The sequence below is a fragment of the Coenobita brevimanus genome, chromosome 34, assembly GCF_032717465.1.
Source record: "Coenobita brevimanus isolate Jiangsu-jjx chromosome 34, ASM3271746v2, whole genome shotgun sequence".
Classification (NCBI taxonomy): domain Eukaryota; kingdom Metazoa; phylum Arthropoda; class Malacostraca; order Decapoda; family Coenobitidae; genus Coenobita; species Coenobita brevimanus.
In genome coordinates this window covers 5,185,893-5,257,981 of record NC_136987.1, presented here as the reverse complement: position 1 = coordinate 5,257,981, position 72,089 = coordinate 5,185,893, and the positions used below count along the sequence as shown (strand labels likewise).

Below are 72,089 nucleotides of genomic sequence, written 5' to 3'. Positions count from 1 at the left end.
GCTTAAGGGACCTAAGCTACGAAGAAAGACTAAATAAACTGAATCTACCAACACTACAGGAGAGAAGGAAAAGAGGTGACATGATAATGCTATATAAGTGCATATCAGGGACGGAGAAAATAGACATAAATGATTACTTAACATATGGAGAAGCATCAGCAAGTGGACACTGCAAAAAACTGCTTAAGAAGAGAGGTGATAAAGACGTAAGGAAATTCAGTTTCCCAAACAGAGCAATTGATCAATGGAATGCACTACCGAATGAAATAGTGTGTGCCAAAACAATTCACAAATTTAAGGATATGTACGATAAACATGGTTTAAGACACGGGACAGTACGAGCTTGACTGATTCCTGTAAAGATACAATTAGGTAAGAACAATTAGGTAAGAACACACACAATGGGAGTAGATTGTAGCACCAGTCGAGCAGAGCAGTACTCCCAAGGCGGATGGAAAGCTGATGACAGGGAGAGCTAGAGCTCCTTTTTCATCAACCATCGGGACTAGTTCCCTTTTGCTGAACCTTTTCAGTGTTTCAGTAATATAGAGAGTCAGCCAGCATACTCTTCAATACAAGTTTCTCTAACTGTTAACACCCAACTACATGCACATTACACATAAACATTTCCTTTTCAATTTAAAAAGAAAAAAATGGAGTCTAATAACCAATCCTCGGAGTCCCCTGGGGGGGTGTAGACCATAAATGCCTCCATCCTGTGACGACTCAAAGAGCTGCCTGGAAACAGTGTCTGGCTCACTTCATTTCTGCAACATTCGCGGCCTCTCCTCTAACTTTCCCTCTGTTGAGCACCATCTCTCCTCTAAACCTCACCTTCTCTTCATAACTGAGCAACAGCTGTCTGTGGCAACTGATAGCAGACCCATTTCTGTATCCTCCTACTTTCTTTAAATTCATTTCAAAGCCAAAAGTGGCTGTTGTGTATATATACGCAACCACTTCTCTTGTTCTCGTGTTCCTGAACTTGATTCTTCTGAATTCTCTACTCTGGCTTCGGCTTTCCTGTCATTCTCTGACTAAACATATCTGTGCTCTTTACTATCTACTGACTATGAAAAATTCGTCGACTATCATACTTATACGATGAAACACATGCTATCCGTTTCTCCTTTCTCTGAAATCTCCATTCTAGGAGATTTCAATGTTCACCACCACCTTTGGCTCTCCTCACCTTTCACTGATCCACCTGGTGAACAAGCCTACATTTCTTATCCTCAATGACCTAGTGCAGTTTGTACAACACCCTACGCGTATTCCTGACCGCCCTGGAGAGAGTTCCAACATACTTGACCTCTTCTTTACAACTAATCCTTCTGATTACACTGTTAATCTTTCCTCCCCATTGGGCTTCTCTGATAACAACCTTATCACCTTAACCTGTCCTACCGCTCCATTACGGCCTGTGGACCCTCCAAAGAAACGTCGGTTGTGTCACTTTCGAGCTGCTGATTGGGAGGCCCCAGACAGTACTTGTTTGATTTTCCTTGGAATGATTATTGCTTCCATGGCTGGGAGCCATCCGAGTGTGCCTCGCACATTACGGAGGTTATTCTCTCGGGCATGGAAGCATACATTCCTTTCTCATATCCTTTGACTAATGCAAGAAAGCCTTGGTTCATGCTTGTTCTAATGCTGTCCACAACAAGGAAAGGGCCTATAAAAGCTACCAGAACCAATCCACCCCTGAATCACATCTTTTTTTATGTTTCGGCCCATAATCGTGCTAAGACGGTTCTTCGTTCTGAAAAAAATAATTTCATCCGTACTAAATGCTCTCAGCTCTCCAACTCGAATTCCTCCGGCTCCTTCTGGCACCTAGCCAAAAACCTTTCTAACAACTTTGCTTCATCATCCTTCCCTCCTCTTTTCTACTCTGATAGCTCTGTAGTTATTTCATCTACTGATAAAGCAGATCTCTTTGCTCAGACTTTCTCCTCCAGTTCCACCTTAGACGATTCCGGTGCTATTCCTCCATCACTTCCCCCCTTGACTCCTCATGGCTGACGTTAAAATTTCTTCAGCTGATGTATTTTCTGCCATCACTGGCCTCATTACTAACAAGGCATATGGACCTCTGCCATCACTGGCCTCAATACTAGCAAGGCACATGGACCTGATGGGGTCCCTCCTGTTCTTCTCAAGAACTGTGCTTCTGTGCTTACACCCTGCCTAGGTAAACTCTTTCACCTTTCTCTAGCAACTTGCACCTTCCAGCTGGAAGTTTGCTCTCATTCAGCCAGTCCCAAAGAAGGGTGACCATTCCCAACCCTCTAACTATCGTCCAGTTGCTTTAACATCCTGTGTCTCAAAAGTTTTCGAGTCAATTCTTAATAGAAAAATTTTAAAGCATCTTTCCTATCACAACCTTCTTTCTGATTGTCAGTATGGGTTCCGTCAGGGATGCTCCACTGGCGATCTTACCTACCTTTCAGACTCATGGTCATCCTCCTGTCGGGACTTTGGCGAAAGCTTTGCCATTGCACTTGACGTCTCAAAGGCTTTCGATCGAGTCAAGCATAAATCTTTAATTTCCAAACTGCCCTCTAATGACTTCTATCATTCTATCCGTGCCTTTATCTATAGCTTCCTTTCTGGTCATTTTATAGCCGCTGTTGTGGACTGCCATCGTTCTTCTAAATCAGTCAACAGTGGTGTTCCTCAGGGCTCTGTCCTATCACCAGCTGACTTCCTTTTATTCATCAGTGACCGTCTAAGCTGTACATCTAACCCTATCCACTCATACGCTGATAATTCCACCCTTCACCTTTCCGTTCAGTTACCGCAACATCCATCTCAGCAGTTACTTCAGCAAACAAGGGATGAGGCTATGGCACACGATGTCTGACTTGGCTCGTATCTCTGATTAGGATAAAAATAATCTTGTTGTTTTTAATGCATCAAAGACTCAGGCCTTACACCTATCAACCCGACAAAACCTTCCACAGGAGTACCCACTGATGTTTAATAATATCCAGCTCAGCCTTGCAGTATCCTTAAACATACTTGGGATTTCATTCTCTCGGGACTTATCTTGGAAAGATCATATTACATCTCTTGTAAAATCTGCTTCCAGGAGATTAGGTGTGCTAAGTCGACTCCGTGCCTTCTTTACCCTTGCACAGTTGTTGACTTTGTACACGGGTTTTATTTGCTCCTGTGTAGAGTACAACTCTCATGTGTGGGGAGGCTCCTCACATACAGGTCTGCTCAATAAGGTACAGTCAAAGGCTTTTCGTCCCGTTAACTCTCCTCCTCTTACTGGCTCCCTTCAACCACTGTCTCTTTGCCGCACTGTTGCATCTTTATCTCTTTTCTATCACTACTTCAATGCTCATTGCTCCTCTGAACTTTCTGCTTGCATCCCTCCACCTCTACAACGGGCACATAGCACCCGTCTAGCAACAAACTCTCATCCCTTTTCTGTCCATCTCTCTAATGCAAGAGTTAACCGCTACTCCCAGTCCTTCATTTATGCAACAGGCCAACTCTGGAACTGTCTCCCTCTGTCTGTATTTCCTACTTCCTACGATCTCCAGTTTTTCAAACGCAGTGTGTCCGGGGATCTCGAAATGAACGGATCTTGACTTTGGCTCCTTTTTATTGTTTTTGTTTTTTTCTTGGAAGGAACAGTCTGTGGGCTTCTGGTCTTTGGTTCCTTCTTCCTTGCATTAAAAAAAAAAAAAATGGGTTGAATTTTGATTGCTCGGACCAGTGAACTCCGATTGAGATGGGACTTTAGCACCACCCTCACATCATCATCATCATCATTATCATCACCATCATTATTGTCATCATCATTATTATTATTATTACCATCATTATCATCATCATTATCCCTCTGAGTCAACAGTTTAAATATGTTCCCAACGGAGTTCATTTGGCCGCGTTTCATTTCTCATGTTGCCGCCTCAATTTCCGTAGTTGAACGTAATATCTGTATCTTTTGTGTTCTCCTCGATCCACTTGTTCACTTTGGCGTCCAGTTCTGGGCTGAAAAAGTTCTTCCAGTCGCCGACTTGACCTGAAAATTATTTATAGTTTTAATATCAGTGAGTCGTTAATGTGTCGTTATTTATGGTTAGAGGACTGGGAGGCTGAGGTGTGTGTTTACCTTTTTCTAGTAAACATCATCTCACTCTCCAGCAGATCTCTTTAAAGTTGTAGGAGTGACCCAGTTTCGTCAGATAGAAACACATTAACTCAAGTGTAAATGGTGTGTTAGATGCTTACAAAATACAGGAACTATACAGGAACAATCCACGTTCACACACCTTTCCTGATAAGCACCGGCTCGTCCTGATGTAGCTCCGTCTTATTCTCGGGCGTGTCCAGCGGGTCACCTCGGGATTTCATGGCAGAGAAAGAAGTGTATTTGGCAATCTGTTGAAAGAGTACAGGGTAGTTCATATATTTCCCTCAACTGGCAGGTTCTCGTGTGTTGCTGGGACGGCATGAACAGTATTACCAATGTGTATTGAACATAGTTTTCTTCCCAAAGCATTTTTTTAAAATGTTTATTGAGTATTTTCGTGGCGCCTGGAGAGGAGCTCCTTCATGTGATGGCACTCATATGTCCGGGCGGCGGAGCTGCCCAGCTATACTCAATTCCCTCAGTCCCCTCCCTATCCCCCGAAAGGAGTATGGTAGACTGCAGGAGGGCAACTTCAAACTGCATTCCACAGGGTTCACGTTCAGATGAGCTTTGGGTCGCAGCTACTGCCACGTCAACTACTGGTGAATATTTTCCTACGTACAGTCAGATATTAAAGTCCGTTCGACTCTTCTGCCACTGTTTCACCTCTGGATTCATTTTTTTTTTTTCTTTTTTTTTTTGTGTGTCCGACTTCTGGGCACAGGCTTCACAGCCTGCTCTCAGTGCCCAGTAGTCCTCCTACATACCATACACCTCTCTACATGTCACCACTTCGGCGCTAACACCCACCGTCCATATTGAATACATGCTAGGGCTGTCTCATACAGGACTGGTGTATTGGTATTAGCGGGGGTATTTTTACGACATGTCGGCGGGTTATCTGGTAGATCAGGAAAGTCTGCCCCAGCCGGGATTCGAACCTGGGTCCATCAGGACTGCAGGCCGCCTCTCTTGATGTTTGACTGTGACGTATTCAACTGAGCTTGAGGTTAGAGCTTGAATACTTTATTTTCGCTTAAGTTTCGGGCTACACAGAACACAAACGTTAGAGTTAATAAAGAATTCAAGCTTTAGCCTGTCTCTCTTTCCCACGCAATATTTCCACTTGTAGTAATGGAGCATCTACACTTCTTTATCTTCCATTTTTCCCCACTTTTATATGGAGGTCGATGTGTTCGAAAACATCGCCATACAACTCAGTCCTGTTCCATTTCCCCAGTCAGCTCCTTTTCTCTCACATCTTCATTCACTCAATCCATCCACCTCCTCTACGGCCTTCCCCCTTCCTCCTTCCTTGTACTTCCATTTCCCCTACCCTCCTCCCAGCGTAATTTTCATCCCTTCTCATCACATGACCATACCAATTTAATCTTTCCTCAACCTTCCTGAATACCTCACCCACGTTCACTGTCCATCTGATTGTCTCCTTTCCAATCCTGTCCAACTTCTCATTCCCGCTACAACCAACTTTTTTCCTCCTGCGCTATCTTCACTGCCCACGTTTCAGCCCCATACATCAAAGCAAGTCTCATGTCGTTTCATATACCTTACTGTTGAGCCTCATATTAATTCTTCTATCACACCGCACTACTGATGCCCTCCTCCAATTTCCCCATCTGTGGGTGATCATCTATACAGCCATAAGCATACTTTCCCCGGCGATCCTCTGCCAGTATTGTGTTACCGTCTTTATTTCCCATTCCTCCACGAACAATGGAGAGTATCCTACCCTCTATTGCACTTCTGTTGTGTGCTTCATATTGCTGTCACATAAAAATAGGTCACAACGCCTTCCACTGCCACAAGCGGCGGAGAAATGTCGACAAACTTATTCACAAGCCTGTATCTTAACCACTACGTCTCATCCAAACATATACAAATCCAGCGTTGATAAGGAGTCAGGAGAAGCGAACGTACTTTTGTGTGTGACTGTATATCGATCGCATGGGTGAATATTTCTGGAACAAATAATTTCCCAGCGTCAAGCAGTAAATCACCTGGCTGTTGGTAAGGGGAAAAATTCGTCCCTTGTAAACTATCAGTGCGAAAGCAAATACTGGTGCATTAGCCACCTAATTATGAATAAGGGTGGAGAGAGAGAGAGAGAGAGAGAGACAGAGACAGACAGACAGACAGACAGAGACAGAGAGAGAGAATGCAGTCGAATACGTAAGTTAATGGCAAGTGAGAAAGTTGGTAATGAAAGAATGGAACAAATATATCGGAGTAAAGTCTATGGTAGTCAAACAAAGGAGCGAAGTCGGACACTTATTTTCTTCCAGGAAGGTCTAGGTTAGGTTAGTTTGTTAGGCTTAGAATGGACATTTTTTTTCCAGGTAATTTTAGGTTGGGTTAGACTTAGGATTAAGATGGGTTAAGGCAAGTAAGAGCGATCAGGGCCGGATCCAGCACTCTGAATTAGGGGGATGGAATTCCTGGAGAAGTATGTTTGAATTCTTGCTTGCTCATTGCCATAATCCTCAAAAATTATTACCAAATCGTTCGTTTTATTGTAATAATTCTATAACAACAGTTACACAGGATATTCATGGCAAATTTCTCGGTAAGTACTATTGTCCTTTTATTAGTTGTACACTTACTGGTCTGCCGAAAATAGGGGAAAGGAAGGACTACACGCCCACGCCTAAATCCGTGTCTGGTGATCATCCTGGGAGAAGAAAACTCAGACTTCGGTGCTGATAATATGGCTTACAGGACGGAAACACAGGATGGTCCATATATACCTCTCCTTCTTCATTCTACCAGGCGATTATTAGTGCGTTGCGGTGACGGCCCAGTCTGCGTGATGATTGTCTACACTGCGTCACTTATTCATTTCCTACTCCCACGGCCACATCCACGCCCATACCAGCAAACTGAGCCGTAAGTTCTATTCTGTGTGTCGGGCACTGTACTTGGGCTACCAAATCCAAAGCTAGGCTACATACCTTACATTGCTAGACTTACTCTAAACACGATATTGACGCTAAATACAAAATATCAAGAAAATCATAGAAAAATACAAAATCTCCAGTGGCTCAGTCAGTAGAGAGATGGCTAGTAGTCCTGCCGGACCCAGGTTCAAATCCCCGCTGGGGCAGGGAACAGTTTAGATTTATATTTCATAAAATCAGACTTTATTGATCTACCAGAAGACCCGCCGACATGTAAAAATACCCCCGCTAATACCAATACACCAGTCCTGTATGAGACAGCCCTAGCATGTATTCAGTAAGGACGGTGGGTGTTAGCGCCGCAGTGGTGACATGTAGAGGTGTATGGTATGTAGGAGGACTACTGGTCCTTGGTAGCAGGCTGTGAAGCCTATGCCCAGAGTCGGACACAACAAAAAAAAAAAAAAAAATCACCGACACTGAAAAAAAAAGAAAAACGGAAAAGACAAACTATAATAACGTTATATTTTTTGCCGCTAGGCTATCGAAATTGCCGCTAAATGGAAGCAAAATTCTCTAGAAGTAGAGCAGCAAAACGCAAAACTGGCAACACTACAGTAAACAAGAAACATCATTCAGAGAGTGCATACCGCCGCTAGCACCCGTACCAGAAAACTCAGATCACCACCAAAATTTAAGCAGCTCTTCCAAGTCCCATGGTCCACATATCCACAAAATTTAGGTGAAATCCATCAATATATATATATAGATAGATAGATAGATAGATAGATACAGTATACAGATATATATATATATATATATATATATATATATATATATATATATATATATATATATATATATATATGTATGTATTAGATATCTTGTGGATAAACAGAGAAAACAGGGGTGAATACATGCCCTCCTGAAACTTTGTTGACAAGGAGAGCAATGAAGTGGGCTAGATGGCAATTTTAGGCCAAGTTAGAGTTGTAACCAAGTAGTAAACAAGGAGACTCACATCTACTTCATAACCATGGGTCATCAAATTCTCGCAACCACGACATAGTATTCTAGTTCTGATAGTGGCCCAGTTCCGTCAAACGAAAGCAAACCGTCTATAGTGTGTAACTGACCAGCCCCTCCCCCCCCAAAAAAAAAAAAGTGAAGGATAGAAATTGATAACTCTGAATGAGCCGTCCTCGCAACACACAATAAATCCAAGCGGTAAGGAGTAAGAGCGTCATATATGGGTCCATCCTGTATATATTGGATAATCATGTGGTCATACCTTGTCCCTCTCTAATACTGATGCCAGTGATATGTAAAATAAATCGCTAAGGAAGAGGTGTTATGAAATTTCGAAAAAAAAAAAAAAACATTCTGGCTATACTGTATACTCACGTTCTCCAGCTGCTGCTTCGTCAGGTTGGTGCCGATGAAGGTGTTAACACGCCTCAGCTCCTTCATAATGTCCGCCTTCATGTCCTCATAGAAGACGAAGAGCATGTTTGGATGGTGGCGCTGCTGCCACGCCTGCTTCACATACGGCCAGAACGGCATGTACACAACTGACGAAAGGGAAAAAAGAAGCTTCGGATTAATGCCTGTCGACTGTGCAAAGGATCATAAAAGGGAGATCAACACAGCCGCAGCCGCTCGTCAAGACCCTACTCATTCGGGTAAACCTAATTAGGCATTGTGGAAACTAACTTCCCTCGACGTTTAAAAATCACCTTACACCTTGCATACTCGCTCATGACTAGAAAAGCGAGTTAAAAATTCGAATATTTTCAGAGTTATGGTTTTTGCTCATGCGCATTTTAGAGATCAGGCGACTGCGGCTTTGGACTTAGTAATTGAGGCAGGATATCAATTTTAACTAACAATCTCCCCTTAAAGATATGAAGCGCATTTTTTGGTGACGCCTTTGCTTATACGCTCCCCTAACCTAACATGGGGACAGACTGACACAAAGAATGCGAGTTTATTAAATCTGAGGGGTGTGTGTTTATAAGAATCCTAACCAATTTTTACAACAAACAAGTATACATAACAGTTATAATCACTGATTCTTTTGTATTTGCTCTAGTAAGGATGTGAAATGTGTGATGGATATCAGAGTGAAGGAAAGGGTTTACTGTATACAAGCAGCCTTATACACAGTTTAAACCTGATATTTACTCTGATCTGACTGCGAAGTAACTGAGTAGCTGGATGAGTGGCGAAACAAAGTATAAACAAGCAATATTATGCACAATTTAAACTTAATGTTTACTCTAATTTGATTCTCAAGTGCTTGGGCTGAATGAGTAAATGAAAATGCATAGCGAAGCAGTCTTATACAAACTCAAAAATATTCACCTTGTTTTATTGTAAAGTGATAATGTATAAACAACCGAAGACAAAAATATTATTACGCAATCTTATACACAACTCAGGTTTAACTTTCGCTGTTTTGATTGTAATTTTTTTTTTTTCCTCCCCTGTATGAGAGAAGACAAAAATATGAAAACGTAGTCTTATGCACCAGTTAGGTTAGCACATTCCTCTTGACCGAGACATCACTGGAATATATTTATTATGGATGGTGGGTATTAGCTGCCAAGGGGTGATCTGAGGAGGTGTGTGGCACGTAGGAAGAATGATGGGCTCAGAAGTAGCCACACAAAACACTACCCTTTATGATCCTTGCCATATGCAGCGGTACCTTGTTGCTCTCAAATTCCGGGTTTTGCAGCCACTCTAATGGACTGCATGAATCTTTCACCGGTGGTATTCATGTGAAAGTTCATTCTTTACCATATGAAGGATTAACTTGCATTTTTTCCTGTCACTCTTCCTCACCATCTAATGAGATAGTGACTTTTTTTTTTTTTCAGAATGCTTTTTTTTTTTTTAAGAATATGCCAATTTCCTGAGGGCTGTATCAAATTTGTGATGATGGAAGTAAATAATTCATTTCTAAGACCAATTTCAACTATACCTATTGCACGGCTATAATCCTGTAAATGAAGTTTGCTCTATGGCTCAGACATTTTTTTTTTTTTTTTTTTTTTCGTCACTCTGACCTTGAGGTTGAACTGAGCGTGTCGACCACAAAGATGAGGGGACTTTGTCAGCTGGAGAAGTTTCACTGGATAGTTCATTCGTCAAAATCAGTCCTTAATTGTGCCTGGTAGAGCATGAGCGAACGGACGGATGGACAAAGCAATAGATGGAAGACTATCTGGTTTAGTCACCCAAGGTCCTCGACTTCTTTTTCGGGAATCATATGGAAGAACGAAGAGAGAGAGAGAGAGTACAAAAGCGATACTGTTCTAACCATCATCCTTCATGCAGTCGTTAATGTACTCATCAAGGGTGCCTGAGAATTTGTATAGTTTCAAAACCCGGCCGTAATGGTAAAAGGAGACCAGAACGTCCTTGGGGTTCCTGGCCACGTATACAACCTGTGGGATAAAGGAGAGAGGCAGATAAAGCACGGTAATATGGGACAGAGTACTGCAAAGTAGGATAACGTATGAGAGTAGAGTGTACCCTGAGTTGCTTCCTACCTATAGAACATGTAGATTAATGTAGGAGAAATGAGAGTGGAAGATAAAGCAAGGTAAATTGGGATAGAGTAATATAAAGCAGAATAAAATTTGAGATCAAGGAGCAGTCCATACAGAATCTGGTGAGGAATGTTCCAGTTTTCTTCCACTAAACTTTACTTTATCGAGGACGCCATGACGATGATATTGCCAGGTAAATATTATTGTTATATTTTTTCCTTCACCAAAATTACCCTTCTCAAGGAAACCATAATAATAATAATGATGATGACGATGATGATGATGATCATGATGGGTGGCAGATTACTATTATTCCAATATATATATTTTTTCTTTCACCAACCTTGGCCTGTTCGAGAAAGGCACGATGATGATGATGATGATGATGTAGACAACGACGATGATGATGACGATGACGATGATGATGATGATAATGATGATGATGATAATAATGATGATGTTGGCAACGACGATGATGACAATGATGATGATGATGATGAAGATAATGATGATAATGATGATGATAATAGTAATGATGATGATGTAGACAACGACGACGACGACGACGATGATGATGATGATGATGATGATGATGATTACGATTATGATGATGCTACACTCACCTTTGCTTTATCCAGGAGTCCAGGCGTCATAAGGCATAGGGGCAAATGCGACTTAAACACCCTCCTTCCTTCCATCTTGTTCAGTATCTCAAGAAACATCCCGTCCTTGGGGTCCTTCTCCGGAACCACTTTTCGGAACAGGGCCTCGAAGGCTGAAACCTCCATGTTGTCTATTTCCTCCCCGTCGTGTAGCATATCCTGGCTACAAAGTTAATATATTTCAGATTTCGTAAAAGTATTTCCTTAGTGGTATAATCTGGATAGTACTGCCCCACCCATTCTCTCTCTCTTTCTCTCTCTCTCTCTCTCTCTCTCTCTCTCTCTCTCTCTCTCCATGTCCTGACGGGAAAATTAATATAAAGGAGATTCCTTAACACCTCTACTTTAGCGATTTATTCTGCGTCATACACCTCAGTATTACACCAGCCCTTGCAAAGCCAGAGAGGATATCATGTTTTTAAGTGTGTGTGTGTGTGTGTGTGTGTGTGTGTGTGTGTGTGTGTGTGTGTGTGTGTGTGTGTGTGTGTACAAAATAGCTCAGATTTATCCGATTTTGCCCCAGCTTGGCGGAAGGGTTGAGGATCAGGCAAGCATAACATGTCTATTTTTAGAGCAGTCAAAGGTCAAGGTCACAGGAGAGAGTCAAATTTTAAACCCTTTATCTGACTTGGGGTTATTGCTTAATGCAGCATAAATCGCCACGAAAAATGTCTTAACTCAAAGTCAAATTTCCGAACCTTTTTCTTTTGGGGAGTTGTTGTTTCACGTGCAAAATAGATCGCTAAGAAAGATGTGTTGTGACTCTTGCTTAATGTGAAGAATAAATTGCTAAGAAAGGTGTGTTACGACCCGTTGCCTCACCTGATATCCGGAGCCCGTAAAAGAATCGGTGTCTTGGCCTGGGGGTTGTCAAAGTTGGGGTTGTGAATCATGTTCCACAGAATCTCCTGCATCCACGTTGACCCACATTTTGGGAACGCCATAAGTGTCACGTCGTCAGGCCGGTACTGTCAGAGCAAAGGGATGATGAAGACGATAGTAGTAGTAGTAGTAGTAACGAACTCTGTAACCCTCCTGTGGACAGTGACTAGTCTCCACCAAATGTTCCAATGACCTTGCCCCCATTGAGGAGACTTGGATTTTTTCCATTAGCACTGGCCCATACCAGGACACATAATCTTGGCCATTCAGATTCCTTCCACAGGTCGCATTGAAATCTCCAGCAGAGACGACCAGCATATCTCGTTCACAACATAATACTGATATGACTCTTTCTGATATGCCCTTCCACTGCACATAAAGGATTTGGATTTTTTTCTATCAGCAATTGCCCATGCCAGGACACATAACCTGGTCCCTTCAGATTCCTTGCACAGTCTCCAGTTCTCATGGAATCGTTGCGATATTCTGAAGCAGGAATAATAATAATACCAGTGAAAACAATAGTCTAGATCTATGTAATAGGTTGACACTAATGAGAAATAAATAAAAGTTGTGAATCATTGTGCACAGACTCTCCTGCCTCCACATAATGCCAGATTTGGGGGGCGTCATAAATATCTCATCGTCTGGTTTGTACTGTGAGGGCAAAAAATGCTTATATTTATGCCTATCGACTGCACGAGGGTCATAGCCACAGAATCTGCATCCATGTTGTTCTGTTGGTACTGTGAGGCTGATGATGTTAGTAATATGCATTGTTTTTTTGTTTTTTTGTTTTTTTTTAAGGTAGAAGAAACTAAAGTCTGGAAGTTCATAAGAGTGTTCCCTCCGAAACATTAATAACAAAAAACAATGCCAAAGCACAGCATACTCGTCCCCGGCAGTCATTTTGGTGCTGACGTATAAACACGACAGGATATCTAGTCAAATATGACACATATCAAATCTGGAGTAAATAGGGTGAAAACTGACGATTTTTTGCTCATTTGAAAATTTAGGCATGACCCACCTGACACTGACCTCCCCCATCATTAACTGGGGGTGACCCCCCTGATGTAATGAGGCATGTTACAGGATGCATTTATAAAAGATGCACCTTTAGGTTTTGGTTTCATGTCGATATAATGAATTTGAAAGGAGATATGACGAAAAAACGATTTTTACCTGTTCCCGTATTTTTAAATTTTTTGGCCCTACAACCTTGGCCGTAGACCAATTAGGCCCCAAATTTAATCAGGTGATCAGAAGGTCATGGTCCATCATCCCTGTAATTTTAGTCAAAATCGCACCAGTAGTTTTTGCGTACAGTTGTTAACAGACAGACATACAAACAGACAAACAGAAATAAACAACAAACAAACAGACAAACCGAGTGAAAATAATATCCATCCCCGAGCCCCTCCGGGCGGGGATGGGTAATAAAAATGATCATGATCATGATCATGATCATGATGATGATGATAATAATAATGATATAATAATAATAATAATAATAATAATAATATAATAATGATAATAATAGTACCCGGTAATAATAATAACAACAACAACAACAAAGTAGATGTGCAGTTTCTTTCTGTGCATTTAGAGATCTCATGGAAACCATGTCCAGTCCTGCGATATGTGTGCCGATTTCGTTGAAATCCATATTCTCACTTTCCCCTATTTTTTATTATATATTTATTTTTTGGGGGGGTGAGGAAGGGAGCTGGCCCCCAAAAAATAATTGGGAGGGCCATGCTTCCCAAATGTTGCATTTCAGATGAGAGTTCATTGTACAACATGTACCATTATATCCAAGCTTATTTGTAATCCTTCCACAAATTCATAGAGCTTTTAATTTCCTGTGGAGGGCTGATCCCTCTAAAAATCATTGTTGGAAGACTATGTAGTGGAAAGTTCTCTCAGTAACCAAACGAACTTTACCCGTAAATGTCATTCAAATCTTTCCCCTATTTCTGATCACTGAAATTTGTTTTAGATCGCATTATGGATGAGAGTCCATTGTACAATATGTACTCAGATATCAAAGTCATAGCTGTGTCATTTCACTATTTCTGAGAAGTTTTAAGTTAGTGGGTGGGCTGACCCCCTAATGATAATGGTAGGAAAACTGTGTGTAGTGGAAGACCCTCAGAGTAACCAGACGAACCCAACTGGAACGTTTTATTCAAATCTTTTATCATTTTTTTTTTTTATAGGGAGCAGACACCCAAAAAATCTTTCTCCAATTTCTGATTTTTGGGGGGTTGGGGGCTGAATCCCCCTCCCCCAGCAAGAATCATTAGGGAGGGTTCACCTTCCCCAAATATGGATATGCAGTTTCTTCATGTGCATTCTGAGAAAAAGTGGATACTGCATACCTGTTCTTCTTCTTCCTTTTTTTTTTTTTTTAATGTGTCCGATTCTGGGCATAGGCTTCACAGCCTGTTCCCAATGCCCAGTAGTCCTCCTACATATCATACACATATCATGCGATATGTATGCTGATATCATTGAATTCCTTGAGCTCACTTTCTCCTATTTCTGATTGTTTTTAGTTTTACAAGGAGGCTGACCCCTCCAAGAATCACTGGGGGTTCATGCTCTTCAAATATTGCATTACGGTTGAGAGTCCTTTGTCCAACATATACTAAGATTTCAAAGTCATATTTGTCCTCCTGTCACTATTTCCGAGCGTATTAAGAGCCCTGAGTAGTCATGAAAAATACTTTGTCTCAGTTAAAATTGTTGGGCGTTACCCAGTATTTACTTGGAAGTTATGGATCTGGTCGAAGAAGTATGGAGCAGTTCCCGGGTAGAGGAATCCGTCAGGCATGATGCGCACCATTCCGTGTTTAAACATCCCGTGCTTCTTCTTGGCCTTCTCAACCCACTCCTCGTCCATCTGCACCACCTCCATCCCGTTCAGTAGCCGTCTGGTCATTCTCTTATGTGGGGAGGGGGGGAAATGAAAGAAAATGTGAGTGTTCAGTGTACTATATATAGGTTAATTTAGAACAAGATATTATTTATTATACGTTCATTTCGGTCAGTTGTCGTCTGCTCATTTTTTGACAGTGGAGGCAAGAGAAGTATGTATGTTTTAATAAGAAATTCTGGGTAAAAATTGAACAAAGGTGATTATTTTCCCCTACACATTCCTTCCATCTCGTTCTGTAGTCGTCGTCCCATTTTCTGACGAGGGAAAGGAGAGAGAAAATTAGCTGTTCTGTACATATGAGTTATTTTAGAACAGAGGTGATATTTTCTTGCTCGACGTTCTTACTACTCGATTCAGTGGTAGTCTACCCATTTTCTGGTGAGGGAGAAGCAAGAGAAAATGTATGTCCTCAGAGCATAAAGCTAAATTTTTAATAAACATAATATATTTCTCGTAATCGATTACTAACATATTGTTGAGTAGATGTCTGTTCATTTTTTGTGTAAAGGGGAAGGGGGGGGGAGGGGAGAGGCAAGAGAAAGGGTGTGTTCAGTACATAATATGTTAATTTAGAATATAATTACTTCGCGTCCATTCTAAGTAGTCCGTAGGCACTTGTTCATCTTCTGTCAGGAGAAGCAAGAGACAATATACTGTTCATTATACGCGACTGAGTATATGACAGATTTAATGAGTCTTAGCTGTTTGTTAATGTAAAGCAGTGCAGTTTAGTATAATATAAAAAGAACACACACACACACACACACACACACACACACACACACACACACACACACACACACACACACACACACACACACACACACACACACACACACACACACACTGTCACTCGCTATTCCTGCCCACAACGCCTAAGAATAATTAACCTGAAATTTTGTGACGAAGCACACATTTCCGCCGTTGGTTCCAGAGATCATTGGCTCTCAACTTGGGCCACAGGGATACGCCATATTCTTGAGGGGGAAGGAGGGGAGAAAGCTACTTTTTTTTTTTTTTTACGCAAGTAAGAAGGAACCAAAGGCCAGAAGCCTGCAAGATTGTTCCCTCCAAGGAAAAAAACAAAAACAAGAGAACAGAGAGCCAAATTCAAGATCCGTTCATTTCGAAATGCCTGGACTCACTGCACTTGAAAGACTGGAGGTCATAGGCAGTAAGATATACGGATCAGGAAGACAATTCCAGAGTTGACCTGTTGCGTCCGTGAAGGACTGGGAGCAGCTGTTAACTCTTGCATTAGAGAGTTGGACAGAAAATGGATGAGAGTTTGTTTCTGGACGGGTGCTACGCGCCCGCAGTATTGATGGAGGGATGCAAGCAGACAGTTCAGTGGAGCAGTGACCATTGCGGTAGCGATAGCAAAGAGATAAAGATGCAATAGTGCGGCGAAGACGCAAAGTTGAAAGGAGCCAGTAAGAGGAGGAGAGTTGATGAGACGAAAAGCCATTAACTCCACCTTCCTGAGAATAGATGTACGTGTGGAGCCTCCCCACATGAAAGTTGTACACTACACAGAGGGGAAAAAAAAAAAATGTGAATAAAATCAACAACTGTGCCGGGGTAAAGAAGGCACGCAGCCGGCTTTGCATACCTGATTTCTTTGAAGGAGATATTACAAGAGGGGCAATATGATCCTTCCAAGATAAATCCCGAGAGAATGAAACCAAGTTTGTTTAAAGATGATGCAGGATTGAGTTGGACATTGTTAAAAATTAAAGGATATTCCTGTGGTAAATTCTGACTGGTTGAAAGATGAAAGACCTGAGTTTCTGATGCATAAAATACAATATTACTATCAGAGATATGAGCCAAGTCAGACATTAGATGTGCCATAACCTCATTCCTTGTTTGTTGAAGTAACTGCTGAGATGGACGTTGCGGAAACCGAATGGAAAGGTGAAGGGTGGAATCATCAGCGTATGAGTGAATAGGATTAGATGTACAGCTCAGAAGATCATTGATGAATAAAAGGAAGAGAGTTGGTGATAGGACAGAGCCCTGAGGAACATCACTGTTGATAGATCTAGGAGAAGAGCAATGGCTGTCTACAACAGCAGCTATTGAATGACCAGAAAGGAAGCTACAGATCAATGCACAGGTGGAAGGATAGAAACCGTAAGAGGGCAGTTTGGAAATTAAAGACTTATGCCAGACTCGATCAAAAGCCTTTGAGATGTCAAGTGGAATAGTGAAGCTTTCGCCAAAGTCCCGAAAGGAGGATGACCAGGAGTGTGAAAGGTAGGCGAGAAGATCGCCAGTGGAGCGTCCCTGACGGAACCCATACTGACAATCAGAAAGAAGGTTGTGACAGGAAAGAAGCTTTAAAATTTTTTTGTTAGGAATAGACTCGAAAACTTTTGAGACACAGGATGTTAAAGTAACTGGACGATAGTTAGAGGGTTGGAAATGGTCACCCTTCTTTAGGACTGGCTGAATCAAAGGCGAAAGAGTTTACCTAGACAGGGTGTAAGCACAGAAGCACAGTTCTTGAGGACAACAGGAGGGACTCAATCAGGCCCATATGCCTTGTTAGTATTGAGGCCACTGATGGCAGAAAATACAGCAGCTGAAGAAATCTTCATGTAAGCTGTCACGGGGGGATGTGAAATTTAGGAAATAAATGCTGATATTAATCGAAAGTAAAGGCAAGGAATTGACTTGTGAAATCAAGTAGTGAGTTTTACTGTATGTGACTTACTTCGCCGATTCTCTAAAGACGAGAATTTTATAAACTTTCTCAACAGTACACAGCAGAGACTTTCTACTCACGAATGCTGTATCATTAGTACTGTTAGCCTCTGAGAAAGTGTGATCTTTACCCCCTGAAAATTAATAATACTTATAATGGACAGGTCCTTGCTTACAAAAATGGGGCAGTTAACGGTCTGAGCGGAAGTTTACGCATTTCAATGAAAATCAGACAGTCCCTTATGTGATACTAATACAACGTCGCGAATTAATTCGTGACATCAGCCATGAGGAAGTTGGAGGGGGGAAGTGATGGAGGAACAGCACCGGAATTGTCTAAGGTGGAATTGGAGGAGAAAGTCTGAGTGAAGAGATCTGCTTTATCAGTAGAAGAAATAGTTACAGAGCCATCAGAATAGAAAAGAGGAGGGAAGGATGATGAGGCAAAGTTGTTAGAAAGGTTTTTGGCAAGGTGCCAGAAGGAGCAGGATCTTCGGGAAGAATTCGAGTTGGAGAGTTGAGAGCATTTAATAAGGATGAAATCATTTATAGCAAAGCAAAGAACAGACTTAGCACAATTCCGGGCAGAAACATTTTTTAAAAAAATGTGATTTAGGGGCTGGTTGGCTCCGTTACCTTTTATAGTCTTTCTCCTTGTTGCGGACAGCATTAGAACAAGCGTGATAAACCAAGTCTTTCTTGCATTATTCAAAGGATATGAGAAAGGAATGTATGCTTCCATGCCCGAGAGAATAACCTCCGTAATGTGCGAGGCACACTCACATAGCTCCCGGCCATGGAGCGCAGTAATCATTCCAGGGAAAATCAAAGTACTGCCTGAGGGCCTCCCAATCTGCAGCTCCAAAGCTCCACAGACGACGTTTCTTTGGAGGGTCCACAGGTTGCACTGGCACGATAGGACAGTTTAAGGTGATAAGGTCATGATCGGAGGAGCCCAACGGAGAGAAAAGATTAACAGTGTAAGCAGAATGATTAGTCATAAGGAAGAGGTCAAGTATGTTGGAGCTCTCTCCAAGGCAGTCAGGGATAGGGGTTGGGTGCTGTACAAGCTGCTCTAAGTCATTAGGGATAGAAAAGTTATAGGTTTGTTCACCAGGTGGATCAGTGAAAGAAGAGGACTGCCAAAGATGGTGGTGAACATTGAAATCTCCTAGAATGGAGATTTCCTAGAAAGGAGAAATGGATAGAGTGTGTTCCATCATAGAAGTAAGATAGTCGAAGAATTTTTGATAGTAGAATTAGGAGATACGTAAACAGCACAGATATATTTAGTCTGAGAATGACAGGACAGCCGAAGCCAGAGAGTAGAGAAATCAGAAAAATCGAGTTCAGGAACACGAGAGCAAGATAGGTCGCTGCGTACATAAACACAACATCCACCTTTGGCTTTGAAATGAGTATAGAGAAAGTAGGAGGATACAGAAAAGGGTTTGCTGTCAGCTGCCTCAGACAGCTGAGTCTCAGTAAGGAAGAGAAGGTGAGGCTTAGAGGAGGAGAGGTGGTGTTCGACAGAGAGAAAGTTAGAGGAAAGGCCGCGAATGTTGCAGAAATGAAGAAGTGAGTCAGACAGTGGATCCAGGCAGCTCAAAGAGTCGTCACCGGGAGAGGGGCGGATGGTGGGGGCATTTATGGTCCCCCCCCTGGGGACTCTGAGGCATTTTCTGGTTGCGTCATTTTCCTTTTTTCTTATTAATTTTGAAAAGGAAGTGTAGTGTGTACTGTGCATGTAGTCTGGTGTTGACAGTTACAGAAACTTGTATTAGAGAGCATGCTGGCCTGCTCTCTGTGTTACTGAAACACTGAAAAGTTCAGCAAAGGGGGTTGGTCAGGAACTACTCCCGAGGGCTGATGAAACGGGAGCTCCAGCTCTCCCTGTCATCAGCTTTCCATCCACCTTGGGAGTACTGCCCTGCTCGACTGGTGCTACAGTCTACTCCTCTCAAAGAAAGAAGATCGTGATAGGAAAGGTGCTTTAAAATTTTATTAAGAACAGACTCCAAGACTTTCGAAATACAGGATGTTAAAGCGATTGGGCGATATTTACATGACTAGGAATGGTCACCTTTCTTCGGGAGAGGATGAATTAGAGGAAACTTCCAGCATGAAGGAAAGGTACAAATTAACAGACAAAGGCGAAAGAGTTTACGCAGGCATGGTGTAGGCACAGAAGCACAGTGCTTGAGGACAACAGGAGTGACCCCATCAGGCCCATATTCCTTGTTAGTGTTGAGGTTAGCGATGGCCGAAAATACATAACTGAAGAAATTTTATGTCAGTCATGAACATGTCAGGGGGGTAAATGATCGTCCTTTTTCTGCCACTGAGCTACACTAAGCAGCAAAAGACGAAAAACTAGACCAGGTTAATGAGAAATAAACAAAACTACATGAAGAGAAGTCACCATAATGAAGGCATTGATAGGAGAAAATTAAGCAGGTACGGTCAAAGAAGCAACTATTCCCAGTTCTGTCTAAAGAAAATTAAGAACGGGAATTATAAAAAAAAAAAAAAAAAAAAAAAAAAAAACGAATCCTATCTCTACCGGTGCGTGTTTCTGATGGTTCGATTTTTCTACTTCGTATTCGTCAAACTTTGGGAAGGTACTTGTGTCTCTGTCTATAATTATGCTTACGCTTCAAAGTGGGTGCGACGCAGGTGTACGCGGACAGAGGAGCTGTGTGGTCGTCTGGTATGGGTGAGTGCTGGGAGTGTAGTGGGTGAGTGTGTGGTTTGGGACGCACAGTTACTCTTTGTCAGGCATAAAAAAAAGTTGATTTTTATAGTACCACGCGTGAGGGGGAGTAGGGGGAGCAGGGCGGTAGGTCAGGAGGCCTTGTGAATGAAGCATTATGATCGAAAATCCCATTTAGTGCAGGTATCTTTTGTCTGTAATTTCATACGATATTATCCACAAATATATGATAAAAACAATGTTTTATCTTTTACTGAGGGTTGCAATATGATCTTTTCATTTATGTTGATAAAAGTGCATCAAAAAAATAAATGGATGTCTAAGCTAGAGACTGGTACAAACCCCTTTGATTTCCTATTCCTCATGGTATGCCATTTCTCTAACTTTAGGCTTGACTATTTTCTTTTTAAAAAATGGCGTATGCGACCTTTTTCCTCTCGGCTCTTTATTCACAATGTAAGATTGTCAAAAATGAATTGAGTGTAACAGTAATACAGTATGCGTATATATTTGGCTAAGTATAGCGTCCTCAAAAACAGTGTCCTCAAAAGCACATCATTACTCCATAAGGTCACACTGGGTGTACATCTGACAATAATGCACAAGAGAATTACACTCAACTGGTTACACGGAGACTTACAGGACTTGCGACAGTAATGTGTATTAATTGTTAGAGAATGTTCAAAATATTATTTAGGTGTCTTCACGTTTTCACACGTTAGCTTGTATAACATACCGGTACGTCGTTTTCTTCTGTCAAAAACACTGTATAATATATATGAAATGAATCGTGATACTTTCCAGATATACGCAGTTTGTGCGTACCCTTGGACAAATTGCCGATAGTAGCCCAACCACTCAGATCAAGGAAACTCCTCACATCGTCAGTACTGGTAGGTTCAGGGAAGTTACAAACTGCTTCAGCTTTCTCATCTGTGGTATGAATTCCTTCAGCATCAGCTACATGGCCAAGAAATTTAATTCTCTTATGTAAAAAGGCACATTTACTGAGATTAACCTTTAGACCTGCCATTTGAAGGCGATCAAAAACTTGCTGTAGCTTGGCAAAATGTTCAGGAATTGACTTGCTCTCACTACAAATGATGTCATCTAGATAAGCTAAAAGAGAATGACAGATCGTACCACTGAATACAGAATGTATAAGTCTCATGAATACTAATGGAGTGTTTCTAAGACCAAAGGGGAGTCTCTTAAATTGATAGTGTCCAGAAGAGGTACTGAAGGCAGTTACTAGAGACCAGTCTTCCATTTCTACTTGCCTGTAGCCACTGAGGAAGTCAAGCGAGGTGAAAACTACGACTGGTAACGCGAAGCGATCAGGTACAGTGACAGTTTACGATAATGGTCTACATTTTGAAGTTTTTGTTTGTGCTGATTTAATTATTCATGCTGATTTCGTACAATTCGAGAGTGCTGATTTCGAATATACTTTCAAAAATTATGTAGAACGTCAAAATTTTTCACACATGAGTATAATTACGCAGTAAAAGAAATATGGCCGGCATTAAACGGCACTGTAATGGAAATTCACTGCAATGGCTACGACTAAAATCCATAAATGTGATGTGCAAGACAACTGATTAGCACTGACAGTTGATCTAAGGCTGGAATTTCCTTCTCTTAGATTTCCTAGTGTATTCAGCGTCCGAACGGTCGCACTGTAAGCACCAGCAGTAGTCTGCCATCATGCTGGCATTCCATCTCCCTTGATATCTGTGCTCCATCGTCTTGATATCCTGGTAAAACCTTTCACCTTGTCCTTCACTGGTTCCACCGAGATTCTCTGGGAAAAAGTTCATGTGACCGTGCAAAAAAATGCACTTTCACGCTCATGTTTGCCCCCAAGTCTCTCAACGATGTCAGGAGAGCGTCCAAGATGGATTCGTAGTTTTCTTCCTTCTCGTTTCTAAGAAAATTAGAAACTACGTTGGCACATGCAGTCCAGCAATCTTTTTCACTCGGTATCATGGATTTCACGAATTCCTCATCCTTCATGAGCAGCCTTATTTGTGAGCCGTCGAAATTCCCTTGAGTTTTTCGTCCGAAAGTGCGGGGAACTTCAAGCAAAGGTATTGCAAGCATGTGCTTTCCTTGTCGAGAGCTTTTACGAATTGTTTCATCAGACTTAATTTTATATGTAGTGGGGGCAGCAGAACCTTCTGAGGCTGAATTAGCGGTACATTTTTGATGTTCTTTCCAGCTGTGAACTGTTCTCTGGATGGCCATTCCTTCCATATCAAATGTTCCTTCTTTGCACGGCTGTCCCAGAGACATAGAAAACAAGGAAACTTGGTGTATCGTCCTAGCTGCCCTAAAACCATCGATAGCACCATCAGGTCACCACACACCATCCAGTTGTGATCACTGTATTTGGTTTTCTCAAGAACCAATTTAATTGAGTCGTATGTTTCTTTCAAGTTGACTGAATGACCGATAGGAATGGAGACAAGTTTGTTGCCGTTGTGCAACAGCACACACTTCAAACTTCTTCTCGAACTGTCAGTAAAGAGCCTCCATTCATCTGGCCCGTATTCACATTATCAATCAGCACTTTAATATCATTACAATAAACAAAACTATTTTCCTTTGTGAAGTAATGCAGTAAATCTGTCTCTTGGTTGTGGTACTTGATGTTTGTTCCGGGTGCCAACATGTTCTTATCCTTGAGCCTTGACCCCAATAATTACGTAGATGACTTTGGCAGATTGAGATCCCTTACCAAATCTTTCAGGTCAGCCAGTGAAAATGGCCTCGTACTCCTTATATCGCTACTTGAGGCAATATATTCATCGTCATTAGTATCAGATAGTTCAGGCACTGAACTTTCATCCGAACTTGCGACATCCAAAGTGGTGAAAGTAGGCACAGGGACTTCATCCGAGTGAGGAACAGGCCACAACGCTGAGGGAAGACTGGGATACTCAGTGCAGATTTTCGTCTTCGAGCTGAAACCAGACACACTGACCATGTAAAAATAGGAATTGGTCAGGTGGTTTGGCGGTTCCCGCCATACCATCGGAACTCCAGAACTGAGACTCTTCCTCTGAGATTTTGTCCATTGCCTGAGGTTCTCAACACATGCCCTGCACAGTTTATGGGGAGCCCATGGTTTCTCCTCGTCACCAAGAGGAACACCAAAGTATGCGCGATCCGCTTTGCAAACGAACTCTTTTATTTTTGTGCGCTGTTTTCGGGTGGTAAATGATCCACAGATATAGCAAAACATATCAGGATCGCTTTTACATTTTCTTCGAGAAGTCTTTGTCTTCTGCAGCACAATTAGTATATATGAAGCAAAAGCTGGCTCGACCGATTACCACAGCACCGACGCCGCAGTCATCCAACCGACAACTAATCCCACCCTATCAGGCCTTTTGTAGACATCTAGCCCCTCCCTACCAGGCTTTCTGTCGCCGGCTTCTGAATCATAATTAATCAGCCGGAGGCGCTTCAAGTCCCCGCTTCTCGGACTGACAAAGGCATAACTACCGCATGTACACGGCAGCAACCGAAACATTGGAGTCACAGCGTAATATGGCACTTTATATTCATCTACCTCAGCATTATATTACAGTGAGACCATTTCAGACAGAATTCAGCATTTTGTGGGAAAATTTGTCGTTCTAGCTGAAAATGGTTGCGATTTTCGGAATCAGCATACCAGAACTACCCTTACTCTGGTATGAGCTGCTAGTCAGCAAAAGTGATGTAGACCATATTGTAATCAACTACGGGCCTAAATTCTCCCCCTTTCTTGGGTACAAGGAAAAGTGGACTGTTCCACGGACTGACAGAGTGTTCAGTGATGTTCTGATCTACCATATCCTGTACTATCTCATCTGTTTGTTGTCGCAGGCTATATGGTAGTCGATATGTCGGGACATAAAACTGGCTGAGTACCAGGAATTAATTCAATAGAATGCCTTACCTTGTCCGTCTTCCCCATAGGTTCAAAGGGAAAGGTCACAGTGTCGCTATAGGTCTGGAACAGATCTATTAATTGCTCTTGATAGCCTGTTAGGGAAAATCGCCTGGATGGTACAGTCTCTCATAAAAGAAGTGGTACAGTACCTCGTTAGCCAATCCCTCCGCGTTTCGTGTGGTAACACTGTAACCTTCACAACTTCAGGTGATTCGAGTTGGGCTTTGAGATACTGTGCTTGTGTGAGGAGATGAACTAATGTAGCTATGCCGTGTGCGAAAATGCTTTTCATAATATTGCTTTGTATATTAAATAATCGCATCATAATGCAAGCGGCAAATCCTTTGACCTCAGTAGATAATCCATTGTTAACCACTTTCATAATGTAGCATCTATCATTCACATTAAAACATGGTGAGCAGATGCACAAAAACAATTACGTTGTTGTGTTTGCTAATGATATCCAAGTATTCCCCCACGCAGTTCAAAGCATTCCGTTGACGTGATTATTATAACTCACTCTGTAGCCTAACCTGTGACATTATGTACAAAAATATAATGCCATATACTGACTGGGAGTTGCTGTGTCGGTACACGTCCCGGAAAGATCAATAATTAATCTTGTACTGACCTGCACATTATAAACATCTTGAGGCTTAAAAAAAAAAAAAAATAAAAAAAAAAAAAAAAGTCATTCACATGAGGCTGCTTAATTTTAAAGGCAGCATGCCTTCATGGTCTGTAATTTCGATGTAGGCTATACAACACCATGGTGACATAGGGACACGTCTTTGGCAATATTATTGTTTCAGTGTTCTGACGAGGTTTGTATAATAGCTGTGATCTGGATGACCTCGTCAGAAGGAAAACTAAACATATTACAGTGAGAATGATACAGCTATAACAAAAACAGCAGTTTACTGCTAAAATAAAGATGAAAGTTATACTTCTGTGCTATGAGTTCCAGATCAGTTTTGTAGAAATACTGCATTACGCACCTCGTGACATTTTCAGAGAATATACATTTCTGCATTATCGTTTTCTTTTCTTTTTCTTTTTTTTTCCCCTACGTTTATGGTTAGGCATTTCATGTTTCTCCAGAAAAACAATACATTGAAATGTGTAACTACATCAGTGTTCCGTTTTTTTGCAATGAATCTAAGGTTATGCATATCTTACACGAAATTTTTGCATTTCACTGTTAGTACCATAATGATCATGCAGTACAACAAGAATTTTTACAGTAGTTAGGTTATGTATCCCTATCCGAGTTGAATTGTAATGCAAATACTCCCTTTATCATCTCAGTCACCGAATTTCATAGATTATACTTGCCCTTCGCGATATACTGTAATTTTAATGTCCAATAACTATGGAGATAATATAATTGAATTCGGAGGTTGCAATCTCCGTCATGGGGTGTGATCTCAAAGCTTCAGGCTCAAGAGTTGAGTTTGTCTGTCCAGATTAGTTTCCATATCAGTAATTTCTTCTCTGTTGCCTACCACATACCTGTGAGTGAGGGGATGTGTCAGTGCCAGAGTAAACGCTAGCTTGCTCACATCTCTACAACATCTGCGTGGGGGAAGAGGATGCGTCACTGCCAGTGCGAACGCTAGCCAGCCCACGTCTCTACCACATATGCATGGGCTGGGGAGATGTGTTAGTGCCAAAGCGAACGCTAGTCTGGTCACATCACTACATATGCGTGGGTGTAGAACTACATATTATATAGATAGATAGATAAATAGATAGATAGAAGCAGGGAGTCAGATGATGAGGAGGTGTTGTGTCTGCGAGAATCGAGCAATGCTAAACATGCTTACACTGAGGAAAGCTGACGACAGCGGCCAGTAAGGAGATGATGCAATTAGCTGTCAGCAGTCCTCTCGTGAACAAAGACCTAGTCCATCCACGAGGAACACACGTGACACACCCCTGCTACACCAGAATTTAGGAAAGAGAGCTCAGACGGAGATTAGCCACAGAAGAGGCAAGAGAGAAGTAAACAGGCCTCAGAGGAGACAGGTGACGGGAGAAGGGCTTGGCAATTTGAGATAGAGAGACAGATAGCGAGACAGGGAGGTAGCTACCCGGGACTTATACTTGTCCGTGTGAGAGACTTGTTAATATTTCCAAGACAAAGAAAAATAGTCCCATACTATTCTTTACCTCTCCTGTCACTACATGACATTTGGTAGCAGCGAACGTATACGAACCTCGTCTACGAATCAGCATTAAATTCCTACAAAATATCAAGATTGAAAACAAGAATATCTCTCTCTCAATCAACAACACAACCAGCTCCTGACGCTTCTCTCCATCCAGCCCCCTCCGTCTCCCAGATCATCATGCTGATGCAGAGGTCAAGAGATCACACGACGCCTTGCAAGTAGTTTAACAAAATATTGATACAATATTGCAATTTCTACGACGAATCAGCGAACTACAACCATCTACAATCAACTACAATTAACAACTCTACATCGTCTGTATAATCTTCTACACGCACCTACAAGAAGCGGCAGTCTTCATCCTACAACGAGTAAATCACAAGAAAAAAGGACCAAGAATACATCAAGAAAGAAAGAAAACAAACAAACAAACAAACAAACGAAGAGTGAGAGACGACTCACAACTCATAACCACCAGACCTCACCCTCCTCTCTCTGCTACATCCACCCAACCCCCACCGCTTACGCAGGTGTGAAGAGGTCAAGACACGCAGCAAAACACCAAGTCCATATTCACAACTCGTCTTACTCACCCGTCTTCACTCAAGTTACTCATCGCTGCTCATTCACTCACCACAGCTACCAGTGTGGGAAGCCGACGTCACCATGTGCTGAGACGACAACACGCCAATCAACCCGCGAAGGACAACGCTATCACAAATGCAACACCACTCACACCATTTCCACCACGGTAAAAATTAGTGAGTTACATAGTTACTTCATTTATACAATACACAGTGATAGACAATAAGCTTCTGCACAAACATATAAAACGTGCTGTATAGTTACAGCTTAAATACACATACTTCAGTTATCTGCATAACTCAAACACTAAATAATCACCAACGATAAATATTCTACACTGTATATATTCATTCATTTATTATAACATTTATTTACTGCCAAAGAGTGTTACCATTTATACCTACATAAAATACGTGTTTCATACATACAGCTATACATTATTACATCTACAAAGTAATAAAGAAAATATACCATCACAGTTACTCAATGAGCGATTAAAAGAACTGTATTAAACATTTATTAATTAAAGCTACCTAGTGGAAACAGATAAATTAACTTACAAAAAAAAAAAAAAAAAATGGCCAACACAAATGCCGTTAGCAAGAGTGAACATCTTCAACACAATCGTGAAGACAATGATTTCCACACAGTGCTGACACACATATTACTCACGATAGGTACAGGTGAACAACAAGTCAGTGTGTATAGTTAATACTGTATATAGTGTATATATTTTTTATATAAAATAACAAAATATGGGACTATATAATATCATTTTCAATAATACCTGTGCACTATAAACTAAACTTCAAAAAAGTATCCCAAGGAAATTAGACAGTAATTATGCAACCATGAACAACATGGAAAAAGCGTACACAAGCGAAGAAAAACAAACTATAGAAAATCAATACATACAAAAAAAAAAAAAAAGAAAGAAAAAGAAAAGTAAGAAAGAAAAAAGAGAAATAGAGTAAGATCACATAACAAACAAATGAAAATAAGTGAAAGTGTTACTACATATGTCAAAATACCACATAAACTACAAACAAAAAAGCAAATTGTTGTCTCCACAAACAAGTGGCATGGCACATCATCACTATCATCGACCGCAGCATATGTTAGGACTGCAATTATTACAATTATGTAACTACAAACGATATGTAACAATTATGTAACGACAAACGATTGCATTATGTTACACTTATTACAATTATGTAACTACAAACAATATGTACCATTTATGTAAGTTACATTAACAAGATGTAACTTTTATGTAACTTTAACTACAATTATGTAACTACAAACGATATGTAACAATTATGTAACGACAAATGATTGCATTATGTTACACTTTGCCAATTAACAGTTGCATTAACAAGATGTAACTTTTATGTAACTTTAACTACAATTATAAGGCCAAGACACTTATGTAATAGTTGCATTAACAAAATGTAACTACAATTATAAGGCCAACACAATTATGCATTACCACAATATTTTGTAACAATTCATAAAATGTTACAATTATGTAGTACCACAATGTTAGTACAATATTATGTCATACAATTATAGCACAATTCTGTATTACCAGTATCATCATACAAGTTAGGTGAAATATTAGGCATTACTAAAGTGATAACTCAAATATGTAATGTATAACCTAGCAGTATTACCATTGCACAATTATATGCGTACGTCTGTTGTACATGCACGTCTTACAAAGTGTTATACAACAACCATTGCATTTATTCAAATATGTATACAACTTGTTTAAAATGTAATATTACTGAATAATCACTATTTATTATATTATATGTATACAATATTCATACAATTTATTTTAACAATATTATGTATTTCACTTAATTAGCTTATAAGTTCATTATAATGTATATATAATATGTATTAATATGTTACGACTATTAAATGTCGATGGTACGCCATTTTTGCGCGGCCGAGCAGTATGTAGAACTACATATTATATAGATAGATAAATAGATAGATAGAAGCAGAGAGTCAGATGATGAGAAGGTGTTGTGTCTGCGAGAATCGAGCAATGCTAAACATGCTTACACTGAGGAAAGCTGACGACAGCGGCCAGTAAGGAGATGATGCAATTAGCTGTCAGCAGTCCTCTCGTGAACAAAGACCTAGTCCATCCACGAGGAACACACGTGACACTCCCCTGCTACACCAGAATTTAGGAAAGAGAGCTCAGACGGAGATTAGCCACAGAAGAGGCAAGAGAGAAGTAGACAGGCCTCAGAGGAGACAGGTGACGGGAAAGGGCTTGGCAATTTGAGATAGAGAGACAGATAGCGAGACAGGGAGGTAGCTACCCGGGACTTATACTCGTCCGTGTGAGAGACTTGTTAATATTTCCAAGACAAATAAAAATAGTCCCATACTATTCTTTACCTCTCCTGTTACTACATGACATGGGTTGAGGGGATGTCTCACAGCCAGAGTGACAGCTAGCCTGGCCACATCTCTACCACATGTGCATGGGTGAAGGGACGTGTCAGTGCTAAATCACATGCTAATCTGACCATATCTCCGCCACATATTGATAGATGAGGGGAATTGATAATGCCTGATTACTCCTTTACCTGGTCACATCTCTGTCACATACAAATTCATGAGTTAGTAGTGCACATACGAATTTCAGAAGGCTTAAGCTCAAGAGGACGGAGGACATATTCATGCGCTGGTTCAGTTTGCCTCATGTCCTACTTTTGGTGGCAGTAAGCTCAGTAGGTTGCCCGTGAATGCGTGCACACACACACACACACACACACACCAGGCACGGATTCTGGGTAGTGAGGGGCGTGCTTGGCGTATGCCCCCGTATTTTCGGCAGACCAATGATTATTTATCATAAATGAACTTTGTCAGCAAAATAAAAGTATTAAGCATCTTACATAAATGCTTCCATGGAATCATTCCGATGAAAAGAGGGATTTGGTGATAAATTGTGGAGGGTTTGTCAGTGAGTTATGAAAAGTTCATACTTGTAAATCCACAAAGAATCATGCCACAGCTTTCCAGAGTGTTGCATCCAATTTTGACCAACCCCCTTCCTCACCCACTCACCCTTCCCCCTCCAACGCCTAGACATGGGCCTCCCCCTCCACACACACACACACACACACACACACAATACCCACGCATATGTTTCTCTGCGGTATTATGTTTTCTTCAATGTTGCTCAGTTTTCGTTGCTTTCTGCATCTAAAATCCCAGCCTCTGATTGGTGCGGGTTGGACTCATTGTTCATTGCATATGTATTAAGACTTCACACCCTCAAGTACGATGACGTCTAATTATTTTGTTTACTCATTGTGATTATACTTGGTAGACTAATTATTGGGGTGTTCGATAATTGTATTGAATGAACCCTGCCATCTTGAGGTCATTCGTAACTTACTGATAATGACCTATTCTTTGTATAGTTATTATTGTATTAAAAACCACAAGCACTGACACTTCTGGTCGTCATTAAAATAAGTGGTGCCCGTAACGTCTCATCTACCAATCGAATCGTAGCACATGTGGTAACGACTTGCTATATAACAGAAAATAACTGCAAATTTACCTCTCCTTTCTCACTAATTCCTGGTACCAGTTCAGTAATAATAATAATAATAATAATAATAATAATCCATCCATCATCCAGTCCTATGTCGCCCCATGAGGAGCAGAGGAACGGGGGGCTAGGCAAGTTCGTCCTTACATTTAAGATGAGAGTGACTAGCCTCACTCATCGCTGAGTGGTATTACGTGAGCAATAAACCCCAACCATTCCTTGGATATAAACCTATGTGACTGTTTGGTCTTGTAATATGTAAGTCTTAAGTTATTGTGCTAGTCGAAGGCAGGATGAGTTAAAGATGAATATAGGGGGTTGATCTTGATTTATTATCTTCAAGGAAAGTCTAAGTTGAGCAGTGTGTTTATTACACAGGAACGTAATTTACTAAGTCTCGTCGGACGCCTCTTCTTATTTCCTCTCTCCACGACCTGTCGGTTCTATGGCTAGCCCCTTTCTGATCTCTAATTCCTACATTCTCGTTTAGCAGGGGTCGTGTCACGTGGGCTACACTGTCGAAGCTTCTAGAACCCTGTATGTCTGTGTGTATGTAGTGCTTCCGGTGCCCACTGGCATACTGTTGATTAAGTATTTGCTGAACTCATTTCCATTTTTGGTCAATTCTCGCTGACACACTTCCTATTCTCACATCCTGGCTGGTGCTTCTATCTATCTATCTACCAATCTGTGAGTTGTATTATTATAATATGGAGTCCTGACACCTACACAGGCTCAATCCGTTGGAGCACCTTATTTACCCACTAAACCATTTTTTTTTTTTTTTTTTTTTTGCCTATCGACCATTGAAGCCGGAGCCCCTGGTCATTAAGGCAAAATATATATATATGTATATACACTGATACATATATACATATATATACGAACATATATATATATATATATATATATATATACACACACATCCATGCATGTGAACATACACTTTCATGCACACGTACATATATATATATATATATATATATATATATATATATATATATGTAACCCCTCCAATATCCGGATCAATAGAGCCATCGGTAGGTTCGGATATTGGTTTTGTCCGGATATTGGGCCTCAGCTTATGGACTTGTACTTACGGACCCTAACACAGAGAAACACCTATACAACTCCCTCCGGACATGCATAGCACCTATTTAACACCCAAATCACACCAATAAGGCACATAAATGACTGAAATAAATGCAATAGAAACATAAAATGTGGGTTTAGAAGTATGTTCATACATTAATAAACATTCTGGTACTTATGGACTCTAACCGAACCTAACCTAACCGAACCTAACCGAACTCTGAAAAACACATTCCTACTGCACATGCATGAGGTAAGTTTAGTATGGAAAGAAGTACAGTATGACACTTTCTGGTAAGTATAGTATGGGAAAAAATACAATATTAAACATTCTGGTAAATATAGTATGGGAAATAGTACAACATGAAACATTTTGGCTACTTACAGCAAGTCCCTGGCCACCTCGATGAATAACCGCCTCCTCTCGGACTCTGACAGTAAGAACGATTTCCTGAAGCACTTGTACTACACTCTTCCTGAAGTCTTGCACTGAACTTAGTCAATAACACACAGAAGTCCGTTCTTTTCACAGTGTTCACTTTAGTCCAAATAATGTTCCATTAAATTTAAGTGTTGCACATTAATTTTTCCCAAGTTTTTTTAAGTTTCCAAAGCCAAAACAAAGAAGGTTAGTTACATTAAATTTATTTTCTACTTAGTCTTTTCTCCCAACTTGAAAACCTTAACACAACACACCGTTTTTTTCACTGCACAACACTCAAAATTCCCGTGTGGTCTAGTGGAGAAGTTCTTGCTGTTTATTCACTGTCAGAGCCCGAGAGTATCACTGGCAGGCGTCCAAGGGGTGCATCGGTGGGTAGTGGTGATGGCGTACCAACTACAGAAGACTCTGAAGACAGCCGCAAACTCACGTCGAGCGGTGACTCCACTGTAGCTGATGTGCTGGGCTGTGGCTCGGAGCATGAGGGCCTGTCTTGGGGAGGCAACGGAGTGGAACCAGGGCTTGGCACAGCGGGGGTCACGGGCCTGAAAAAACTGTCAATCGTTGACTGACGCAAGGACCGACGATTCTGGCGATTGATGATGCGCTGCCGGAAAGCACGCACTTCCTCCACGAGTCCCAAGGGCCCCATCTCCCTGTCGCAGTCCGGGTGTTCCAGGTAGTCTAGGACGAACTCTAGATGTTCCCGGAGTGCGCTCAGCTTGGGGATGGCTGGAGTAGTGTCCTGCTGGGCGGAGTCTGCATCATCATCGCCTTCGTCGTCGGAATCTTCAAGTTCGGGACTGACACCAGCAACCGAAGACGCGATCTCGATATCAGACAACGTCTGATACCCAGGATCGCCCTCGTCGTCGTCCAACCACTCACGAACATCGTCCACATCAACATCGTCGCCGTGCGTACGTAGCCATGCATGGAAGTCATCCACGTCAAACCCTAGGAAATCGTACTCCACATCTGTTCCGAGAAGCAGACGAGACCAACCATTTTCAAGAGTTTTCACAGGGACTTCCATGCACTAGCCCAGTTGTACAGCGCAGACTTGATGTTGTAGCGGCGAAGGTTTTCCAAAGTCTGCTTGCCTCGAGTGTCACATCCTTCCCTGCGCTCGTCCTCGTCCTCGAGAACCACCATCACCTTGTCCAGGAACTTCCGACGGTACAGGCGCTTTGTTGCCACGATCACTCCTTGGTCCATTGGTTGAATGAGAGCAGTCGTATTAGGTAGCAGAAACATGCACCTAATACGGCCATTCTCAGCAACCAAGTCCTTGTCGCACGGGTGGGCAGGTGCATTGTCGAGGAGAAGGAGAGCCTTTACCTGGTCGCGAGGAATTCCCAGTGTCTTCGTCTGGTAATGTATGACCTCCTTGACGAAGTGATGGTGAAACCAGTCTTTGAAAATCACAGCTGTGAACCATGCTTTCAAAGAATGGTACCATACGACAGGAAGGACATCCATCACCCCACGAAGGCACCGAGGCTGCTTTGCACGGCCAACAATAACGGGCTTAAGCCGGTGCATGCCGTTAGCATTGGCACAACACAAAGCAGATATCCGTTCCTTAGAAAGCTTGCGGCCAGGTACATGCTTCTCCGTCTCATCGGCGAGAGTGTTCGTTGGCACCGAGCGATAGAATAGGCCAGTTTCGTCAGCGTTATATACTTGACCGAGAGTGAGGCCCTCCCTGTCGATCAAGCCTTTCACCTTGTGCCGAAACTCGTCCACTCCATCCTCGTTAGCGTCCAATGCTTCGCCATGTGCTTTACGGTTAGTAAGGCCATGTCGCAACTTGAACGCGAAGAGCCAACCCTCGGATGCCTTGAAGTCTAGGGCGTCGTGAAGCCTTGCAAACTTCTCAGCAGCAGCCTTCAGCTCTGTTCCACGTACCATCACACCAGCTGCACGTTGCTGTCGATACCAAATCAACGTGGAGTGGTCGATCTCTGCATACTTGGGGGTAAACATAACCTTCCTCTCCACGTTGCGTTTGCTTCTCGACGAGAAGTCAGCCGTGTACTGCATGAGCTTGTCTCGGGAACGCTTGATATCGAACAGAGTCGACCGGGCCAGGTTGAACTCACGGAGAATGCGAGAGGAAGACCAACCCGCATCAACCTTCTCCAATATCTCCCGTTTCTTCTCCAGAGTCAACACCACTCTCTTCCTTTTCTCAGGAGGCGGGGCCATCATCACACACACTAAGAGTAGGGCAGAGAGCAGCAGGAGGCCTTGCAGCAAGTACGGCACCACCACAAAAGCGAGCACGTGGGCAGCCATGGCGAAGAGCGTAGGTCTTGTCGCGGTGAGAGACAGGCGGGAAGTGGGGAGGATGCAGCGGCGCTCTATCGGACGTCGGAGGAATGACGAACCAAAACAATGCTCTCACGCGGCGCGCGCGGCAAGTTCAAATTACGGACGGCAAAAAATCGATTTTTTTTTTCCAATTTTTTTGGATTTTCGGACCATTTTGGGAATGTTTGATCCCAGGACGATAAGGTTCGATTAGTGGGGATGTTCGGTTATTGGGCGTCCGGATATAAAAGTGATTACTGTATATATATATATATAATAATAATAATAATAATTTTTATTTTATTTTTATGTAGTTTTATTTTTATTATGATTTTTTTTTAATTTTTATATATTTTTTTTAACCTTATATTACTTATAAACTAAAATGCCTAATCTAAAGACCCTAAAACTAATCACCTAACAGACAAATTGCTAACCTATACTAAATCCTAAGAGACAAATAACTAGACCTACACTAATGGTAAAAAAGCCTCAACCAAGAGAACACCATCGACTGCAGATATGAAATGCCTTTCTGCATTACATACCTGCACTCATCACCTGGTGACTGTCAGTCGAGGCACAACCTAATATAGGGGACATCAATATATGAAAGGGAACCAGACGAGTCAGGAACATTTCCATATACGTCAGCTGTCGGCCCTAATTAGAGTAACTTAAGCAAGATGGTATAATGTATTTACATAATTTGTACAAAAAGTGAAGAACCTCGCCCAGCAGACCACCATCGACTGCAAGTGCCCAATACCTTTCTATATTGCACACTTGCACTGATCAGCTGGTGACTGTTAGTCGAGGAACGGGGTTTAACCCGCCCCATCCCATCGACGTATGGGTACGTTGCAACGATTTGCATTTGCCAGTCCCGGCGATGTACCAGTACGTCGTGCAATTGCAAGGTCCCTAATTTGCACAATTTTCAATTTTCGCACGTGATTTTTCGTATGTATACACGGGACACCTTCCTCTATTCCTCTACAAGATGCCAAGCAGGGACAATGCCTTACACTGCATAACCTCCCCCCTCCCCCCCTCATGCCATTGTCTTGGCAAAGGACCTGTTACCAATGACCTGTCTAGTAAAGATATTCAGGGCCAGAGTGATTCCCCAATCAATGACAATGTGGAGGACAATGTTTACATAGCATTAGAAGAAGAAACAGCCAGAAATAATGATCAGGTAATGTGGCAAAAAAAGGTCAGGTATGGTGATTAGTTAGTGAGTGAAACAATGCTTATAATGCCTTTATTACTGCTTGAAAACCAATATACTCACATACTACATATACATTTGTACCAAGTAAATAAATAAATACCGTTTATGAGTGGATAAAATAGTTACCCTCCCATAGAACTCGTTTTCTTTGGTGCCAGCATGTTAGAAAACCCACTCAGGTAAGGAGGAACTCCTACCTGGATTGGGCACTTTAAACCTCAGGTGAGCGATTTCTCTATGAATTTTCGATGTTTCTCACCAAAAGCGAAGGTTTTAGCCAAAAAAAAATTTTTCGAAAATACCTCGGGACTGGAGGATGTCGGAGGTGCGGAAAACCTCGGGACATGACGGGTTAATGTAGAGGACATCAATATTAGAAATAGATCAGTGGGTGGAGGAACTATTTCAAATATGTCAACTGTCAACCCTAATTAACAGTACAATATGTACATATTTACAGTTCATAAAAACCATAACCATACAGTAAAAGAGTCACATCACTCTGATCAGTCCGGTCTCTCTCAGGAAAGCCATCAATTTATCAGTCATAACAATGTCCCCATCACCCAGGATAGTGGAAAGGGTGAAGGGGACGTCTGCTGCGCCACAGTAATTTATAAGTGAAGCACGTTCACGAATAAATCGCCGACAGCGCAGGATGATATGACTGATAGATAACACCGCATCACAGATGTCACAGTGCGGTGGGAAGCGTCTTTCCATATATGGTTTCATGCGAGTTAAAATGGTGGCATTGAGCCGTAGCCGTGCCAATACTTTTTCTTCAAGGCGACTGGGACGGTTGGCAGTGTCCCAGTCGCCCAGGTGCAGCTTACAAGTTGGAATATTAAGTCAGGTCCACTGACCTTGCCACAGAAGATTTATTGATTTCTTTCCGAGAGAGAGACTCGACCATAGATCACGAGGAATGTCCCAAGTCTCCTCGAGCTCTACAGCCGACTTTGCAAGTAAGTCAGCCTGCTCATTGCCGTAGATACGACAATGACCAGGCACCCAGATCAGCGTGAATGACTTGTTGCATGAGTGCAACTTATTAACGATGCGGCCCTGGATCTCGTGAGAGTCCGTAGTACAAAATGCAATTGTCTGAAGGGCTGATTTTGAATCTGATAATATGACAAATGAGTCATGCCTAGAATTGAGAGCATAGTCTATGGCTTTGTCAATAGCAAAAAGTTCGGAGGTAAACACAGATGTACGAGTCGGCAACCGATACCTAAGTGCACATTCAGTCGACCAAACACTTGCACCCACACATTCACTCGATTTGGAGCCGTCGGTGTACAATTGATGGGACCCCAAGTGACGCACGATGATGTTACGAAACAAGTGGTGGACCTCCGCCTCCGGCGCCTTGGCCTTTGGTGCTGGGAGCCGTGATACATCCACTGTAAAGCCGGGTGGCTCCCAAGGCGCTATATTTTTAAACACCAACTTGTCACAGTCACTGGGGGTCCACACCAAGCCCCTGAGTCAGTAAGTGGAGGCGAACAGCAAGTGGCCGACGCACCCCCCGTAGAAGGTGGTGGTAATGACGCAAGGGGGTACAGGCCACATTGCCGATATTACTCTTCCTTAATGTTCGTAACCCGTACGATAATGCCAGGTGGTCACGGCGAATACAGAGGGGAGGCACATTCGCCTCCACTTCCATACGAGCTACACGGGTACACCGGACGGCTCCAAGACACATTCGCAAACATTTATTCTGTAACACATCCAATCCTTTCAGCGTGGCATCGGATGCCGAACCATACCCCTGTGCGCCATAGTCTAGCTTCGATCGAATAAGGGACTTATACACCATTAATAAAGATTTTCTGTCGGCACCCCAGGTAGTACCCGCTAGGTACTTGAGGACATTTAACGGTTTATCACAACGAGCAAGCAAAGTATTTACGTGAAGTTTAAAAGTCAATCTACGATCAAAATGTATTCCTAAAAACTTTACAGAATTTTGAAAAGGTACCGCCTGATTATCCAGAGTTAAGCACAAATTAGGTACGTTACGATTAGTGAAGACTACAGCGGCACACTTATGGACGGAAAACTTAAATCCCCACTGCAAGGCCCATTGGTGGACGGAGTCAAGGGCTGCTTGAATCCGCCCAGGCGAAAATTGTGCATTACGGGAGGAGTGCCATATTGCACAATCGTCAGCATAGAGCGAGTATTTAAGATTCCTGGGATGGGAGCTGATGACAGAATATCATTGATCATAATACTAAATAAAGTAGGAGTAAGCACACTTCCCTGCGGCACCCCGTTTTCCTGGATAAATATATCCGATGTTACGTTACGGGGCAATTTGACAGAGAAAGTTTTGTTCCTTAAGAAATTTGAAATAAAAATAGGCAAATTTCCTCTTAAACCATTAGCATAAAGCTTCATTAGTATACCGTGTCGCCATGTCATGTCACAGGTTTTATGGATGTCCAAGAACACACCTATCATGAATTCCTTATAGGCAAATGCCTCTGCAATACAATGCTCCAAGTTCATTAAATGATCTAGTGAACTTCTGTATTTACGGAAGCCACATTGTTGATCATTTAACAAATTCTTCGACTCTAAAACAAAAAGAAGCCTATTGTTTACCATACGTTCCATGACCTTACATAGACAAGAAGTCAACACAATAGGACGAAATAAAGTGGATTTCATAAGACGACCAGCCTCTTTGGGTATCGGTATGACGTGCGCAAAGTGCCATGAGTTTGGGAACGTTCAAGACGCCCAAATCTCATTGTACAATGCTAACATCTTAATCAGGTTGTCCTGATTAAGATGCTGGATCATACCGTACATGATGGTGTCTGGTCCAGGGCTGGTGTCTTTACAGGATTTAAGGGCAAGGAGTAGTTCATCTAGCGTAAACTCTTGGTTGTATGGGGAGTCTACATCTTCTGTGGCAAAGTCTAATATCTGTAGCTCAGCCGTGCGTTTGTGGTGTTGAAAACGCGGATCATAATTGGCTGAGCTACTTACATGAGAAAAACTCCTGGCGAGGATGTTAGCAATGTCCACGGGCTCGTCATAGATGGTGTTATTCACCTGCAGGATGGTCACAGGGAAGTCTATCTATCTATTGCCAGACGCCTCAGTCCCGTTTGGGGTGGCCACAAACAAACCGCCTCCAAGTCGCCCTGTCCCCCGCCATTTCACTCCCCTGCTCCCAACTCACACCCCCCTCTCTCATATACCTCTCCACCCCATCCCTCCATCTCATCCTCGGCCTCCCCCTCCCTCTTTCCCCCTCCACCTCACTCACATACACTCTCTTCGTCAGTCTTTCACCCTCCATCCTCTCCACATGGGAAGTATGGGCGTTTATTATTTAATATTCTTATAGTGGACCAGACTTTACGTAATGGTGTTGTACGAGTCACTGTGGACACAGAGGACCGCCAGGAGTCACGTTTAGCCCTTCTTATTATTCTCCTTGCCTCAGCCCGTGCCTGTTTGTATGCAATAAAATTTTCCTCAGTGGGCTGACTATCAAAAATCCTGTATCTCCTATTGCGTTTTCTTAATGCTTGTCGGCAATTCGGCGTCCACCAATGTGCTCTGTGCTTCGCATGAACTGTAGAAGTCTTGGGAATAGCAGCCTCAGCTGCGTGTAATATGGAAGTCGTTACATTTTCGACCTTAACATCTATGGTCTCCCCAGATATATCTAAATTGGTGATCCTTGAGAAGAATCCCCAATCTGCTTTCTTATAGTTAAATTTTGGAGGTTGAGGGTCCGAAATTATGTCGCGTGTATAAGAAAGACAGATGGGTAAATGATCACTTCCCAAGGAGTCGTCGTAAGGGTCCCATGAGAAATCTGGATGTATATCAAGAAAGGCCAAAGATAAGTCAGTGGCCGAAAAGTTACCAGTACGATCATCTACACGAGTCGCTCTACCATCGTTCAGAAGACAGAGGTTGGACTGTAGTATTAGGTCGGCTACTTGCTCCCCACGACCATCAATCCTCAAGCTACCCCATTGATAGTGATGGGTGTTAAAATCACCCAACACTAACTTATTCCCAGACAGATGTTCAAATAGTGAATATAAAGCATCACTATCAATGAGGCCATGTGGAGGACAGTACAGAGAGCAAATAGACAGATACGTGTTATTAAATTTTACTCTGCACGCGACCGCTTCCAGAGTAGAATTTAGAATCACTTCCGTTTGTGGGTGTGATTTGTGTGTGTAAATGGTTACTCCGTGACCTTCATATCTTCTATACGAGTGGTAGTGTTTTAACTGTGGAGGATCAGGACGATCCTCCAGGCGCATCTCCTGTAAACAAACAACGTCTGGCCTGTGTATTGAGAGCAAGATTGCTATACCTTGTAACTTATTCCCAATACCTCTACAATTCCACTGTAATAGAGTGAATGCGGCTGTTTAAGATTTTCGTTGGGGGCCAGTGTGCTTCGTCTTTTTTTGTCTCCCGCCAGAAGGCGAGCAACTACCGGGGGACCTATCCCAGTGCTTGTTGATGGAAACCTCCATATTTTCATCAATAACTAGGTTCCCAGCCTCCCTCGAGGAAGAGCTAACCTTTCTCTCCCTCGCTGGAGTAGGAACCGGAAGGACATGAGGACGTGACTGTTTCGTGAGGATGGTCATGTTATTCTTAGTAGGCTTGTCAGGCTTCGCTTTAGGCCGTACTGATGGAGAGGCAGCAGCAGCCTGAGAGTCAGTTGAAGCCTTAGGGATGTCAGTGAGAGAGTTGGAATGGACAGGAGGTCGAGATGGAGATGTACTGTGAGTGGCAGGAGGGAGAAGGACAGGGTCAGTCTGCGTCTCAACAGAGCACATCACAGGACGGGACATTACCGCCGAAGCATAGGACCTATTCGGCGTGGGAGTTGCATGCAACTCCTTCACCTTTTTCCTAGCTTCATAGTAGGAAATACCCTCAGTTGCCTTCACTGTGCAGACTTCCTTCTCCTCCTTCCACTTGGGACAATCCCTAGAGGAAGTGGAGGAAGTACCCTTGCAGTGAAAGCAACGTACTGTCTCTGATATGCAACTTTCCGCATCATGACCCTGGCTTGCACACTTGCCGCACACTGGCTGGGAAGCCCAACAAGTCTTTGTACCATGTCCATACAGCTGGCATTTCAAGCAACGCAAAGGGTTAGGGATGTACGGCCGAACGTGACTGATTTCGTAACCAACTTTGATATCACTTGGAAGAGAAGATTTGGCAAACGTCAACACGATAGTTGCTGTCTTCGTCCTTATGCCTTCCGAGTAACGAGTTATGAATTTAGCCTTGATGACATCTTGCTACGCCAGTTCACTTACGATCTCGTCCTCACTCATCACCATGAGATCCCTGCAAGTGACAACACCCTTGCAAGAATTCATGGAGACTGGGATTTTGGCTTCGACATCGTAACAATGGAATTTGCGCAGTTTCAACAAATCCTTTACCTGTGCCGAGTTTACAGTTTTGACCAGGAGATCTCCATTAGCAAGTTTTTTTACCTATTCGACTTCTCCCGCACAGTGGTCAATCACCTTCTTGATAAAAGAAGGGATTGAGACTGGACAGGGGAGTGGAACCTAGCGCATGAATGGTGACGTAGGTCGCATTAGCTACAGGTATGTCTGTGGGGTTCGAGTCTGGCGTCTGTCAGTCTGGGGGTGGTCAGTCCTGTCATGCCTACTTTCGTCAGGACCACCTCCCCCCCTGAAGGGGGGAGAGGCAGCAGGGGCGTCCGTCATAGTGACCACTCCCCCCGTGAGGGGGAAGTGGGAAGAAAGAGAAAAACGACCAAGGGACAAAGTACCTGGGGAAGACCCACCTAGGCTGAGATTACCCTCTCAAACCACTCTCGGGAGGACACGCCAGTGTATGACTCACACCCCAGAGCGATCAGTGGGGGCTACACTCCAGAGGTGAGTAAGCAAAGGCAATCTCAGGAAACAGATATAGACACTTACTATATCTACTAAGGCCAGGGAGGAAAATGAGATCTAGCTAACCTAACTTTTATTCCCCTATTTACAAAACTGTTGCCGGTGAGGCAGCCCTAGATCGCTAGAGGAGAGAGCAACGAATACACGACTGCACTCTCCGCAACCATTCATCAAAAGTCCCACCAAAACCACCAGGCGCCATAATTTGGTTATATGGTTACCACCCTGCGTAGTAAATGGGTTCCTGGTGTACAGGAAACCATTTGGTTTGTCACTCAGTGTAGAGTTACCCATTGGCAGAAGGAAGAGGAAAGGATGAAGGAAAGAAAGACAGAAGAGGGATTGTAAAGTCACCCGTAGGCAGAGGAAAGAAGAAAGAGTGAAGGAAAGACAGAAGAGGAAGGATGGAAGAGAGGAAAGGGCAGACACCCAAAGAAGCACTACATCGAGTGAGTGGATGATGAGCGTCCCCCACCTACCACTATAATAATGATAATAATAATAATAATAATAATGACTGACGACGACGACATCGACAATAACAACAATAACAATAACAGCAATAATGACAATCATAGCAGCAAAAACAACAGCAACAATAACAGTAATAACAAAATAATAATATTCATAATGATAAATAATAATCATCATCATCATCATCATCATCATCATAATAACAGTAATGATAATAACTACTATAGAACTCTGTACCTGCCCTGTGGACAGTCACTAGTCACCACCTACTGTTTTTTACAATGACCTTGACCCCATTGAAGAGATTTGAATTTTTTCTATCAGCAATGGCCCATGCCAGGACACATAACCTGGGCCCCTGAGATTCCTTACGCAGTCTCCGGTTCTACAATCGTCGCGAGGCTCCGAGGCCGGAATAATAATAATAATAATACCAGCGAAAACAATAGTATCCACCTATGTAGCAGGTACCGACTATACCTCATACCAATTAATCTGGCCATGCATGTATGGCAACACTGCTCCTGTCGAGGCTCTGATTGGCTGGAGGTGTTTGTTCGATTTCGTTGTTGCTTAAACCGATACTCACTTTATTATCAGATAAGATACTGAGCTTGTCGACAATACAATCGTCAAAAGCAGTAAGAAATCCTTTATATATTTATCAACAATGAAATTTTCGTAGGAAGATAGAGATATGAGTCAACAAAGTATTATAACAGTCCAAGTCAAGGTCAGCATTCGAACAATTCCTTTAAATCTCTGACACTTCGCAATATAACAGAAAATTAAGGAAACCTGCTTTATCTAAGCGTTCGTATAACATTTAAATTTTAAGATCAGTCCGTACTGTGATAACAGATGATATAATTATACTGAAATAGTTTTCCTTTAGCCTACTTTGATTTTTCGCAAATTTTTCAAACCTCCCTTCCCGCAGAACTCGTCTTTTCATTAGAATTTTTAATTATTCAGAGTTATGGCACGATTTAAGGGTGCGGACTGATCTTAAAATTTAAATGTGTGTTATACCAACACTTAGATTAAGCAGGTTTCCTTAATTTTCTGTTATATTACGAGTGTCGGATTTAAAGGAATTGGTCGAATGCTGACCTTGACTTGGACTGTTATAATACTTTGTTGACTCAATATCTCTATCTTCCTACGAAAATTTCATTGTTGATAAGTATGTAACGGATTTCTTATTGCTTTTGACGATAGTATTGTCGACAAACTCAGTACCACATCTGATAATAAAAAGAGTATCAGTTTTAGCAACAACGAAATCGAACAAACACCTCCAGCCAATCAGAATCTCGGCAGGAACAGTGTTGCCATACATGCCTGACCAGATTAATTGTTTTTTTTTTTTTTTTTTATAATAACTGATACGTGTCCTTGCTTCATATTTCTTCCAGTCACCATGATCATGACAGCACCTCAAGACGACAGGACGAAGGTTAGCACCCATAAGGGGTTTTGGAGATATCGCAACACTTTCTCCACGTTGTACCTCAGTATCCTCTTAAGTATATATATATATATATATATATATATATATATATATATATATATATATATATCTATATATATATATATATGCACTGAAGAAAGAACTAAAGGCCAGGAGCCCGCAAACTCAACTTTCTTCTCTTCAAGCATTGTTCATTTAAGTTCTCGGAGATTTTTGTCCTTTTGCACATTAATTTCCGTAACTCAGAGGCAGAATAAGAGAAACAACGGCTCCACGTCCTCTCCGCGGCACTTCTTCGTGACCAGCATCATATTTTAGTGTTAATCTCGTGTTACAACTCGGATTTGAAGATGGAGAGATGGCTATTTTATGTCAAGTTACAGTGAAAGGAGTATAGACGTAAAATTGCCATCTCTCCATCTTAAATGCTGAAATGTAGCGAAATTATACCTCTAATATAGGATCCTAGTCACAAGGAAGTGCTTTGGGAAGAGTGTAGTGTTATCTTTTTTCTGCCAATGAACTACGTGAAATAAGCTGCTAAAGGACTCAAATCTCCTATCTGTCTAGTTTTCTATTGCCAGACGTCTTCATACCGTAAGAGGTAGCCACAAACAAATCGTCTCCATGTCGCCCTGTCCCCTGCCATTACGCTGCCCTCCCCCCAGCTCAAACACCCATTTCTCATATACGAAAACCTTCGTGAAGGTAAAATGAATTATTAACACGATATAAGGAGCTATCAAAAGAAATTCAAAGTGTAACATGTCCCATTGAATAAAGGAGTATTTTCGTGTTCAGTGCTGATTCGTTGGAAGTCTCCCTTGGCTATTCAGCCTGTCTATAAACTATTATCTTTCTCTTGCACTTATATTGTTATAATATTGACATCAATAAGTAGTAGTAGTAGTAATAGCAGTTAGTAGTACTGTAGTAATAGTACGGTAATGGTACGGTAGTAGAGACTTAGTAGTAGTAGTAGTAGCAGCAGCAGCAGCAGCAGCAGCAGCAGTAGTAGTAGTAGTAATAATAATAGTAGTAGTAGTAGTAGTCGTAGTAATAGTAGTAGTAGTAGTAGTAGCAGTTGTTTTTGTTGTTCTTCACCTATGTTCACCTGAAATGTGAACCCAGTGGACTGCAAGCTGAACCTGCCCTTCTCCCACAGTCCACCATGCTCCTTTTGGGGGATAGGGAGTTGAGGGACGTTTGTATAACCAGGCAGCTGCACAGACCAATTATATCAGTGCCACCACGTGAAGGCATCCCTCTCCAACATCTTGCATCAATTATAGGATAATATTGGGGTATGATGTGCAAAATAAATTGCCAAGGTATAGGTGTTAGGAAATTACCAGACACCGTATTCTCGCCGATTAAGGAAGCTTCCTAACACCACTTCTTAAGCGATTTATTTTGTTTATTACTCCCTACTGTCCACTTCTGCATCATTTAAATAGTTCTACTGCCACCACACAGTATAAATAACATACAATTTAATATTCACCAGCCGTATACAAAATAAATCGCCGAGGAAGAGGTGCTACGGAGCTTCCTTGACCGATGAGAATACGGAACTCAGAATATGACCCAGGGAATCGTATTGCCATTTTCAGTGAAGACTACCTAACACTTCCTCCTTAGCGATTTAATCTGCCTAGGACACCTATGTCAACACTAAAACCTCATCTGGTTGTATCTTGTGTTTTACGGGCATGGCTCAATCTCCTGGTGTGGGCGCAAGCTGTCTACTAATACCAAGTCGGTTCACTTTCCCTCAGGGCGCAGGGAAGCGTGGCTTGTGTGTGACGTCAGTTGGCTTAAGTAACAGAAAATGTATAAAATGGCAGACTCAAATTAAACATTTATAATAAGGAAACGAAGAAGGGGAAGAAGGGCGGAGTCGTTTAACCGTATAACATAGCAGTAGGTTCCCTCACACCCCTACACCTTCCCTCACACCCCCATACCTTCCCTCACACATTTCAGTCCCTTGCCTCACTTCCGACTGATAATGTGTCATGATCTGGAGAGTCCAGAATACATCCACTCACCACCACGGTCAGGCGTCAAGTGAACTCGGGTTTCGTGCCAGCTGACGTCACTCCGATGCTCCGCCCCCTGCGCCAGCCTGGACCCGTTTTAGATGGAAGTGATCCGACTTGGTATTAGTAGACTCAAGGCGCGAGTTTGGCAATTTGGTTAGGAAACGAATAAAGTATGTCGGTACCTTGTGTGCTGCGGGCAGGGATGGCCTGACGGGGGTGGGGGTTACCCCCCAATGTTTGTTGCTGAGTTGGTCATAAAATCACTAAGCTGGGCAAAAATGAAGAGTGGAGACTTTTTTGTGTGTGTTACAAAAAGGAGCGGTCTCTGAGAGGACAAAATATTTTTCTACATAAGTTTAGAGAGAGAGAGGACAAAATACCCTAGTTTTCCAACTGTCAGGAGAATAGTCTAAGCCAAAATCAAGTAGCATATTAATCGGGGTGGCTGGACCTCTGCACCCATAGAACGGTGGCGAGGGTAGGGTCAAATTTGTATGTACATCTGCCACTGGTCTGGTCATAAATAACTAAATGTAATGACTGGATCAATTACTTTCCAGGAAATACTGTACGTCTGTAACGATAAGAATTTCTTTGTCATAAACTTAGTTTGTTTATGATACCTATTTGGTTGGTCAAATCGTAACGCCGAACGTATCAAGTTAGTCAAAACTGTCGTCCCCTCCCCCCTCCCTTCAATCACATACTCCTCGGGCCATTGCTGGTTGCGGGCACGGCTCAGTCTACAGGTGTGGGTGTGAAATTGGCAGTTTGAGTAGGAACTTAATCATTGCTGTAGGGCAGAAATTGATAACGTTGATTGAGCCGTCCCAGCAACACACAAGAAATCACCTACAACACCTATTACAAATGAATTCAAAATTATCCAATTCTCAACCGAAATAGAACTATAAATACTGATGGCCTTATGGGTAAATTATGAGTAATTTTCCCCATAAGGTCATCATTAATTAGCTCTGTCACGGTTGAGAATTAGACCCATCTTGATATCCATTTTTTAAAACTCATAATTTTCCCAAGAATGTTATATTAATCTCTTTTTACAGCTCAATATCAAAGATAGAGGGATGAGAATTTTTTGGCCTGGTAAAAGTGAAAAGAGTGGAGGAAATCATTATCAGCCGCAGTGGCGTACCTCAGCGGGGAGGCGGGGGTGCGGGGCTGTTTGAAACTGCCCCCCGGGACCCCAGTGGAGGGGGGCCCCAAAACGCCTTTAAAATTTATAAGCTTTTTTATAAATATTTTAAAATTATATATATATATATATATATATATATATATATATATATATATATATATATATATATATATATCATCCCGACAATCCCAGCTCAGATATTAGATAAGTTTTGAGAAAGAGAGGGGCTAGGTTCTTTGTGTGGTCCCCCTTCACGAAGGAGGCCCCACAAAGAACCTAGCTCCCCTGGCCCCCAAATCTCTAGGTACGCCCTTGATCAGTCGATCATCTAGCCACTGAGTCTATAGCAGGTAGCCTTGTGTGTGTGTGTGTGATAATAATGCACTCAACCTTCGCCTTCCTCTCCCCGCTTATCGCATGGAAATTTTACAAGAACATCGATATACGCATGAGAACTGAAGTACTGATAGCTGCTCATGTGTGTATTGGTACTGTAAGTGCAAGTCTGTAATAATTCCTCAGCACTTCCTCATGACTAGCATCATATTGTAGTGTTAATCTGTGATATATTTTAGTTTTTCTTGTATAGTTTTTTAGTTTTTCTTATAGAGTTCTTTCAGATGTTCGTCCTTTTGCAACTTATTTCAGTACCTCAGAGGCAGAATAAGGCAATATTACGGCTCTACAGTCATTCCTCAACACTTCTTCATGACTAGCGCCGTATTGTAGTGTTAATCTATTGTTACAACTCAGCATTCAAGATGGATAGACAGTAAGTTTACGTCTGAGAGAGAGAGAGAGAGAGAGAGAGAGAGAGAGAGAGAGGTTTAAGTATAACTTTACGTGGTCGTAGTTAAAAAGTAATTGCTGTGTTCAGTTCTAGAGATGTCATCGTTGTGAACAAGTTACCCCTTCATAACGATGACGTGGTGTCGGAGAGGGACGCCTTCATGTGGTGTCAATTTATCTGGATTTTCTACAGCAGTTGTAGGGCTTGTATAGGTGGTAGTAGATGTGGTACTGCATTGCACACAATGACCTACGCCAACAACACAACATACACTCCTTGAGAGCTCTGTGGGAAAGCCCGCTCTCTGCCGTTGCCTTAGGGCTGTTCGGCCAAACTGCCTAGGGAACAACTACTACTACTACTCCAACCAGGATGAGAGAAACAATAAATATACTCTTGTTAGTGTGTATTTAAAGATTTATACTGGTTAACAAATAAGATACTATATTAGTTACCCACAAACACTAGGGTTACGCGTAATCACAATAGAGGGCGTAAGGGACGGCCACAAAGTTGCCAACACGTACTGTGTTTTGGTCATACATTTTCCTGTTGACAACAGCAGTCACTTTCCTATCACTGTTTATACAGTCATCGATCAATAGCCAGCAATGAGACTTTCCTTGAGCTCATGTTTTTAAAGTAAGTAGCCTACTATAATATTCTACTCGGTGGACTTTTATTTATTTATTTTTTATTCTAGGTTTTGTATTATTCTTATTACTTTTTGTATTTGCGATTTTTTTCTTAGATCTTTACGATATTATACAGGGAGGTACTCTAGGGTAACCCACGTACTTGTGCCAAATGTAAATGCCCTTGACGTATTTTTGAAGGTTGTATTCTCATTTTGTGTGTGTGTGTGCAAAAATTGCATATTTGAAATTGAAATATCTCATAAACTAATTTGAGATAGTTATTTGCTTGAAAATCCGATGATAAAAAGTTTGCTGAGAATTTTGGCTGAATATTTTGCCATTTAGCCTAGTGGAAAGAACCGAATTCAAATCTTCTCAGTGTTTTCTTTGTAACACTCTTAAGAGAAAACCACAGAAGCTGTAAAGCACTGATTTCAGAGCAATATAGCTATGGTCCCTCTCATTATCTTGAAAGGAATATGGTTACAGTTAAGCCAACAGTTAGCCAGTTATTGAGAAAAAAGCAAAATGTACCCATGCGTTCTTGCACACCTTTGTCTTCAGATCTTGTTGATATTAAACATGAAGCTAGCTTTAGGTTAATCAAAGTACGGGTTCCAAATATGAATGACCTTGAACTACTTTTAAGAGTCACAGACTTGTTTATGATGCCAAGATTTCATACCTTATATACCACAAAAAGTTATGGCGAATAATCCTTATTGTGACTACATAATAAATAGGCAACTAGTTTTTGCTTTATCTTTTTTCTTGGCATTACTGGTTACACTATCTTATTTGTACTATTTTTTTTTATTTAGTTTTATTATAGATTGACCAGCTCGTTTAATTACTGCAACTTTTGTCATTTTGTGTTTAGTTTTGATAAAGAACTCTGTAAACTGCTTTCAGCTTTTGCCACATGATGTTACTTTGAACCTGTGGATTGAGTGACGATGGAGTAAAGCGGGATCCAAAACAGTTCTATCGAGTAAATATATATAATTGTGTGTGTGTGTGTGTGTGTGTGTGTGTGTGTGTGTGTGTGTAGGGTCGTAATGGTGTCAGTTTTGGAATTTAGGTAACATCCCATCCCCAGCGATTTATTTTTCACTTTACACCTTAATATCCGCTTGTGTGTTACTGTTACAGTCTATATCTGCATTAGAGAGAGAGAAAGAGAGAGAGACCATACAAGAAGATTACTAGGGTGCAATACGAGTATATAGGATAAATCGCCACGGGTGAGGTTTTACGATATCTCCCTAACAACTTATGATCTCTGAAACACACACACACACACACACACACACACACACACACATGGATTGAATATTGATTACCCGGTGTCATATGCACGGAGTGACTTTATGCTGGAAGTTACCGTTCCCTTCTCTGTTAAGCCTAAATTAACCAAACCTAACCTAACCTTAACCTAACCTTATCCTAGATCAACCTAACCTAAATAAACCTAAATTAAACTAATCTTAATTCACGAAATTACTAATTTCATAATCTGCCTGTAACATACATATATATCTTTATTTATATATATCCATATATCGACCTATAGTTACCTACAGGTCGATAAGACATCCAACTATCTTCCTGGCACATGTATTTCATACAATGTTGTTGATAAATGGCATAAAATTTGGGATAACATGCAGATACTTTCAAAACAGCAGACAAACGGCCATTCGGCGCATGCGCAGTGAGCGGAACGGTGACTTCCAGCATAAGTCACTCCGTGCATACGACACCGGACCAGTGCACTCCGATTGAGATGGGACTTTACCCCCACCCCCCATCATCATCATTATCATCATCATCACCATCATCATTATTATCATCATCATTTTTATTACTATCATCATCATCATCCCCCTGAGTCAACAGTTAAATATGTTCCCAACGGAGTTCCTTTGGCGGCGTTTCATTTCTCATGTTGCCGCCTCAATTTCCGTAGTTGAACGTAATGTCTGTATCCTTTGAGTTCTCCTCGATCCACTTGTTCACTTTGGCGTCCAGTTCTGGGCTGAAAACGTTCTTCCAGTCGCCAACCTGACCTGGAAATTATTTATAACTTTAATATCAGTGTTATTTATGGTTAGAGGATTGGGAGGCTGAGGCGTGTGGATTTGGTCAATGAATAAGGTAGATAGATAGGGAGTAGGTAGATAGATAGACATAGGTAGATAGATGGATGGACGGAGGGGTGGGCGGGTGGATGGATAGGCAGATAGATTAAGATTGACTGAATGAGTGTTTATTAGATAGTGATTGACAGATTGACGAGAGAGAGAGAGAGAGAGAGAGAGAGAGCATATGATTGTACTAAGTTTTTCCCATTAGATCACATGAATACTAAAGCTCCATTGGTTGTGCAGTGAATGTCGAGTCAAGATAAGCGTATACACAGACGATCCCACACACAGCTTAAGCTTAGGACAGTTAAAGAGATCTGAAGGAGGGTGAGAGGGTGTCCACCAGAAAAAGGTAAACACACACACACACACACACACACACACACACACACACACACACACACACACACACACACACAAATCTTCAGGTCACTGGTGCTCCCTGCCTTACTAAGGCTGTGAGACATGGACACGAAACAGGCGAATTGACTCTCACGGTCGGATCTAATCAAATCAATATATATAATCACACACATGGGGCGGTTTCTCAAGTCTATATATAACATGAATTACTTATCATAACCATTATTTCTTAGCCATTAATATTTCAGCAACCATTTCTTGCGCCAAAACCCATATTCATTAAAGTTGTAGAAGTAACCCAATTTCGTCAGATAAAAACACACTAACTCGAGTGTAAATGGTGTGTTAGATGCTTACAGTATATAGGAACTATACAGGAACAATACAGGAACTATACAGGAACAATACACATCTCACCTTTCCTCATGTACACTGTGTCGCCCTCCATTAGTTCCGTCTTGTAATTGCGCTTGTCTATTGGGTCACCTCGGGATTTCATGGCCGAAAGAGACGTGAATTTGGCAACCTGTAGAAAGAGTACAGGGTGGTTCATATATAGCGCTCATCTTAACTGGCAGATTCTCTTGTGTTGCAGGGAAGGCTTGGTCAGTGTTACCTATGTGTAGCGTACAAAATGTATTTTTTTCTATTTATGTTTACTGATTATTTTCGTGGCGCCTGGAGAGGAACGGCCTCATGTGGTGGCACCGCTATGTCCGGGTGGTGGAGCTGCCCAGTTATACTAAGTTCCCTCAGTCCCCTCCCTATCCCCAGAAAGGAGTATGGTAGACTGCAGGAGGGCATCTTCAACTTGCTTTCCACAGGGTTCACATTCAGATGAGCTTTGGGTCGCAACTACTACCCCTTCAACTACTGGTGAATATTTTCTTACGTACATACAGTGCCTCAAGAAAGTATCCGTACTTAGGGGCAGATAGTTTTGAAATCATACGTTCACCTCAGGCTTGTTTCAGATCACATCGTTGGTTTTTCAGTTTGTTTCCCACATAGTTGTTCTGATACTTTTTGAGGTACTGTACAGTCAGATAATAAAGTCCGTTCGACTCTTCTGCCACTGTTCATCTCTGGAATCTTTGAAGCTTGACTGTGACGAACTGAGCTGAGCTTGAAGTTAGAGTTTGAATACTTTTTTTTTTCTCTAAAGTTTCGGGCAACGCAGAACTAAACGTTAAAGAATTCAAGCTCTGACCTGTCCCTTTCCCATCCAACATTTCTGCTTGTCATAATGAAGCATCTACACTTCTTTATCTTCCATCTCTTCCCGCTTTTTAATGGAATTGTGTTTGAAAATACCTTGGCCATACAACTCAGTCCTGCGCCACTTCCCCAGTCAGCTCCTTTTCTCCCACAACTTCGTTCACACAAGCCATCCACCTCCTCTTCGGCCTTCCCCTCTTCCTCCTTCCTAGTTCCTCCATTTCCCCTACTCTCCTCCCCTCATAATTTTCATCCCTTCTCACCACATGCCCATACCAATTTAATCTTCTTACCTCAACCTTCCTGAATACCTCACCCACGTTCACTGTCCCTTTGATTCTCTCATTTCCAATCCAACCCAACGTCTCATCTCCGCTACATCCAACTTTTCCTCCTGCGCTTTCTTCACTGCCCACGTCTCAGCCCCATACATCAAAGCAAGTCTCATGTCGTTTCATATACCTTTCTGTTGAGCCTCATAAATTCTTCTATCACACCGCACTACTGATGTCCTCCTCCAATTTCCCCATCTGTGGGTGATCATCTATACAGCCATAAGCATACTTTCCCCGGCGATCCTCTACCAGTATTGTGTTACCGTCTCTATTTCTCATTCCTCCTCGAACAATGGAGAGTATCCTACCCTCTATTGCACTTCTGTTGTGTGCTTCATATTGCTGTCACATAAAAATAGGTCACATATCACCTTCCACTGCCACAAGCGGCGGAGAAGTGTCGACAAACTTATTTACAAGCCTGTATCTTAACCACTACGTCTCATCCAAGCAAATCCAGCAGTGATAAAGAGGCAGGAAAAGCGAACGTAGGCTACTTTTGTGTGTGGCTGTATATTGATAGCATGGTTGAATATTCTGGAACAAATATTTCCCTGTGTCAAGCAATGAATAACTCTGTGGATAACTTTGCTGATCATAAAGAGAAAATCCGTCTCATTTAAACTATAAGTGTGTAAGTAAATATTATGTTTTAATCGCCAAACGGTGGATAAGAGTGATGAAGAGTAGAGTAGGCGAGAGTAAGAGGTGTAGAGTGAATGTCAGGTGGAGAGAGAGAGAAAGAGAGAGAGAGAGAGAACAGCCTATCGATCACCTGTTTTCAAATATCAAGCACAGTATTTTTTTAACAAAGTGTGCATCTTCTATAATCCTTTCATACGTTGTTGTGGCTCGTAGGGCAAGGAGGCTTCCTAGCAACTCTTCCTTTGCGATTTATTTTTGGATATGACTGTTTAATATGCCTTTGTACGTTATTTATATAGAGTATGGCGATGCTTGAAGGATTTGTATAGCACAGAACAGGCCAGTCAGATGTAATAAGCAAAAGTAAGTCGCTTAGGAAAAGGTGCTAGGGAGCTGCAAAATACGAAATTCAAGGCCATGTTAAAAAGATTATAACCCCTTCATTACGAAAAAGTAATTGCAGGATAAATAAAATTCCTCTCTCTCTCTCTCTCTCTCTCTCTCTCTTCAATCATCCCATTAATAGCGCTTCACGGAACACACCTGATGGTAACTTGTGTCATGTAGGGACGGCTCAGTGTGCTGGTGTGGGCGTGGGTGTGGCAGTGGGAGTAGGAAAGGAATAAACGATGCAGGATAGAACGTCATGAGTCCATCCTGTATATGCTGGATAATCATGTGGTCACACTGTCTCAATCTAATACTGATGCCGGTGATGTGTAGAATAAATCGCTAAGGACGAGGTGTTATGAACTTTCGAAACAAAATTCTCGCTATGCCGTATACTTACGTTCTCCAGCTGCTGCTCCGTTAGATTGGTGCCGATGAAGGTGTTAATGCTTCTCAGTTCCTTCATAATGTCCGCCTTCATGTCCTCATAGAAGACGAAGAGCATGTTTGGGTGATGGCGCTGACTCCACGCCTCCTTCACGTGCGGCCAGAACGGCATGAACACAACTGACGAAAGGAAAAGAAAAATACTTGGAAAAAAAAAAAAAAAAAAAGGCTTAGGATTAATGCCTATCGAGTGCACAAAGGATCACTGAAGGGAGACCAGTAAGTACAGCCGCTCGCCACGACGCTACTCATTCGGGTAAACCTAACTAGGCTGAATGGAAATCTTAACTTCCCTCGATGTTTATAAATCACAGTACACCTTGCACTTGGTAATGGCTATAGAAAAACGAGTTTGAAATGTGCTCATGCTCATTGTGGAAATCAGGTCTTTCGTATTTGGGGCAGGTAATCAATTTTTACCAACTCACAATCTTCCTTTAAAGATATGAAGCGCATTTTTAGGTGACGTCCTTGCTTTCACGCTCCCCTAAACTAACATGGGGCCAGACTGACACAAAGAGTACGATTTATTACATCTGAGAGGTGTGTGTTTATAAGATTCCTAACCAATATTTAAGACAAACAAGTATACATAGCAGTTATTATCACATATTCTTTAGTATTCACTCTAGTAAGGTGAAATGTGTGGCGGATGTCAGAGTGAAGGAAAGGGTTTATATAAGCAGTCTCACTGTATACACAGGTTAAGCCTAATAATTACTCTGATCTGACTGCGATATATATAAGTAGCTGGATGAGTGGTGAAACAAAGTATAAAGAAGCAATATTATTTACTTTAATTTGAGTTTGAAGTGCCTGGTAGCTGTATGAGAAAAGACAAACACATCCACAAGCAGTGTTATACACAACCCAAAAATATTCACATTGTTTTATTGTAAGGTGGTAAATATATGACTGAAGACAAAATACGTAATCTTATACAAAGCCCAATGTTAATATTCACTCTGTTTTGATTGTAAAGCGTTTTAATCTAAGTGAAGACAATAATATAACCACGGAGTCTTATGCACAACATTAGATTAATGTATTCGTCTTAACTGAGGCATCCATAGCACGTATTGAGAGAGAGAGAGAAAGAGAGTAAAAAAGCAATACTATACTAACCTTCACCCTTCAAGCAGTCATCAATAAACTCTTCAAGGGTGCCTGAGAATCTAAACAATTTCATCACACGGGCGAAGTGGTAGTAGGAGATCAGGGCGTCCTTGGGGTTCCTGATCACGTATATGACCTGTGGGTAAGGGAGAGAGGAAGATTAAGCAAGATAAAGTGGTATAAACAAGGAGAGGAAGAGAAGGCAAGATGAAGAAACAAGGAGAGAGGAAGATAAGCAAGATAGTGTGTTTTAAAAAAAAAAAAAAAAAAAAAAAGGAGAGAGGAAGATAAAGATGAAGTGGGGTAAAAAAAAAAAAAAAAGAGAGAGAGAGAGAGGAAGATAAAGCAAGATAAAGTGGGACAGACTAATACAAAGGTGGACAAAGTATGAGCAGAGCGTCCCTAGAGTTCCTTGCTACGTATACAACCTGAAAGAGAGAGAGCTACAGTAAAGTATGATAAAGTAAGATTAAGTTAAAGTAAGGTATACCAGAAAAGTTTGTAAATATTATTAGAAACATGCAGAAAGGTTCTTTTTGTAAGGTGATGGCGGGGGGTTCTTTGCGTGACCCGTTTGACCAGTATCTAGAGCAGCTGGTTTACTGTCCGGGTAAGGAGGTGGGCGCTGACCCAGGTTTTCTGCAACTGCGCTTCGGAAAGTATCGCGGGTTGGGATGACTTTTGGTTCCTCACAGTTTAGTTTCTTTCAGGGATGTGTGCAGAAGATCTGAGGACGTAATGCAAGTTGCTATGTGGTGCGTATTAAACTATGGTCTGTTCAACATTCGAAAATTATCATAGACTGGGTTTTATGGACATCTCTTCGGTCTCGTTGTATTACGATTATAGTCAATTAAATGCCAGTGTTTTGACCTTGGGGGCATCCATGAGGTCTTGTGCCTGTTTTTAAACTGAAAGATAGAATTAGGGATGACTAATTTACGTCCTAAGCAAAGAGAAGAGCCTGATACCATTGCTGATCGTCTTTCCTACGCAGTGATGGCCTATTACGCTTTGATGATCTTTTTTCTTCCTGTGGCATTAAAGTCGCCAAGCAAAATTAGTTTGTCTGCATTTGGGGTTGAACAAATAGTGGAGAGTCTCATCGTTCGAATTTTTTGTGGTGGAATCTAGAGTCTCATCGATAGAGTCTTTTGTGGCGGAATCTAGTCTCGTCGATAGTCTGTGGTGGTGTCTTCGGCAACCAATGTCAAGTCATAGGCACTCAGAGTGTTGCGTGTCGGCCGTTTGGGGGTGGGATGTGCCAGGCCAGCAGTCACTCTGTTATACCAACTGGTGATTCCAATATGTTATGCAGTAATTTAGCCCGGACTGCATATCCAACACCACGCCCTCCACTCTCTGTCTCTGGGTATCCTCCCCCCCCAAAAAAAGAAGGTACATACATACATACATACACAGGTAGATAGATTAACGATGATGACAATGGTGGCTGACGATAATGATGAGGGTAAGGAGAAAAAAAAAATGTATAATTTCCCCACTTTCCTAACATCAACCTATGCTTTGTCGAGAAGTTCCTGATGATGATGATGAAAAGGCATAAATTTTCCGATTTTCTACCACCAACCTGTACTTTATCGAGCGGCCATGATGATGATGATGAGGAGGAAGAGGATGATAAGAAGCATATTTTTTCCATTTTTGACACAAACCCCTACTTTGTTGATGATGATGATGATGATGATGATGATGATGCCAGGTAGTTTATAATTCCTATATTTTTTCTTACACCAAAATTGGCCTTATCAAGGAAACCATATTGATGAGTGGCAGATTATTATTATTCCTAGAGTTTTTCTTTCATCAACCTTGCACATATCGAAGAAGACATGACGACGATGACCACGATGATGGTAATGATAATGACGATGATGATGATGGACGAATGGGTGGCAGACTATTATTCTTCCTATATTTTTTCTTTCACCATCCTTGGCTTTATCGAGGAAGCTATGATGATGATGACAGCAACAGCGACGACGATGATGATGATTGATGATGATGATGACGATGATGATGAATGGGTGGCAGATTATTATTATTCCTATATTCTTTCACCATCCTTGGCTTTATCGAGGAAGCTATGATGATGATGATGATGACAACAACGATGATGATGATGATGTTGACGACGATGATAATGATTACGACGAAGACGAAGATGAAGATGATGATTACGACGAAGACGATGATGATGATGAAGATGATGATTACGACAAAGACGAAGATGATGATGATCCTGTACTCACCTTGGTCTTATCCAGGAGTCCAGGGGTCATTAGGCAGAGGGGGTAATGATTCTTAATTACCCTCCTTCCTTCCATCTTATCCAGTATCTCCAACAACATCCCTTCCTCGGGGTCCTTATCCGGAGCTATTTTTCGGAACAAAGCTTCGAACTCGGAAACCTCCATGTTGTCTACCTCCTCTCCATCGAACTGCATGTCCTGACTGAAAATTTAATGGAGATTTCCTTAACGCCATTTCCTTAGCGATTTAGTTTAGTCAGTAACCACCCAGATCTCTCTCTCTCTCTCTCTCTCTCTCTCTCTCTCTCTCTCTCTCTCTCTCTCTCTCTCTCTCACACCTATTTCCATTCGTCGTGAAACATGTCCTAACTGCAAAATTAATATATAATGCACATGCCCTAACATCTCTACTTTAGCGATTTATGCTGTAAAATTCGCCTTAATATGACACCCTCCCTTGCAGAGCGAGAGTGGATGTCTTGTTTTGAGTGGCGTGTGTGTGTGTGTGTGTGTGTGTGCGTAAGTATATATATATATATATATATATATATATGTGTGTGTGTGTGTGTGTGTGTGTGTAAAAAACAGCTCAGTTTTATCCGATTTTGACACAACTTGGTGGATGTCAAATATAAAATCTTTTCTCTGATTTGGGGTTATTGCTTAATGTGCAGACTAAGTCGATAAGAAAGATGTTACGGGCAAAGTCGAGTTATTGAACCCTTTATCTGATTTGGAGTTTGTGGCTTAATGTGCAGGACAAATCGCCAAGAGAGAAGTGTTGCGACTTTTGCTTAATGTGAAGAATAAATTGCTAAAGAAAGGTGTGTTACGACCCTTTGCCTCACCTCATATCCGGAGAGCGTAAAAAAATGGATGTCTTGGCCTGGGGGTTGTCAAGGTTGGGGTTGTAAATCATGTTCCACACAATCTCCTGCATCCATGTTGTGCCGCATTTGGGGAACGTCATAATTATCACGTCGTCAGGCCGGAACTGTCAGAGCAAAGGAATGATGATGATGATGATAGTAGTGGTAGTAGTAGTAATAGTAACAGCAGCAGCAGTAGTAATAGTAACAGCAGTAGTTTATACATACCTATTCCTGTGTTATTTATGGTGATTTCGTTGGAATCCTTATGCTCACTTTCTCCTATTTCTGATGGTTTTATTTTTTGCAGGGGGCTGACCCCTCCAAGAATCACTGGAGGCCCACGTCCTCCAAATATTGCATTACAGATGGGAGTCCACTGTACAGCATGTAATAAGATAGCAAAGCCATATCTGCCTCCCTTTCATTACTCCTGGGAATATTTTATTCTGGCTAGGGGGAGCTTACCCCCTAAAAATCATGTTTGGAAAAGTGTATATAGTGGAAAACTTTTCCAGGAACCTGACATTCGGTCAAATCCATCAAATAGCCTGGGATTAGCTAAAGCACACACACACACACACACACACACACACAGCTTGAGTATAACGCTATGATATAGGGATTATGCTGAAAATGGTACCATCCTGCTTTGCTGGATCGATAATAATAATAATAATAATAATAATAATAATAATAATAATAATTAATAATAATAATAATAATAAAAGAGAGCCAAACTCAAGATTCGCTCATTTCGACATGCTTGGACATATTGCATTTTAAAGACTTGAGGTCATAGGCAGATGCAAATACAGACAGTTCCTAAGCTGACACATTCCATACATGAAGGACTGGAAGAGTCAGTTAACTCTTCCAATAGGGAGATGGATAGAGAAGGGGTGGGAGTTTGCTGCTAGACGGGTGCTACGTGCCTCCCGTAACTGAGGAGGAATGCAAGCAGACAGTCCAAAAGAGCAGTGACCACTGAAGTAATGACAGAAAACAGATAAAGATGCAACAGTGTGGCAAAGAGACAGAGGCTGAAAGAAGTTGGTAAGAGGAGGAGAGCTGATGAGATGGAAAGTCTTTTGACTCAACCCTGTCGAGAAGAGCTGTATGTTAGGAACCTCCCTACACATGAGAGCTGTACTTTACACTGGGGCGAATAAAACCCTTGTATAAAGTCAACATTCTACGGGGGTAAGAAGGCATGGAGTCGGCTTAGCACGCTTTATCCCTGAGAGGCAGATTTTGCAAGAGAGGCAATATGATATGTCCATGATAAATCCTGAGAGAATGAAACCCCAAGTATATTCAGAGATGATGCAGGATTGAGTTGAATATTGTTAAATATTAATGGATACTCCTATGGAAGATTATGGTGGGTTGAAAGATGCAGAAACTGAGTTTTTGATTAATTGAAAACAGCAAGGTTACTTTTACCCCAATCAAAGATATGAGCCAAGTCATAAATTAGGTATGCCATAGCCTGATCCCGCGTTTGTTGAAGGGACTGCTGTGATGAACATTGGGAGAAGCGGATGGAAAGGTGAAAAGTCGGCATGTGTGTGGACAAGGTTAGATGCACAGTCGTGGTCATAAGTCCCACCGTCACTAACTCAAGAGTTGCCATTGATCGCCAGCTAGTTCAATATGGAAGTCGGGCTACTCATGCAGAGACCACAGAAATCGCATATCTTTAAAAATCTCTCCCGTGATATTTAATGTTATACCGTACGTAAGTTCTTCATGATATTATTCTTTAGTAGTTATATTAATTTCCTAGATATGCTTTAATGCGGTAAATGCAGGAAAACGTTTATATAGCCGCCGTGAAAGCACAACGGGTGTGACAGCATTCATCACATATTTACAAGTCTCTAGGTGCACATTTTGTTTGAAACCCATACAGTTTAGCTTTCTAAAAAAAACAATGCTTCATCTCCAAAATGCTGAAGAAAATCTACCAAGTTTTTCATATGAAAATTGTACAATGTTTACAGCCGAAATCGTGCAGAGACGAAACCGCTGGCCGAAATCCGACGATTCGAGGGCTCCAAAATACCGTACAAAAACTCAAAACAACACGCCAGTGGTGTACCCGGAACATGGTATTCCTCTAGACTTCAGGAAATACTTCAGTCTAGGCACTGTCCATTTTTCTCTGGAATGGTTTTCCATGGTCTTTGGGCAGTAGGTCCACCGGGGCAGTAGACACACGTGAGTTTGTTATTGTTTATAATCGTAACGTACGATCTTCAGCCATGCTGTGCTAATATTTCTTAATGAAGAATCGTTACATGTTTCTCATAACACTGTTTATTTTGTTTTGATTGGCAAATACATGAAATGGTTGTAAAATGAAGCTTATCGATATTTAAGGAATGAAAGAATAATAACCGTCCCCAAACCGAGATGGTGGACTCGGCCCACCATTTCTTTATTTTCCTTGACTATAATACAGCCTCTCTTCCTTGTTGCAGTGACTAAAATAATGTTGTTATAATTCTCCCTTCCTTTTAGTGACACAGAGGGCACATAAAATGAATGGAGTTTAGTAGACCGACTTTGATGTTGAAAATTAAGTAATCTGGTGAAGTGGCAGTTTTTCCTTGATTAGTGACATCGGGAAAGGGCTGAGAGGGAGCAGCCAGAGAGAGTAGGAAAGGTGGGTGGGGGGACGAGCGATGGTGGGAGGGTGGAGTGCGGGAGGGGAGGGATGGTAGGTAGGGAAGGGAGAATGAGATGCGAAGTGGGGGTCACATAATTTGTCTATTTTCTTCATTGAGGGCATGGTAGATAATGCTGCATTACATCTTGTATAGCGGCGTCAGATAACAAGCTTTAGATAGGTGGTAATATCAAGGGCTGGCTCGTGAGAGAAATATATTGACGTGACAGATCAATCATTGTTGCAGAGTCAGAAGTCTCCAGCACAACACACCCTTGCCTTGTCCACCAATTTGTAACTAGCTGTTTTTTGTCGGAGGGAAATATCATTCGGAGATGATGAGAGGGTGTTGGAGTTGTTGGACGGCCATTCAAACCCATACCGGCATGGAGTCCATGCTACAGGTTATGAGAGATATCGTTATTATATCCACCCAAGTGCACAGATATCAAATTTATGCACCTTTTATGCACAATCATTTTCAATAGCCATTTTAAAATACCCGCCGCCGGACCACCCACCTCACCACCCCCCACCCCACCACCGGGCCGCCACCACACCACCACCCCAGGAGGACACAACGGTGGGGCTAGTGACCCAGGTCAAGAGGGTCACCGGGACACTACTGTCCTGAGTCCCTTTTCCCCGTAACTACCCCAACACCAGGTGACCGGAGAAAGCCAACGACCTTGCGGGCGGGACAACCATCGTCAGATTTGGGGTGGGACTGAACAAGATTCAGCCCCAGGTAACACCGTGTTGACGGCTATTGTTACACCCTCAAGGGCAGGAGGCACAAGGCTACGGCCTAAAGAGTGTACCAGGGTAGTGAGACCCTTGGCTACGGCCTTAGTACACATCGGAGAGAGAGTTGCCCCTGTGCATCCCTCTCCTGCTGTTCTATCCTACGGGAGCAACACCGCGCCGATGGCCACTGTACGTGGCGGGGAAGGAGCGGCCACTGTACGCCCTTCGGTTGCTTCTCGACGGGAAGATCAGCTCCCAGCTATGGGCAAAGTACGTACCAGGGTAGAGAGGCCCTTGGCTACAGTACGTGCAGCTTTTCCCTACAGCAGGAGCAACACCGCGCCGACGGCCACTGTACGTGGCGGGGAAGGAGCGGCCACTGTACGCCCTTCAGTTGCTCCTCGTAAGACGGGTAGGTTAACAGCCACAGCCGAAGCACGTACCAGGGTAGAGAGACCCGAGGCTCCGGCTTCAATACTTACCAGGGAAGGACACGGACTCCATGAATCCTTCTCCTGCCTCTTCCCCTGTGGGAGCCCTTCGTCACCATCCGGGAGTGTTGCCCTGGAGGTGTCGCCAGAGTGGTGGCAAGGCCCGATACCGGACCTACCTCCTACGCCTGGGAGATCTCTGTTCCTGCCAGACACCCGACGGAGATGGTGCCGCAGCCCAGCCCTGTCGGCGCCTCTCCCTATAGGCGGCCGCAGTCCCAGGACCCCCAGGCCCGACCAGCAGACTCCAGACGAGGGCAACCCAGGCTCCCTCACTCCACGGAGCCAGAGACAACAGGCCCGCCTCCTCCAGCTGTTCGTCCCCAGTCCCGAGGGCCATCTCTCAGGTCGAGGCCCCCAGACAGGAGGGGCTCCCTGCACCCCACCAACGAGGCTCCGATTCGAGGGCCACCTCTCAGGTCGAGGCCCCCAGACAGGAGGGCCTCCCTGCACCTCACCGACGAGCAGGACCTGGGCAGTGACTTCCCTGCGGGTAGTGCATTGCCCTTTGCAGGCTGGGTCCCCCTAGGGTTCTCCCCTCACGCCCATGCTACGGAGTGAACATTACCCAGGAAATACACGTAAATAGTGACGCCCCTTGTACCGAGAACAAACCAGGGGAAATAACAGTGAACAGTGACCGAGTGAAGACCAGTGTAAAACCAGTGACAGTTACTATTATTCTAAAAGAACTCGATACCCAGCAGAACAGAAAATGACTTAAACCCTCAGTAAGGGAACTTAGAGTAATTGTGCGAGTCCCCAAGTAAAAGAACTTTCAGTGACTATGAATGGAGACTAGGGTGCGCGGGTGAATCATAAGCCTGTGTGTAAGTGCCGCCGCGACTAAGTGACTACGTCAAGTGTCGCGATCCGCACCCTGTCTTATTTATAGTAGTATTTCCCCCACGGACTCTTAATCTTGTTTATTCCCCTTGTTTCCAACTAAGTATATATTCTACCTAAAAGTGAAATACGGGTATCAACATATATAGTTCAGGACATTAGTGTACATGCATTATATCGTGTATTAAGTGTGACTGTACATTGTGGTGTCAAAGGCTAACTCTGTGTCCCTGTCTCCTGTATCTTAAATATCACTCTGTGTTGTATTGTAACGGTGTAGAATTAAGGCAATAGATGTGTTAAGGTATACTGCCTGGTTTTTATGTCCTGTTCCTTTGTGGGTGTTTTACTTCCGGTCCGGAAAGAGGACCCCGCTCAGTCGCTAGTGTTTTTAGGACGAGAAGTCGACCTAAAAACACTCAGCATAACACTTTTCATATAGAGATGCCATAAAATAGTTGATATCTTGGTGCTTGTATAGAGGGAGTGTATACCATGAGGATGATTATATTTAATGTGGACAGTCATGTCAGATGTTGCATATGATACTTTGTTCCAAAAATTAATTACATGTAAGGGTAGAGGACGTGTCTTGCACAAAACACTGTGGAAGTTAAAACCATTCAGATTCCATTCTGCGTCCGAAGTCAAAATACATGGATAAACACAAATATCTGGCTCTGCACTAATATATAATGTCACGTCAGTATATTTTCCTCACAAGCCAGCCCTTGATATCACCACCTATCTAAAGCTTGCTATCAGGTGCCGCTATACAAGGTGCAATGCAGCATTAGCTACTGAATATTAACTCCTTTATTTGATGCCCTGAATGAAAGAAAATAAGCAAATTATGTGGCCACCACTTTGCATTTCATTCCCCATCCCCTACCTACCATCCCTCCCCTCCCTCACTCCACCCCAGCACCATTATTCGTCCCCCCACCCACTTTTCCTTCTCTCTCTGGCCCCTCCCTCTCAGCCCCTCTTACTGCACTGTGACCTGTCACGCATAAACGAGCCTGCCTGAGGCACGGGGTAACGGAGGATAGGTGATTATTTATGACCACGACTGTGCAGCTTAGAAGGTCATTGATAAATAGAAGGAAGAGTGTTGGTAATAGGAAAGAATCTTGAGGAACACCACTATTAATAACCTTAGAAGAGTGGTGGCTCTCTACAGCAGCAGCTATAAAACGACCAGAGAGGAAACTAGAGATGAAAGCACAACTAGGACAGAAGCTGCAAGTGGGCAGATTTGTGCTTGACTCTGTCAAAATATCGCCAAAGTCCCTAAAGAAGGATAACCAGGAGTTTAAAAGATAGAAAGGAGCGTCCCTGGCGGAACCCATACTGGCTATCAAAGAGGTTATGATAGAAAATGTGCTTTAAAATGTTTTTTGTTAAGACTAGATCTAAAAACTTTAGAAATACATTATGTTAGAGCAGTTGGGCGGTAGTTAGAGGACTGGGAATGGTCATCCTTCTTTGAGACGGTCATAATGAGGGCAAACTTCCAGCAAGAAGGAAAGGTACGAGTTGACAGACAAAGGTGAAAGAGTTTACCTACAGTAGGAAGGGTATAACCACAGATGCACAGTTTTTGAAGGACAACAGAAGGGATCCCATCAGGTCCATATAAGGGAAGAAAGTACATCAATTGAAAAAAAAAATAAATAATGTCGGTCATGGGGAAATGAGAAGAGGGAAGAGATGGAAGAATGGAATAACCCAAGGTGGAACTGGAGGAGGTGCAGAGAGAGAGAGAGAGAGAGGGGGGTGGTTTGGCTCCTGGGTGGATGCCGCAGCTGCTTCACTCCACGCAGGGTACACAACACCACAACAATTGCAGACTCCTCCTGAACACCAACATTGTTTCTTTACATGTCGAATGAACTACGCAAGCACTCCATGAGCAAGCGTAGTAGGGGCCTAGCAAACATGATAAAAAATACGTTGTCTCATTAAAACTGTTACTTGTTACCCAGTACTTACTTTGAAGGTGTGGATCTTGTCGATGAAGTATGGAGCACGTCCCCCGTAGAAATATCCGTGTGGCAAGATGCGCACCATTCCATGTTTGAACATCCCGTGCTTCTTCTTCGCCTTCTCAATCCACTCCTCGTCCATCTGCACCACCTCCATCCCGTTCAGTAGCCGTCTGGTCATTTTCTGTTGTGGCGGGGAGGGGTGAAAGAATTTGAGTCTTCAGTATACTATATATAGGTTAAATTAGAACAAGCTATTTCGATTAGTTGCCGTCTGCTCATTTTCTGACAGGGGAGATGCAAGAGAAGTATGTACAGTATGTTTATTTATTTAATTAATTATTTTTTTTGTTTTACGTGTCAGACTCGGGGTAAAGGCTTCATGGCCTATTCCCAAGTCCCAATAGTCCTCCTAAATCTCCAAACGTCACCACTTCGGCGCTAACACCCACCGTCCATATTGAATACATGCTAGGGCTGTCTCATACAGAACTGGTGTAATGGTATTAGCGGGGTACTTTTATGACATGCTGGCAGGTCATCTGGTAGATAAGAAAAGTCTGCTTTTTAAGAAATTCAAATCCTTAAACTGTTCCCTGCCCCAGCCGCCTCTCTACCGCTTCTGCCACCGCCTCCCCCAAATATGTAATTTTGAGTAAAATTTGAACGGAGGTGTGTATTTTCCCCTACACATTCCTTCCATCTCGTCCTGTAGTCGTCGGCCCATTTTCCGACGAGGGAAAGGCGAGAGAATATATATATCTGTTTTGTACATATGACTTAATTTAGAACGAAGGTGATTATTTCTTGCTAGACGTTCTTTGTACTGGATTCTGATGGGGAAGAAGCAAGAGAAAGTGCGAGTCCTCAGAGCATATGGTTAAATTCGTAGGAAAGGTAATACATTCCTCTCTTTCCATTAGGCTACTTCTATTTCGCTGAGTGGATGTTTCCTCATTTTCTGTGAAGACGGGAGGGGGGAAGCAAGAGAAAGGGTGAGCGTTCAGTAGATATATTAATTAAGAACATAATCACTTCGCGTCCATTCTAAGTAGTCCGTAGACATTTGTTCATATCTGTCAGGGGGAGAAGCAAGAGACAGTGTGCTGCACTGTTCATTCTACGTGCCTGAGAATATAGCAGATTTAATTAGTCTTTCCTGTCTGTTATTGTAAAGCAGTGCAGTTCAGTATAATAAAAAAGAACACACACACACACACACACACACACACACACACACACACACACACCTCTTTCCTGTCTACAACACCTATGGATGATCAACCTGTAACTTCTCGACGAGACACACAATTCCACCGTTGGTTCCAGAGGTCAGTGGTTCTCAACGTGGGCCAAAGAGATACGCAATATTCCCAAGGGAGGGAGAGGGGGAAGGCTACATTTTTGTCACGCAAGGAAGTAGGAACCAAAGGCCAGGAGCACGCAAGATTGCAAAATTGTTTCCTCCAATTAAAAACAAAAAAACAATATAACAGAGATCCCTCCAAGTAAAAACAAAAAACAATGTAACAGAGAGCCAAATTCAAGATCCGTTCATTTAGAGATACCAGGACACACAACGTTTGAAAGACCAAAGGTAGGAAATGCAGACAGAGGAAGACAGTTCCATGTTTGACCTGCTGCATACATAAAGGACTGGTAGTAGTAGTTAACCCTTGCGTTAGAGAGATGGACAGAAAAGAGATGAGATTTTGTTGCTAGACAGGTGCTACGCGCCTGCCATAGTGGAAGGGGAATGCAAGGAGACAGTTCAGGGGAGCAGTGACCATTGAGGTACCAATAGAAAAGAGACAAAAATGTAATAATGCTGCAAAGAGACAAAGGTTGCAAGGAGCCAGTTGGAGGAGGAGAGTTAATGAGAAAAAAAAAAAAAAAACTCCGACTCCACCTTTTTGAGAAGATCTGTATGTGGGGAGCATCCCCACACATGAGAGTTGTACTCTACAAAGGGAGGAATAAAACCCGTGTATAAAATCAACAACTATGCTGGAATAAAAAAAAGGCAAAGAGTCAGCTTAGCACACCTAATTTCTTGGAAGCAGATTTTACAAGAGATGTAATATGATCTCTCCAAGATAAATACCTATCTATCTATCCATCTATTGCCAGACGCCATAATCCCGTAACGAGAGGAAACCCCAAGCATGTTTATAGATGACACAGGGTTGCACTGGATATTGTCATAAATTAGAGGACACTCATACGGAAGATTTTGAAGGGTTAAATGATGTAAGAACAGTGTATGATGTATTAAAAACAACAAGATTACTTTTACACCAATCACAGATATGAGCCAAGTCAAACAGTAGGTGTGCCTTAACCACATCCATTGTTTACTTATGTAACTGCTGAGATGGATGCTGCTAGAAACGATTGGAAAGGTGCAGGGTGGAGTTTTCAGCGTATGAGTGCATAGGGTTAGATGTACAGCTTAGGTCGATGATGAATAGAAGGAAGAGAGTTGGTGATAGGACAGAGCCCTGAGGAACACCGCTATTGATAGCTCTAGGAGAAGAACAGTGGCCTTCTACAACAGCAGCTATAGAACAACTAGAAACGAAGTTAGAGATAAAGGCACAGATAGAAGGATAGAAACCATAAAAGGGAATTTTGGAGGTAAAAGATTTATGCCAGACTCGAACGAAAGCCTTTGAGATGTCAAGTGTAATGGCAAAGCTTTCGCCAAAGTCCTGAAAGGAGGATGACCGGGAGTCTGAAAGGTAGGTGAAAAGACCGCCTGTGGAGCGCCCCTGGCGGAACCCATACTGACGACATGAAAGAAGGTTGTGGTAGGAAAGGTGCTTTTTTTTTTTAAATAATAGATTAAAACACTTGAAATATATGATGTTAAAGCAATTGTACTATTGTTAGAGGGCTGAGAATGGTCACCGTTCTTTGGGACTGACTGAATGAGAGCAAACTTTCAGCAAGAAGGAAACGTACAAGTTGACAGACAAAGGTGAAAGAGTTTACTTAGGCGGGGTGTAAGCACAAAAGTACAGTTCTTGGGTTAACAGGAGAGACTCCATCAGGCCCTATGTCTTGTTAGTATTGAGGCCAGTGATAGCAGAAAATAAGTCAGTTGAAGAAATTTTAGTGTCAGCCATGAGCAAGTCAGCGGGGGGAAGTGATAGTCCTTTTCCGCCACTGAGCTACACCAAGCAGCAAAAGGCGAAAACCTGGGCCAAGTTAATGTGAGAAAAGAGAAAATCAAGAGACGTCACTATACTGAAGGGATTAAAGGAGAAAATTAATAGAAGAAAAAAGGGATTAATAGGAGAAATAGCAGGTGCGGTCAAAGAAGCAACTCTTCCCACTTCTGTCTAAAGAAAATTAAGAACTGGGGAATTAACAAAACAAAAAAAACAAAAAAATCCTATCTCTACCGGTGCGTGTTTCAGATGGTTCGATATTTCCACTTCGTATTCGTCAAACTTTGGGAAGGTACGTACTTGTGTCTCTATCAATATCCTCACGATTCAAAGTAGGTGCGACACTGGTACACGGACAGAGGAGTTGTGTGGTCGTTGGTCCGGATGAGTGCTGGGGGTGGAGTCACAGGGTTGCCAAGTCACCAGAGACGCAACCCGCACACTTTACCTCAAAAATAGCCCAAAGTGATAAACGCTAATATTCCTAACTTACATTAATTTCGCTGTCCATACTACTGGCCAGGATTCCCTGATGTGGCGTTTCCCCCCAAATTTATGGGTTTTCTTTTTCACTTTGGGGGAAAATGACGTTTAATCGGTTAGGGGGAAATCTGAGGTGATTGATTTAATTATTTTAGTTGGGTCTGGTTAGTACTTGGATGGGTGACCGCCTGGGAACACCAGATGCTGTTGGCATCCCTACGTGTCAAGTGGGGTTGGTGGAGGATTAGTGCCCCTCCCTGTAAAACAATTAACTCTAAGCCCTTGGCCACCCCGTATGGGATACATGGCGTCTGGCAATGAATGAATGATTTTAGTTAGAGGTGGAAATGTGGAATTGAGGCAAAACACTACCATTTATTCTTCTGTGACTATGCAGGTGGGGTTGTGTTCAGGCCAGGCCAGGTAGATCATCGGAATTTCCAGATTATCTCTTACCCGAGAAAAAATAATGTTTTTAATGACCTGACACGGAGGTGAGAAACAAGGGTGCGTGGAGGGGTGGGACGGACTGGACCACCTGAAGACATGGGAAGGAGGAGGGACGGGGAGGGGGCTATTGTCCCATAGTGACGACGAAATACAGTGCCATGATTATTATCATACACATAATCACACTCACTGCTTTCTTTTTGCTTCACCCTCACACTAATTAAGATTTCCTATCTTTCCATGCCGTCTTTTTCCTTTTTTCGGAAAATGTGCCCATATACAGTAACTTGCTTCGTATTTTCAACCTTCAATACCTGCCCTTCCCTCTAATCCCCCAACCCCCCTCTCTCTCTCACCATCCCTCTCTCGGGCGGCCGGGCCCCTCCTCGTCTGACCACAATCTCCCTCCTCTCAAGAGTATCAGCATATCCCCCACCCCACTTGCATCCTCCTCTCCCACATCACAGGCTCTCTCCCCTTCCCCCCACAACTTACTACTTACCTCCTCCCCCTCTTCTTTTTCTTTCCTCTCTCACGGACCTCTTCAGCCACAGCCGCGTCCCTTTTTTGTAACTGGGAATATGCGTAGCCCTCTCACTCATTAATTTTAGCATCCCAAAACATTGTATGACGTACCTTAAAAATAGCCCAACCCGCACAAGCCAAAAATTTCCCGCACAAGCTCTTCAAAAATAGCCCAACTGTGCGGGAAAACCGCACACTTGGCAGCCCTGGTGGAGTGGATGAGTGTGTGGTTTAGGACGCACAAGCATAAAGAATTTAATGGTAACCAGGAGTGAGGGGGAGCAGGGGTAGAGTTAGGAGGAGGGGTGTGTGGAGGGTGATGTGGGGTGAGAGGGAAGGGTGTAGATTCTGAGATAGGGGGTGTAGAGTTGGGGGAGGGGGAGTGAAGGGACAAGGAGTGGGTGTGAAAAGGAACAGAGCCATAGAGGAGGAAGAGTTTGGCCAACAGCTGCTGTACTGGGCGCCATCTTGCATCTAAACGTCACCGACCGGGCGTATGAAAACAATACCAAAAGTACAAATATCAGTCCCCTAGCCTTTTATTTCGGTATAGGTCTTCTCTCTCTATACTGTATATATATTATATACTGTATATATACACACATGTATATTTATATCCATCTATCTGTCTGTCTAGAGTATATATATATATATATATATATATATATATATATAATATATATATATATATATATATATATATATATATAATGGCTGATGATTGATACAACGTTTGTAATAACAGGAGAGAAAAGGAAAAACCAACCAAGGCCTCCCCTATACCCGCCTAACAACAAGTATGAATAACATTGTTTTAGCTTGAAAATCCTGTACAAAAGCTCCTAGGTCCTTGAATGTTTTCATTTTCTTTCCCACCGTGACGTTTATACATTATTATAACACTTACCTATATACGGAGTAAAAATATTTATATACAGGACATACTATAACCTACAGCCTTAAAGTAGTGTACGTTGAAGAGTTTTTACTTGTACTTCTTTACGTTGAATCTCATAGCCATGCTTTTGCTTCCTAATTCACCCCCAGACTTATAGCGTTGAGCTTCATTTTTGCGAATGTTTTGTTTTTTGGTGTAGATATATGAAGCCTTTCGATGAATAATCTCCTCAGCTACTTCTTCCTAATGTCCCGTGTATATATATATATATATATATATATATATATATATATATATATATATATATATAATTAAGATGCCCGCCGCCGGGCCTTCCGCCCCGCCACCCCCCACTCCACCACCGGGCCACCACCACCCCACCACCCGAGGAAGAGATAACGGGGAGGTTAATGACCCAGGGCAAAAGGGTCACCCAACCATCACTGACCTGTGCCCCTTCTCCCCGCAACTGCCCCAACGCCAGGTGAGCCTAGATCCGCAACAACTTCAACGGCGGGTTGACCATCGACAGCAGTGGGGTGGGACTGATATAACATCAGTCCCTAGTAGTTTTGTGGTGACGACCACAGCTTCACCCCAACAGGGCAGGAGGTCCCTAGGTGAGCCACGAGGTGTTTACACCTGCTGCCACCGCGAGCCACGAGGAAGTACCATCCTCTGCCGCTACCCTGGTGAGCCACGAGGGGCTAGTACCCTCTGCCACCGTGAGCCACGAGGGAGAAATACCCTCTGCCACGACCAGGACAGGAGGTCCTTTAACGAGGGAGAAGCACCCTCTATCACAAACAGGGCAGGAGGCCCAATAGTGGACTATACGGGGCCAACACCCCTAGCCACCCCAAGGGTAAGAGCCCCTTGTATAAAGCCACAAGTGGGTCCCAGGACCGATCGACCTGGTGCCACGGCTGTATTGAAGACAAGAGAGAGAGTCGCCTCTGTGCTACCCTCCCTGAGTAAAAGAGAGATCACGGCCTCCGTGTGTCCTCTAAAGTCAGCCAACTCCTGCAGGAGTAGCTAGACACCACCCGGGAGAGTTGCCCCGAAAGTGTCACCCGAGCAGAGGCCCAGTCCCAGTCGGGACCTACCTCCCACCCCCGGGAAATTCTTGTCTTCCCCAGGTACCAGCAGGAGACGAGGCCGCAGCCCACACCTGACGGCGCGTCCCCTGACAGACCTCCACAGCCCTCGGACTCCCAGGCGAGCCCAGCAGCCTACCAACGCTGACCTCCCCCTGCCGCAGACCCTCCGACGCCAGACACGACTGCTTCACCTGTTTGGCCCCAGTCCCTAGGGCCAGCATAGACAGGCCTCCCTGCACCGTGACCAGAGTGAGGGCCTACAACAGGTCGAGACCCCAGGCAAGAGGGTCTCCCTGCACCGTGACCAGAGTGAGGGCCTGCAACAGGTCGAGACCCCAGGCAAGAGGGTCTCCCTGCAACGCCTCAGTGGATCGGACCCGGGTCGAGTCTCCCCCCAGCGGGGACAGTGATTCCCGCCACGGGTAGAGCCCCCGGAGGTCCCCTTATAGTGACAGAGTGATATTGCCCCA

The 72,089-nt window shown here is 42.6% G+C and overlaps 2 protein-coding genes across 2 annotated transcripts; both read right to left on the bottom strand.

Moving 5' to 3' along the window:
• Nucleotides 1–3,929: 3,929 nt before the first annotated feature.
• Nucleotides 3,930–12,231, bottom strand: LOC145396087 (sulfotransferase 1A1-like). The gene is made up of 6 exons (XM_080269553.1): nt 12,110–12,231; nt 11,249–11,450; nt 10,394–10,520; nt 8,473–8,639; nt 4,293–4,401; nt 3,930–4,042 (listed from the first exon to the last, which is right to left on the bottom strand). Exons 1-6 carry the CDS (start codon nt 12,229–12,231, stop codon nt 3,930–3,932), a joined length of 840 nt encoding a protein of 279 aa, XP_080125679.1.
• A 38,166-nt stretch (nt 12,232–50,397) lies between these two features.
• LOC145396086 (sulfotransferase 1A1-like) lies at nt 50,398–68,525 on the bottom strand. The gene is made up of 8 exons (XM_080269552.1): nt 68,488–68,525; nt 64,998–65,174; nt 58,224–58,369; nt 57,376–57,577; nt 55,112–55,238; nt 53,940–54,106; nt 51,369–51,477; nt 50,398–50,510 (listed from the first exon to the last, which is right to left on the bottom strand). Exons 2-8 carry the CDS (start codon nt 65,169–65,171, stop codon nt 50,398–50,400), a joined length of 1,038 nt encoding a protein of 345 aa, XP_080125678.1. The 5' UTR covers nt 65,172–65,174; nt 68,488–68,525.
• Between the last annotated feature and the right edge of the window lie 3,564 nt (nt 68,526–72,089).

Coding starts and splice junctions, on each gene's coding strand:
- LOC145396087 (XM_080269553.1), bottom strand. CDS start 12,231: ATGGCGTTCCCAAAATGTGGGTCAACGTGGATGCAGGAGATTCTGTGG. Junction 10,521..11,248: donor GACTCCTGGATAAAGCAAAG/GTGAGTGTAGCA, acceptor TTTATCCCACAG/GTTGTATACGTGGCCAGGAA. Junction 4,402..8,472: donor CGAAGCAGCAGCTGGAGAAC/GTGAGTATACAG, acceptor CTCTTTCAACAG/ATTGCCAAATACACTTCTTT.
- LOC145396086 (XM_080269552.1), bottom strand. CDS start 65,171: ATGACCAGACGGCTACTGAACGGGATGGAGGTGGTGCAGATGGACGAG. Junction 57,578..58,223: donor TTACGCTCTCCGGATATGAG/GTGAGGCAAAGG, acceptor TTAAATTTTCAG/TCAGGACATGCAGTTCGATG. Junction 55,239..57,375: donor GACTCCTGGATAAGACCAAG/GTGAGTACAGGA, acceptor CCTTACCCACAG/GTCATATACGTGATCAGGAA.